Source organism: Salminus brasiliensis, chromosome 3 (assembly GCF_030463535.1).
Source record: "Salminus brasiliensis chromosome 3, fSalBra1.hap2, whole genome shotgun sequence".
In the NCBI taxonomy this organism is placed as follows: domain Eukaryota; kingdom Metazoa; phylum Chordata; class Actinopteri; order Characiformes; family Bryconidae; genus Salminus; species Salminus brasiliensis.
In genome coordinates this window covers 35,135,978-35,208,066 of record NC_132880.1, presented here as the reverse complement: position 1 = coordinate 35,208,066, position 72,089 = coordinate 35,135,978, and the positions used below count along the sequence as shown (strand labels likewise).

Sequence of the window (72,089 nt, the reverse complement as noted above, 5' to 3'; positions counted from 1 at the left end):
TTTAATTAGCTTAGGCATGCTTTTGCATATCGTATTTATTTAATTTCATCATGTGCAGAGGCAAATGGATGCATAAATTGAGAAGTGAAAGGGTTAGATTTTGCCAGCATCAACACAAAGGACTCAGAAAGTCATAACTGGTGCTCCAATAAGCAAATACAGTCACTGCACTGAAACAAAAGCACCTCAGCTAACCACCGCCTGCATGAGCACATGAGTAAATGATTAAATGTTCCTGACACATTCAGTCATTTGAATTTTTCCATAATTTGCCAATGGAGAAATATGTTGTAGCATATCTGTTTTTGTAGACATTTGCCTTTAACATTTTATTAAAGATTATATATATGGCCATTTATATGTAAATGTTCGTGGACACTCCTTCTACTGAATGCATTCAGCCTATGGACTGCCAGTGGGCCTAAAGTGTTATTACAGACTTGCTTTATAAAGTGTGTGTTATAAGCCTTTCTGCATTCAGGGGTTAGGTTACACAGATTGCTCACTCAGATGGCAAATGCACACAAGTATAGATTGTCCAACTACAACTGCCAATAGAATAGGACCCTCTGGAGCAACATGAACCTATTAGCATCATGCCTAATGCCAGGCTAGAAAGGTATAAAGCCCCCCCGGCACATTGGAACTGTGTTCTCTGGAATGATGAACTATCCAATACTTCTGGGATGAGTTGGGCAGATGAGGTGAGATGAGACTCATTAAAACAGCTTCAATTCGGCCATTTTTTTTTTTACAATATTGAGATTCTGGTCCATGTTAACATGATTGCATCACAAAATTTCTGCAGGTGTGCTTTGATGATGTGAACCTTCCATTCTACCACACCCCAAAAGTGCTGTTTTGGATTCAGATCTGGTGCCTAAGATGGTTGGGTCCATGGATTCATGTTGTCAGCACCAAATTCTGCTCCCACTATCTGTGTGCCAACAAATCAAGATTCAGTCCACTGTTGGTGAGCCTGTGCCCACTGCAGCTTCGGCTTTCTGTTCTTGGCTGACAGAAGTGGAATCAGACATGGTCTTCTGCTGTTGTAGCCGATGTGCCTTAAGGTTTAAAGTGTTGTGCATTCTGAGATGCTTTTCTGCTCACCAGTTGTACAGAGCAGTTATCTGAGTAACCGTAGCCTTTCTGTGTGCTCCAATCAGTCTGGCCATTCTCTGTTGACCTCCTTCAACAAAGCATTTCCCTCTGCAGAACTGCCATGTATGGAAATCCTAGAAGATCAGCAGATACACAAACGGGCCCGCTGGGTGTACAATCGTTCTAAAGAACACTCCTCCTTAAAACAGGCCTAGTGATGCCACTGCTGTATGATTCTAAAACTGAGCTTCGAATCACACATTTTGCGGTAAAGTTGCACACTGTGCAAGTAAGGAGCAGATGGCAGGAGGGACAAACATAGCTTATTTAATCTGCTAGCGATTGCAAGGAAGTAATTGTGTTTTAACCTGGAGAGAAATAGAATATTACAGCCAGGCAAACAAATTACACTCACCTCACTAGTTTGCAGATGACTCTGTTTGTCTTATCTGGTGGTGCAGATGAGCTCGATGTGGTGCTGGTGTATGTGTTTGCTTTCGTATTATGAGCACAGTACCTCGGCTGATGTGTTTCTGCCGTCAGTCAGAGGCGCTGGCCGCTCCGAGTCCGAGGGTGGCCCCTTACTGAAAGCCTCACGCTTGTTTTCTTTGAGGCCAGAAATGCATGAGCTGTTGGAGAATGGAGTTATTACTGCCATTACCTGGTCACCCAAAACACCACTCACTTTGACTCCTGCTTTTGTCTCCAGCAGCAGCACTTACTCTGACAAATGGAGCAAATGCATTCATGCTCCTCTTTTCCGCTTACTCACTCTCGTCCCGCTATTGTGTTACTGACTTCGGCAAATACGCTTGTGCTCTGGGGGAAAATGCCTCTCTAAACTCTTCATGACAAAAGCCTGACGGCTTCGGTGTGAGTGTGTGTATGGGTAGTTTGATCCTGCTGCTCGCTCAGCCGCTCTTTTGACTCAAACTGTAGAATCAAGAAACTAGGAATTTGGTCTGCTTCCTATTTGGCAGGTGAATAAATGTATTCCAAATGTTACACTCTAGTATATGTGCAAATGTTTGTGGACACCTAGTTCTCCAGTGTTTCCTCTGAAACCAAAGGTCTTACTTTACAGGTGTGGGAATTTGATTGCATTCTGTCATAGGAGTATTAGTGAGGTCAGACATTTGAATGTCTGATTCACAATTGAGTGCACTTTGAAGTAGCTAAATTCACTAATTAGGAGGGATGTCTAAATAATCCTTTAGAATGGGGATAGTTTCAATGCTGGCATTCAGTTTACTGCTCTCCCCTTATCGCTGCTGGTGGGGTGTGTGTGTGTGTGTGTGTGGGGGGGGGGGGGTCATATGTATTTCAAACTAAAGCAAATCAAAATTCAAATATAAATATAGTTTAATAACTTCCATCCTCAGTCAAAAGCTGCAGAACAATGGAAAGTGACAGAATAAGCATTTAGACATACAGGCAGTGCAGAAGCTTCACACAAGGCTTCAGTTTCTCTTTAAAAACATATGTGAGCAGCAAAACTGTATTTCGCCTCTTTATTTATCTCTGTTTTTAATCTGATTGGCTGAGCTGTTTAAAGCTCAATATTGAATTCTGCATTAATGAATTCTGCATTAATGCATTCTGCATTAATGTTCATTAATAAGCCTTTTTGGTTACTCATCTGCACATACTTTATTTGTTGTTTGCATGAATGACCACATGTTTAAGAGCATTATAAGTTTTGAACATAATTACATTCAAAATGTTTTTTTTTTTACCTGGAAATGTAAAGTCAGTAAGGTTCATGTGGTGTTTTTTGGGTGATGGTGTTGAGTGGTTAATTACAACAACACATACAAATGAGACACAAGTGTGGTTTTATGTTTCTGTTAGTCCTTAATGTCATGGCAAATCTGGCAGTAGGTTTTATAAATCTGGCTCATACTAAAAAGACAATTTTGCCGATATTTAAGAGAAAATCTAACACCTAGTTACTGATTATTAAATAGCATAAGAAAATAAAGAAAAACAAGGTTTTAAAAAGCCATGCTTTAAAAAGAACCCAAACAAGATAAAAACATGGTCAGCCTTCTAATCACATAAAACACCGCGAGGCACGCGCTGAAAACACAAAGCCATCAAATCATGTTGACTTGCGCTGACTATCTCTTACCAGATTAACTTTTGATTAGATTCAGAGTAGATGTCTGTTGCTGACAACAGTTATGGAAATCATCCGTGATAATTATTCCTTTTTTTCCCCTCTCTTGGGTGTCTGATTACCCCCAGTGTTTAGGGAAGTTAATGTTGGCGGCCCCAGCGGGGTGCTGGAAGTGATGAGAGCGAGGCTGCCCTGCGGCTAGCTCTCAGCTAGCACCAGCTTATTTCACACGTCTGAGGCTGTGCTCAGCCAATAAGATCTAACCCAATCACACAGAGACAATAAAGACCCATACTGACTCGCTTTCTCTCTCTCTCTGTTTTACACACACACACACACACACACACACACACACACTTGCACACAAAGTCTTTTCAACCAAGAAACGAGGTAATTACTGAACAGAGATGGTTTTCCATGTAGAATGTTAGGAGACAAAACACAAATTTGTATTTGTTTGACTCTGGAGCAGTTCTCTAGCACTTCTCTCAGTCTGAAAATTGCGTTTATGTTTGTGGGAAGGTTTGTCCATGTCAGTGGTTCTGCATATTGTCGCTGTAGTGCAAAAAAACTTTACAGAAGATCAAAAAAACCCTTTCAGTGGAAGACAATTTTGCAATAGAAGGCATTTTGGAGCATTTCCATTGGCCAATCATTAGGAAATTCTGAAACAAATAAATACATGTAAATAATCAGATCATTTTGCATATTGAACTGTGCAGAAATGTCATTGTAGCCTTGAGATTATTTAGTATATGGAGTTTTTAAGCTATGTCCAGTGCACACAAAACTATTGTCAGTTGCCCATGTAATACAATTTCATTGTTATGGAAGTTTGTATGATTTGCAGTATTATAAAATTGGATTGCGTTCAGATCTTACACCCCATTTTCAAAAAATCAAATATATGTTTACAGGCCTATGAAGATGTTTTACAGCACTGGGTCTGTTCTGTAATGCCCCAGTCTGACTTTGATAGATGGGTGTGTGCTCATAGGGACCTGCAGGCATGGCTCAGTGGTCAGGATAATCTCCTTTAGACAGAATAATCACACTTAGTGTTTTTCCAACATACTGCTTTATTGCAATACACCCTGCTTATGAAATATAGCCATTAAATTACTCTGAAAATGTTTGCTGTGGTTTACACGTTTAAACTGCTGGCTTCTTTTTCAAAGGACAAGCTAGGCAAGCAAGGCTATGCCTTAAATCATACAGACTGTGAAATAATTAGGATTTTACTTCTTAATTACCTCTCCTTAATTACTTTTTAATAGAATCTGATAATGAACAAGTGGATCTGCTCATCTAAGGCACATCTATTATATTGTTGCTGACCTGCAAAATCCTTGTATCTCCATTTATGACATTTTGCCTTTAGTTTTTACCTAATGTGATTATAGGAATGTGGTTATTTATTACATTAATACTAATATTGTGTGGCTTATATAGGATTGATGGAAATATTTTTTTTAAATGTCAAAGATAACAATTTATACTTTCAGGTTAAATGTTTAATTATAAACCCAACATTTCCAGAATGGAACTTTAAGGCAATTTATTATTATTATTATTATTATTATTATTATTATTAGTTATTTGTGTAAAAAATCTCTTTCTAAAAACTCATTGATTCATTTAAACAATAAGCCCTACAGTTGTGTCTCCTACACATTTAGTATGCATGAGTTTCTCTATGATGTTATGTTCCTGTGTGTGTATGATCGAGAGTCCATCTCCCTCTGGCCAGCTGTAATGGTGCGACGCAGCCTGCCATGGGCACCTGGAGCGGTCACCCTGCTGTCCCTTCACCTGCCGCTCCCCCACACCGGCTGCCTTTCACACTGGTCAGCCATGCGCACACTGCTGCTCCAATGAGGGATGAAGCCCATCCTATGGATGATGAATCACCATAAAAGAGGATACCTGTCAGGCAGGCAGGGGGAGAAGAGCAGTTGCCTGGGCTCGTGATGGAGGGTCTTCTAGGCCGGGGACTATCAGGGACAGATAATAATAGGCCCCGCCTTTCTGCAGGCTTGACAAGTGAAGTGTGAATGTGTCAGGCTGAGTGAGGCCACCGCAGACCTTGTCTCAGGACCCTGTCGAAGTCAACTCTGTGTGTTGGTGTGTGTGCGCCTGTGTGTGTTTTCATATGTTTTCAGGACAAAGATGTCAGACAAACTGACATATGGAACAGAACTATTAATATAAATATATACATGCTGTTGCTATGGCTCATAAATCTGGCATCTCCAAAATGGCAACTTTTTAGGAAAAGAAATAAAGATTTTTTGGGTGATTGTGACACATCTCTGTAGGTTCATTCATACACGACATAGTATTAAGAACAACTGCCAGATTCATATTTTGTCAAAAAGTGACAACAGCTTTTTCACGACAGAATTAATATATATGTCATATGTGTTCTTATAACATAGAGGTACTTTAATATACATATGTATGAGACCCCATATCTTGACAGTGTATAAAAACAAGTATGTGTGTGTATGTGTGCGTGTGGCACTGTCATACGGAAAAATGCTGGTGGCTGCTCACTGGACAATACTACACAGTGGAAAGAAAATGGAAAGAAATGAGGGTCAAAAATGGATGGAGGAGAGACACGAGGCACATAACATGGTGTAATGCACCCATTAATTGCAGAGCAGTGTGCTGTAATGATTTAGCTCCTGCTGGGGCAGCTGGAGGGGGGGTGGGCAGTGAAGGCATTGGCCACTCTAATTGCCACGCAACTCAAACCTTTAGCTCTGCTGCCATTTTTAGGAGGTTAAGTGTTACTTTATGGCCTTCCCAGCAAACCCCCACCTGCAATTTGTTCCTTCGACTTACACCCCCAGTATTGCTCCTTTCTACCTATGCGATCATTTATGCTCACTGAACCAGTTCAGGCGAACAGAATAAGAGCTGCTGCAGTAACAGCTGTGCGTACCACCTCTCACGCATGTTTACAGTATGAAGGCTATTCTCTTAAGTGCACAATATGTTTTCCATGTCTCTAACAGATTCTGTGACTGATCACAGATGTGTGATCAGTCAAGGGTGTATCTTTAATAAAAGTCAAACAAGGTTCTATAATTTTTTTTCTGATGAAGAGGTCCTTCACATTGGTAGAAAATCCTTTTGTAGATGGTTCTATATAGAACCTATGCTATATGTACACATTTTTGTGGACACACCTTCTAATGAATGTATTCAGCTACTTCAGGTTGCACCCATTTCTATCACATATATGCAAATCAACACACACAGCTTGTCTAGTTCCTGTAAACAAGTACTGACAATCGAATACGAGTCTCTGAAACAGATATGGTATGAATCTATTGGGACCATGCCTAATGCCAGGTGTGGGCTAGAGGAGTATAATGCCCCCAGCATCGAGCTGTGGAGCACTGGAACTGTGTTCTCTGAAATTATGGTGCTCAAACCAGTATTTTTGGAATGAGTTGGGGAGTTGAGGATGAGGTGTGGTGGTGATTATCCAACATCCTGACTTCATTAATGCTCTTTTCGCTCCAAGCAATAAAATTCTGACAGCAATGCTCCAAAACCCATAGAAAGTCTTCCCTGGACAGAAGAGAGAGTTACTCCAACAAAAGCAGGATAAACTCTCTTTAATATCCTTGTTTCCTCATTTCAGAAGCAACAATGATTGAGTAGGTGTCCCAATACTATTGTCCATACAATATAGTAGTATATTATCGCAACATTATGCAAGAAGTGGTATTTCTTGCTCCTGGGCTCTCCTACAGATTAGAAGCCTGTATTTGAGCCACCACTTTGAGCCACCACTAAAGGACACGCTCTGATGGTTATGCGCACCATGATCACTTCATTTTACTTTGCAAATTTTACTTACCCCAGAAGGGGCAATTTGAATGGTTCAAATATAAATATATACAATGGGCACACCATAACAAACACAACAAGTCCATTACGAGTCTTTTATTGGCCTTTCAGGACGTCTAAGGCAGGGACACATGTTCCTTATTCTAAAGGCTCATCCCCACTGGCACAAAAGAGCAGTTTTTCTTTGAGCAGTTCTGACCTAATGGAACCTAATGGAAACCATTTAAAAAGATTAAGTGCAGAGCATGAGAAGAATAATTCTGTTTTTCATTCACTTTCTTACAATGCAATGTAAAAGAACAGAACTGTGGTAAACTATGTGTCACACATATTTTAGAACAGGTGGTGACGACACAGATACGATTTTTCTTATCCCTCAAGCTAAGAGAATAAAACCAACATGTGCATAAGAAACAAATTGCACTCTCATTAACCAACACATAGTAAAAAGTATACAAAATGCTATCCTAATCACATGACCCTTTTTGGCAGGTGCTGTGTTTACATTTGTTAAACCTCGTCCTGTTCTGTATAGGTCTATTTATTGTTAGACTGACAGATGGAGCAAGCTGTTTTAAAGAAAGGAGGATTGTGGTGGGATCACTGGGGTATCAGGTGTGACTGCAATCGCAAATGATTTCCATGGCTTACGGGTCATGTTGGAAGGCCGCTAAGCTGAATTTTGCCTAGGGCCCCCAGGGAGGTCAGGACTGGCTCTGCCTATGCTCCCTGCAGTATGGCAACCCTAAAGAGGCAGCAGTGTCTGACTCCATGTAAAACGCCACTGTGACTTAATGGGCTTCCTTCATTGGTTAACTGTGCTGAACACATCCTCCACTAAGATAATCAATATTCTCCCACATGACTATACCCAACCCAATTAAAGGAGTATCATTTGCATAAGCCAGATTGATGAGCTCGGAAGAAAAGAATTTGCACGGTGAAACTCCAGAGGTGGAGGGATTCGTAGATGAGATATCACACTCCATTTGAATGGCAATCCTTCATCATTCTTTCATCTTATATATATTACACTTTATGGTAATAGCTCGGCGTGCCATGAGCTTTCTTTCCTCATTCCTCTCTCTTGCCTAAATGAGAGTTTAATCTGAATGAATGAACTGTGCTGCAGTGCTTTATGTTAAGGATGCCATATATTACCAGCGCATGTAATATCTGCAGCAAGGACCGATATTTTAGATAAACACCATGAACGTCAGTGTCAATCAGTGACAACTCAAATAGAAGAGTGGAAAGTTATTGCATGTGTGGTCGCTGTATTTTTCCCTACAATTTCACTCACTGTGAACTGTTATTAGTTTGAGAGCAGGATCTTAAAAGCATTCAAAGAGTTCTTCAGTTTAACCTTTAAGCTTCTATTTTTCACTTTTACTAAATTTCCATTTGAATAGTCCACTAATATAACTTAAATGTTGCTACACAAACGAAGAAAGAAGTGCACTAGTATCATGATGGACCTTGTAAGATATGTACATTTAAAGCTTTACAAAGAATCAAATCATAATTCAGCACAACTGTCACAACTACCTTGGCTAAGCTCTGCCTAATCATGTCTCAAATGATTACAGAGCATTTTTGAGTTAACTTAAGTTAGTTCAGTCCAAAAGTTCTCCTAACTCACATTTTTAAGTTCTGTATTTCATTTTGGTCAACAATTACATTTACATTTACAATACAAGTAGGGCAACTCATTACAAAACTGTCTAACTGCCTGCTTGTCACGAGACAGGTGATCATAAGTTCAGTCCTCCATGGTCAGGAGCATGAGAACAAAATGGCCTTTCCTATGTGATTGGGGGGTCTAATACCTACACATGAGAATAAACAGTAGACATGATGGAACAGTGAGGAAGACAGACTATACATCTTACACAATATGTTAGATGTTTTAGTTGCTGCACATGTATTAATGTTTTTAAAATGATCAACATAAAATGTATCTTGACCAAACTGAGATGCATTGAGTTAGAAGAATATTTCATTAAAAACTCATGTCACTCTCAGCTTTTTCCATAATTACTAATTATGTGTAGGTACTTTGATTTCTCAGAAAATAAAGGCTGTATTTCTTGTCCACATTCAACAAATGTTTCTATAAAATAAGACACCTTCAGTGACCCTAATGATGGGGAAATGCACTCTTCCCAAGCTACACCCTTGGCTTTGACACACGATTCCTGTCTTGTCTTAGTCTTACTCCGACCCTTAGTAATTTCCCATACCTATGTTTAGTTTAGTCTATTCACTTTACACCATTTCTCAATCCCAGCTCCACTTATCAGAGGTGGGGTCTGACATTCTACCACAAAGCAGAAGGCACCTAAACACCAGCCCAAAGTTCCATGAGTTCTCCTTCTTCTCTAACAATCTCCTCTATGTTGCCATGATCTGAACCAGCAAAATCACAGCCATGGAAATCAAAGTCTCTAAGCAACAGCTTAAAACATGATAGTGGGGACAGATAATAAACAAAATTAGGCAGTTTTGGTAAGCTTTAGACATACTAAATGAACAGTGCAGTTAATTCTTCATACAAATGTGAAATTAACTCAGTTGAAGTAGTTAAAGACCCAGTTGTTTCCTGTGTTTATAGCCAGTGTTTAGCATTTATATTTGTTTTTCACTTGTCCTTCATATGACATTAGCATTTACTCTGGTCGAAATTTTATTCTGCTTGCATTTAGTGTTGGCTGCATTTAGTCCAGCCATGTTTGCCTTTATTTTGTCTTCATGGATTTCCCTGTGCCCTAGCCAGGGATATTCCTTACTTGTGGATATATATTTTTTCAAAATCTTCAAAATCTTGGACTAGTAAGGAAAGCTCACAAATGCATCCAGCCAACTTGTGCGCCTTGTTTGCTACTTCATTACAATAATGAATTCTTTCTGGAACTCAAGCAATGGTTTCCTTTTCCAGACTTGGCAACTCTATTTTTTGCTCTAAGAGACCTCATCGATGATTAATTGGGGAGTTCAAAGACAACATATTTGAGCACATGCATATTTGGTCTTAATTTGAACAATATTGAGAGATGGAGGCAATTTAACCAAACACATACAACTGAAGAACTGTCTTGTAATTAATAGATGTAAGTAATAAGACAGGAAGAAGTTAAGACAGCCACATGTATTACTACTTAAAATGACTAAAATTAGAATCAGGTGCAGCACGTCAGCTGAAGATGATTAGAAAGTGCTCAATTTTGGAAGAGTCTATATGTCTTATTTAGACCTTTAGAACATTTAGTTTGGTTTGCTCTTGACTGCTGGTTGCTGCTGATTGTTTGATGATTGCGTTTGCTTTACTGCTGCAGGGCCTGGCAAGCTTCCCATCTTAGAATCTACTAAGAATACATTATTATATCAGAGAGTTACAAATAATATCCATTCAAAAGACTATCCGTCCAAAACCAGATGCAGAGGTGGATCATGCAACATGACAATAACCTAAAAGAAATTCAGTAAATCGACTAAGAACTTATTAAAAAAAAATCCAAGTCAATGCCTGAATCTTAATCCTATTTACGTAGATGCTGTGGGGTGATTTGAAACAGGCTATGCATGTAAGAAACCCCTCAAACATCACACAACTGTAAAAATTCTGCATGGAGGAGTGGGTGAAACTTTCTCCCAGTCGATGTCAGAGGCTGGTAGACAGTTACAGGAAACGTCTAGTTCAGGTTATTTCAGCCAAAAGGGGAAATACCAGTTATTAGGGATTGTTGAAGTGATTCAAAGAGTTCTCTGATGCATTCAAAAAGACTGTTGATGCATATAAGTCTGTGAAGGAATGAAAAAAGATCTCAGAACAATTAGATATCAGCTGTTCCACTGTCCATAAACAACTTACAAGTGGAGAACATTTACAACAACTGCTAACATGACAAGTCAGGCTGTAAGATGTGTAATGAATACTCCAACAATCCTGAATGGTGTCACAGGACCTACAGGTAGCTCACACCACAGCAAATGTCAAAGTACAGCATTGATGGTGAGCAAGGAGAACATCCTTACTATCAAAAAACAACAAGGGTTGACAGCAAAGGTTTCATCCTTGCACACCTCCAACTGAAAAGCAACACAAGTCATGTTAGTTGTTGCTCAACACATATACAGTACCTAGCCCTTGGTCCTGCATCTGATGAATATGTGTATTTAATCTTTTATTCATGGTCTGTGTTTTATGGATATTTGTGTATTTAATCATTCTGCCATTCACACAAGGCATACGATATATATCACAGTTCTCTTAATGACCCTTCAATGGCAGCTACAAGCATGCATGTGATGAATACATTCATCTCAAGTGCGGAATTACCTAGAAAAAAAATGGAAGAATACTTCATCATGTTTTCAATGTTGCTCTTCATCAACAATACCCTGAAACGCTCTGCGCTGAAAGAGAGTCTGAGGCTCTGTGGGTCGACAGGTGTTATTTGTGCTTCAATTTGCAGCAATCAGACGGTGTGTATCAGCCGTCAGAAGCGTGTGTTGTGGCGCCTCTGGAATTGCAATCGACCCTTGCAGCAGCTTCGCCCTGCTGGAGGAGTCTGCGAATGGGTGGAGGGCGTTTCCTTTCTCTGTTTGTGGAGCTAGACTTTTCTCATCCCATTTTATGACATCTTTTTCTTTACTTTTATAGTGATGTGACTTTGTGTGTCATCATGGACCTCAAAAATAAAGGTTTCTAAATGGCTCCTGGCTTGGATCTGTAGTTGTAGGAAAACGTAGAAACTTCTTGCTTCACACTTTGTTCATAGAAATAGTGATTTCATTGAAGTAATCATCCATTAAAAGATTATTTTGCTAATTCAGACCATGCCATCAGAATATGATGATTTAGGAAGAGACTGAAGCAAAGGGAGAAAACCTAGAGAACTGAAGTTCAGTCACCTTCTGCTTGTGGGGGGAGGCCATTTCCCCCTCTCTAGTAAGTGGAGTTAAAATGTGGGGGGAGGGCAGGGGGTGGATGGTTGTGAAGACAAAGGTTGTCAAAGACATGTAAACGAGGTAGAGATGGTATGTATAGGATGTCAGATTGGAAGAAGACGCCTCAGGTATGTTCCTCCTCCCCAAATTTTTATTATTTCATAACACTTAAAGAAAAAGCCACCCTTGTTTTAAAGAACATAAATGAGCACTTGAAGAACTTTCACTGTGTGACAATCAAATTAAAACTTTTGTCACAAAGAAGCCCAGATCCAAGCTCCTAATGACTGGGCCTAGAAGCATTCTCTAGTCACCAATATCAAGGTCAACTTTATTTCTACCCAACTTCCGAAAACACTTTACAGTTAACTACACAAAATACAACATAATAGTTCTATACACAATGCAACCATTAAGCCCAATAATATAAGGATCAAAAGATCTGGTATATACTTAAAATTTTATATATACTATATATATATATATATATATATATATATATATATATATATATATATATATATATTGTATACATGTATGTGTCATAGACAAATATGCATAATATATAATTCATACATACAGTTGCAACTTTGAGGTATACTTGGGATTATTGTCCTGTTAAATGATTCCTTCCAGCAAGACGTTTCTCCTAAGGTTTTCTGATACTTCATTGAGTCCATCTTGCCCTACCCACACTGCTAATTTCCAGTACTAGAGAAAGCAAAGCAGCCCCAGAACATCACCAGGCCACTGCCATGTTTCACTGTATACAGGGAGTTTTCAGCATATGATTTATTCTTTAACCTCCAGCCATACCAATGATTCCTTTATTATAATTTCTGCGGGGCGATGAAACAAAAATGGAACTTTTCAGGTATGTGGATCAGCGGTACTTCTGGAAGATTGAATGAATGAATGAATGAATGAATGAATGAATGAATGTCATATACTTGAAAATGGCTGAACATACAATGGCATATATCTTACATATATTTCAATATATGACAAACATTTGTGTATTTTATATAAATGAATTCCACGCATTCTAATACATCTTACATGTTTGAAATCTATATATTGACATATATCAGATTTCCATGTGGGAGGATTGTATATTATTATCAGTGCACGCTGATGGCAGTAAACCTCAGCATGTTAAGCCATGGTCACAGTGAGGACAGTGTGTTTAAATTAAAGTGAATAGAAAAGAAATAACAATGAGAGTTATAGGAATTATATATGAAGATACGAGGTGGGCCTAATCATTACCATTAACCAGATTAGCCAGTTCATTAGCTGTATAAACTGAACAACAGTTGTCGACCTTAACTCTTTTTTGAATATTGCATCCTCATTCGAATCCCAGCTGCTTTACAAGCGTTGGCATTATCTGCTATTTTTTTTTTAACTGGCCACTGGTTGTACTATATTAGCTCAGTGGATGCTGGAATATTTTGTGACACTGATCAAATAATTCTGTATAATTAAATGTTGGCAGGTCAGCCTCAAAAGCGATTTACTCTGATTTGGTGATGAGAGGCTTTATTAGCAGACAGATTGTGGCAGATTAACCCTGTCCTTAAAAAATTAACTAACTCTATCTCTGTCTCCCTCTCCCTCTCTCTCTCTCTCTCTCTCTCTCTCTCTCTCTCACTCTCTCTCTCTCACTCTCTCGCTCTCACTCTCTCTGACTCTCAAACCTAATTAGTCCACTTCACTTAAACAGTACATGGAAGATGAATGCACTGAGTCGTATGACCTGACCCTTCTTTATTTAGTTGGAAGCTTTTTTACTAAAACTTACTAAATGAAGCAAATCGTTTGTGTAAATGGGATCTCCCCAGCTGTATGCTTTTTCCAGCAGTTTCCAATGACAGCACTTTGGCTTTGCCTGCACATTACAGTAGCATGCTGCCTATAAAAAGCCTGTGTTACTTAGGAACCTTACAGCTTCTGAAGCTTTAGCGTGGTGTGTGTGTGTGTGTTTTGTGGTTGAGGGGAGACAGATGAGCCATGCAGCTGTAGACAGTACGAGGCCTACTGATCTGTATGTGTAGATGTGCCTCAGAAACAGCCCAGCCTGCGGAAGTCTCTGGAAGCTGCAGACGCTCTGGAGTGTCAGAGGAAGCAGATGTCTGCTGGAGGGGGCACTGGGTGGAAGGGGGGGGGGGTCAGGGGGTGGACGGGGGGCAGGTGCCTTTCTCTCTATGGCCTATGACGGAAATGAATAAACATCTCTACATGAACACACGTGACCTTGCGCAGAACCTGCTGATGTGTCACTGTCAGAGCAGTCAAGCAGCTTAAATTGAGAAGCCACAGTGTGGGTGGTGTTATGGAACTTGTATTAAGAGTCTTTCCACGTTTACCTCATCTTTTCCCAAGTGGAAAAGAAAAATACTGGCAATGTTCAATAACCAATTAATACACAATTAATACTCCTTCTAATGAATGCATTCAGATACTTTATGTTGCACCCATTGCTGACACAGCTGTGCACACACACACACACACACACACAGCTTGTCTAGTCTCTTGTGTAGTCTACTTCAGTATACAGGATATGACACTGAATCATAATGCATAAAGCTAGACATGAAGATGTTCTGGACCTTGGCCTACACTGTGTGAACATTTTATGCTGGACCACTAGAAATGCTTCAAATTGATCTGAAATAGCCTCTCTTTAAATGAACATTTTTGCCTTCTTTTGTAAAATGACTATACTGGGGATCCATCTTTTGGACACTGATGATGTCAGATGACAGTATCTCGCAGTGTCAAAAAACTAAGAAAGGCAACTGAGTGATGATTTTAATATACAGTTTGCATGATACCTTGGAGTGCAGTGTAAGCTTCCCTTAGCTCTCAAAGCGCTTTACATTTACATTTATGGCATTTAGCAGACGCTCTTATCCAGAGCGACTTACAAGGTAACTCGTATTACAGAGTTGGGCCAATGTAGTGTTAGGAGTCTGGCCCAAGGACTCTTATTGGTGTAGCGCAGCATAGGCACCCAGACCGGGAATCGAACCCTGGTTTCCCACATGGTGTTGTTGTAACTCAATGGCAGGTGGAGGTGTTATCTGTTGCGCCACACCAACCACTACATTAACCTCGCAGCTCTGGTGCAAAAATAAAGATGCAAACTTCAGAAACCAAACATCTCAGTCTTTTCAGATTGTGTACATTGAGTAAAAAATGTAAATTTTAATTTTGGCCTAACAATTTATGTATACAGAAAATACATTCACTATATGTTAAGGCCAGAAGATTACTGTATTATAGAGGCAATTAGAGTTTCATTTGACTTGTACTCACAACACACAGGTTAAAAGTCAAACTTGTTAGACAGGTGCTTGAATGGGCCTTGTGATTAAATGCAGAGAGGTTGCCCCTAAGCCGCCACAAGGGAAGAGAGAGGTAAAGAAGGAGGAGAAGAAAAGGAAGGCCGAGGGAGCCTCTTATCTCCATACACTCAGAGGCCTCCAGCTCCTTTTGAACTCAACAGGTCGATTCTTCTGGCAAGGACAGAGCAGGGGCAAACAGGCTGCCAGCAACAGCAGAGCTACAGGTCAGGAGCTTTGTTGCAGTGAAAGTGAAGTGCTTAAGTGCATCCCTCTCTCTCTCCTTCTCTCTCTCTTTTTCTCTTGCCCTCTTTCTCTCTTTTCCATCTCTATCTCTCCCTCATTACGTCCATGCGGTACACAGAACTTGTGTTCACATGCCAAGGCTATCTGACTTTTGTCCAAGTTTCTCCCTTTAGCCTTCATATTCTGAGCTTATTTCCCATTCAGCCGTTGGAAGTAAGTAAGACCTTTGCTCTCTGTCATAGAACGCAGTGTATGTGTGGTTTTTCAGCTGCTTTCATATACCAGCACACGGCAGCAGTTCCACAAAGACGCTTTCAGAGGAAAAAAAGGAAAAAAAAAAAAGCAATAAAGTTACTGCAGAACTCTTGCTGGAACTGGTAGATGTTTTGAACCTTTTTGCAACAGAACTACTGGAAAAACAGATCACAAGACTGTGGTGAGAGCCAGATCAGTGTTTACAACATCTCCTGGCCAGAAGACTTAGTCCTGACCACATATTTCCCAATGAGACCTGAGACTTATTCAAACCCAATTATTTCTCTAACTAAAGAAAATGCGCCCAACAAGTTGAGGCGATTAAGATATCATCCAAAAAGGGCCCAATTAATAACCCAAACTGCATCTGTCAGTTTCTTCCAAATGTTCCTTTTTCTGTTGCACATTAGAGAAATGGAACAGATAATGCATCTTTCAGAAACACATTTGTGAAAATCTGTTCCACAAAGAAAAAAATAACATTCATTAATAAAACAAGATCAGAGATTCAAAATGTGGAGTAGACTGAAAACGGCAATTAGGAAATAAACATAAATGCGGTGAATAGATTAATATTACAATATGTGTGCAAATGAAAAAGATAGGGCTGATCAATAATAACTGTATTCGTTTTTAATTGGGTACTGATATGACGATGGATGGCGCAGTGGTGGTGCAGCAGGTAGTGTATGTGCTGCAAAGCTCTGGTGGCCTGGGGTTGATTTGGGTTTGATCCTTGCGCTACTCTTTGTTTCTGGGGTGTTTGGTGTGTTGTCCAACTGAAAACACACAGTAGGTGAATTGGCTATGCCAAATTGCCCCCTTCACTATTAAAAATACTCAAAGAACCAGGTGATTCCCTGAGGAACCATGTTTGTAATAGAGCGTGAGTGGAAAGAGCCTCCCAAAGGAAAATGTTGATCTTCGACATCTCCAGAGATTTATTTGTGATCTCATTTTTATTTATTTGTGATTTTATTTAGAGCTTTGTCACAGATGTTTCTCCTAAAATTGCTAGAAACAGAATTAGACAAAAAAGAGACCTGAAGTTAAATCTCTTTCTTGTCTTGATTTAATCACTTTCAAGACATCATTTATTTTAGAACAGGTTACTTACTAAGATTATTTAGTAAAGAAATGAAAAAGCTGCAAAATCAGTCAGAAGTTAAAGCTTTGCAACCCCGATTAAACACATTCGGTTAATTGGTTCTTCTACATCATTTGCAGCAACAGCACTTTTTTATGTGTGTAGGTGTGTATGGATGCTACCATGACCAGGGGCTTGTCTTGCCTTGTACCCAGTGATTTCATGTAGGTCTCCAGACCAACAAATGAACACAAATGCACACAATAAAAGAAATGAACACAAACAACTGTCCGGTCAGTTTTACCGTGAGAGAAGATGCTTCATTTGGTCACTGATTGAGAATGTGCTGGTTTATTCAAATAAAAGGTGCATTCAAATATTTTTAGATGTACAGTTCCTCAGAGCATCAAAACTGAAAAGGATTTTAGTCATCAGTGAGAAATGGTCGAGTTCATATTGAGATTTCTGTATTTAGTAAAAAAATTATATTATTTTGTATCATATTTGATAGCATGTCATATCAGGATTTGTTAATGTTCACAGCAGGTTTTCAAAACTGTTTAACCCCATAAACTCCAAGGGGTTTTCATTTCCAACTTAGAAACCTGTATGTATTATTCTGGTGCATGCAGTGCACAGATAATCCATCAGGGATCAGAAATATTATTTCATTATTTAATGTAACAAAAATGGTAATGTTGCAGAGGTCTCAAAAATTCAAATATGCATGAACTATGACACATGTAGCTAAATGTTCTTCACATTCACAGCTCTTTATTAAAAACATGGTTCTTCATCTAACCAAAACTGGTTGCTCTATATCATTTGTAGCACCTTTTTAAGAGTGTAGGTGTGTATGTATGGATGGTCCCCTGTCCAGGGGGTAGTCCTGCCTTGTACCCAGTGATTTCGGGTAGGCTTCACACTCACCATGACCCTGACCAGAAAGAAGCAGATTTTGAAAATTACATCATTATTATTTTTATATCCATCCACACTTGATACAGTATTGGTTTGTCTAGTTTTGCTCAATGCTTCATGCTTTTCTGATTCATGGAAGTGTTCCAGATCTACTCTATCTCTTTTTTTGCCTCTGCAAACTGCCAGTCTCCCCATGATAGATGTAAACTGCAGTTCTCTGCTCATTAGCCGAACATTGAGCAGCAACTGCTCTCCCAGCAACTGCTCTCCCATCAACAACTTAGCTAACAAGTAGCACTAGACACAGTGTCGGAGGAGATTAAATACACTGAATGGCTGACGAGGTCACAGTTCCTCTTGACGATGTCCCTATGCAGCTGGTGGAAAGTCTTGCAAAAGCATTAGCCCGAGGTCAAGCTCTGATCTTTATAACATATTCGTCCACCAGATATCTGCCAGGCCTGCTGTTACTGTGATGTAGAAGAGATTCTCACTTCTTTCAGTGTTTTGCAGGTGTTCCTGTCTCTGACAGGGTGATGGACGAGAGTTTTTTCCTCTCTTCCAGATACCTAGCATATTAACATGTCTACTGCACATGTCAACTCCTTAATACAGACTTCTTTAAACTGTACAGATATTGTGCTTGATTCTGGGACAGTTAGAATAGCATAATTTATCTATAAATCAACTAATGTGATACTAAAGAGTAGAGTAGAGTAGAGCGTTTGTATATACTAAAGAGTAAACACAAAAATGTGAAAAAAATGACAAAATGACATTTGACAAAATTTAATTATAAATATCAAATATTGCATTGCAATATTGGTGTCCCTCAGTCCCAAAGGCTGTTACCCTGTAACAAAATAAATAATAGTTTGATCTTTCTGACATTATTTTGAGGAGGTTACATCATTAAAATATTTGTAATCACATGGTTCAAATGAAAGTACAATTATCTTCACTCTTCTCTATAAATTAAAACATTTCTTTTAGTTTATTTTTAGACCAAGCTTGTCATGCTCAATTGTTCAGCCCTGTTTCTATTTTAGGCAGAATTTGCTTTCACAAAACAATATTTGGCACTGTTCCAAGTATATAAAAATCTGATGTAAAAAAACAACACTATTTTCTAGCGTAGGAAGGCATTAGCCATTTTAGCACATAAAACCTTCCATCCCATCACATTCACCCCTATACATGGTTGATTGTGATGGACTTGAATGGTTGTCACAGTTTAAGGATTGTCATTTTCATCAAGGGCAAACTTTCCCGAGAATGAACCAAATATTCAAATAAAAAGCTTGCAAATAGACATTATGGTTGCAGCCTTGTTTGTTTACAATGTCATAAATGATGGCATTCTGGATTGTATGGCACAAATGTGATACTGAGATCATAATGAAAACATCTCTGCAGTGTTTTAATGGATAGCAAAGGAAAGAAATCACAGGAATGCATTTTGAGTGTGCCTTATTGAACCACACAAAGCCTAAAGGTGCAGGGCAGCTGCACATGGCCTGTGTGACATTAAAGTGTATATACTGATAACCAACAAATGCCCTATTGTACCCATCATTAGCCATCCTGCTTTCTGTTGGGGCAAAAAGTGACATTTTCTTCACTTTCATTCTTCATCAGAGCAATGTAGTTCACAGGGTACTGGGGCCAATGTTGTTGTTTTTTTGTTTTTTTTTTGCTGTGTCACATGAATCGAGGTATGAATTGTTAGTTTAGTTGTTTGCTAACACTGTTGTAGCACTGTGAAAAAAACTGCATCCAAATTTGAAGCCACATCGTGCAGGTCAGAAAGATCCATATGAGCAAACCAATCACAATCCCAGTGTTTCTCCTCCCTCCCTGAGTGAAACTCATTCTGCCAGTCTGTTCCTGTTTCATTCCTCTTCATCTCACACCCTCTGGCTCCTCTTGATCCAGGCCAAGGCCACATCAAACACTCCAAAAGAACTGTGACAGGTATGGAGCATAGTTCACTGCAAATGTCCTGCTACCCTCCCTGGGTGGAAAGCCTCTTAGGTTGCTTGTGATATTGTAGAAAAATGTATTCTTTGAAATATTGTTTGTTGGGACCTGTCCTATGGCACATGCATTGGATTTTAGATGATATTCAGAACAATTACAATTATTTCTGCTCTACAGTTACTGAACTATTTGTCACTGGTGATAAATGTGACAAATACATACATACATTTGATAAATTAGCTTCACATATTTACACACACTCAAAAATCCATTCATAATTGGATTTCTGCAATTATCTGATTATTGAAATGGTCATGTTAACAGCATATTCTGATTTCTTGGGTTGGAGTATAGTCTAGAAATCTGGTCTAGAGCAGGCTTTTAGCACAGTAATTAGATTTCTCAATTTCTTAGCCTGTGCATGTGTGAAAACATGAACTTTGGATTTTACATGATGTTTACAACACGTCTTATTCTATGAGTTTATTGGATGCAAAGCATAGCTGCCTGAATCCTGTAGACTCTGACCTTGCCATTATTTAATTAATCAAGTGCCTGTAAATGTGTTTATCGGATTACTATAAAAAAACAATGTTCTGCAATTATCGGATTATGAAGGGCATGTAAAAACACTCAATAATAAACACTGGTGGAGCAGTATTAAATTTAAAGGCTTTAAACACAGGACAGTAAATTGAGGATACTATAGTTTAACTTAAATGATAAGATTTTTATCATGTGTTTACCATGAGATAAGTGACAGTACATTGTTTGCTCAGTATTTGTTAGCAATGTTAGCTTAGCATCTCTAATTTTAAAATAAAAAAAAAATATTAAACATGTCTTGACTGATTGATAAAGTTGAGCTTAATACAATTTATCCAAAACAATTTCTTTAAACAATGATAAAACATTTATACACCTATGTCTTTCAAGGTCTGCTTGGTACTGGGTTTTTTTTTTGGACACTGACTCACTCTATCACTTTCCACGAGAAGATGATGATGGCCATTGTACGACTGAACTGGCAACTAAACAGGGGTCTACACAGGTCTACACAGTGAAGAATCGAACTTTTGCTGTGAAATAGGTCTAAACATACAGTGCATACATCAAACATAAAATTACATGTTTTATTTCCCTCGTATGCAACAAGAGGGGAGCTAATGGCCCAGTTCGTCACATATCAATCACGGACCAATTTGGAGAAATGTTTTCTTCTCTTCAACCTGCATTCAGCATCACGCCGCAAGGCTTCCACTCATAAATTAAGCTTGAGCAGTGAGATCAAATTTAATACACATGCTGTTTATTCGTGGCATAGCAGGCAGCAAGTAAAGAATAAAACACATGGCTCTCCACGCAGGAGGAAAACCTGTGATCTAAGAGAAATGTTTATTCTCACACGCTGCGCAGTAGGCCCACTCCAATGCCTGAAATTGCTCTCATTCTCAGTACTAAGTAATGGCTCCGAGACGGCACTCGATGCAGCTCCTCATCGCCTTTGAAAATTTACCCCCCGGGCAGACTTGGCCACTGCCAAATCCCTCCGTTCCATTCATTGTTTGTTTTGACTTTAATATTTCATAAAGCTGGTTTCTATATTTATTTACCTCGTCTTTGTCTGCACATAACTCCCCGGCATCATGCATTTTAATGTGTTGAGTGATCAGGTCCCTCCAGTTTTCTTCACCATCACTCTCCCTCATTAATTAAACATCAGCACTGCCTGTGCCAAGTGCATCCCCTTCTCTCCACGGCCCCTCGGACAACCGGCACACAAGCTATGGGGAGCTATGGACTTCTTACAGAGTTACAGGTACAGAATTCACCGAGCAGCAGAATGGAACTATATATCTGGAAATGTAATCTTTCAGATGAGATTATATGGAATTAAGATTATACAGTACTATTTATTTTTGTCAAAATTGACAAAAGCAAGTGGTCTATATAATTTGTGTGAGTTAAAGTAATTTATTTTCCTTGACTATTTTCTCTTTCACTTTGTTACTTAGAATTACAAGCTCTTTTTGTAGCTGTGTCTTCAAGACTGATATATCTACATGATTTCTGTTCTGATTGGTTGCCCTGTATTGTACCTTATTCAAAAAACACTCTAGGCTGAAATTTTTCTTTCTTTCCTTCTAATGAGTTTAGAATGAATGAGGCTAAACCGCTGTAGGCTGAAAAGGTATAATGGGTATATAAATGTGCCAGTTTCCACAACATCACAAAAACAATTAATTTAAAATGGACTGTTAGACTGGTGAGTAAACAGTGTGTTTAGAAACTTTACCTCTGTTTACATACAACATTAAACTCATTAACTTAAAACACAGGAACATTCAGTTTTCCATGTTAGGGGAGTAAAAACAATGGTTATAATATAAACCCAAGACAACTGAAAGAACCATATAAATATATAAATGGTTCTTAGCCTGGATAAATTATTCTTGAGTGTTTTAGATGATCCAACAATGATTTAAAAATTGGTTTTATAAAACAATGAAAAGTGCTTGTTGAATAAGGAGGGTGCAGCTTTTGTCATAAAAACTATGCTAGCTTGCAGATAGTTAGTAGCCTTTTTAACTGTTAGATATGGAAATGGTAAATTGCATGTGTAGTTATACTGCCAATTTATCATATTAAACTAAAAATTAAATAAAAACAAAACATTTCATTTTAACTCCGGCTACTTCTACACCGTCTACAAGTTAGAAGAAGCTGTGGTACCCATGCTAATATAACAAATATTATACTAAATGCAGATGGAACATAATCATTCTAAGCTCTTCATCTGATATCATGACCTGCTAATCCTGGATTCTGAAATTTGAACATTTTCACAGCAGACAGATGTACCCTCATTACCAACACGAAAACGTTTCAGGGTGAATCATGTTGTTTTGCACTGGCTGGACTCTCCCAGCTGGGCAGGGTGCTGAGTGAGTTGTTGGTGGGATGCACACTGATGCCAAACAAAGAAAGAGTTGGAGGGAAATGGTGGGATGTAGTGATCAGAATGCAGTGGATGTAGCCATGCTAACCCAGAGTGCACACATTACACTCCCCACTGAGAGCATTTAGACTGTCAGCTTTAGACAACCATGCACTGAAACTATCAAGGGTATCAGTTTCAAATGCTGTGGACCTCACCTTCGAAATTACAATCTGTGGAGTTAGGCAGAAGCTCCAATTATTCATGTAATGCATCAACAAGCCTATCAACAATGTCAAACTGAGACAAGAAAGGCAAAAATCCTAATTAATACGTATATAGAAATAAAGGTTTGAACAAAGATACACAATAAGAAACAAGAACTATTGAAGTGCTAATTGTACAGCCTCATGGAGAATATTCAGCCAAACATAAGTGAGTGAGTAAGTGAGTGAGTTACAAGCCAGGACTAAGAACAAAGGTCTGCCTGATCAGGACTGTGTGAGCATTTCAGTTGTTTTTAAGCTTCTGTTTAATGGGTTGCAAAAAAAGGTGCAGTATACAGTAGTATATACAAATTGCTGTAGTGCGCAGCTGCTGATGAAAATTGGCCCTAATTTGTCCAATATAGACTTCCAATATAGTCCTACCCAAATGAAATCCAACAACTAAAATATCTCAAATAAAATAATCAAGACTGCCAACGGTACAGGTTAACTACATATGCTGACAGACCCGTTAATGAATCCTCTATTTTCATAATTCTCTCAGTGTGCTTCATGTCTGCTAGCTCTTAATTAGGAAGCCAAATGCATCCAAAAATTGCCAAATGGATTCATGTATTTTCCTGCTACTGCTATGCCGATGACACTCAACTCATTCTTTCTTTCCCATCTTCTGACACAGGTTTCTATTCACATCTCAGCATGTCTCGCAGATATCTCTTAATAGATGGCAATCATGTTGCAGTTCTAACATGGTCATGCAGATTTCTCCTGTACAATATCCAGAGAATTCGACCCTTTCTCTCTAGAGAGGCCACTCAGGTGCTTGTTCAGTCTCTTGTCACTTCAAGACTTGATCACTGCAACTCCCTTCAGGCCCCTGCAACCAGAATGCAGCAGCATGGGTCGTCGTCAACGTTTCTAGGTTCAGCCATGTCACTCCACTGCTGCGTTCTCTTCACTGGCTTCCTGTAGCTGCTGCCTGCATACACTACATTTCTCCTAGGTGGAAGAAATGGATGCGTTTGAAGACAGCAAGCGACTCTGGCATTCAAACACCCAGGGAAAGTTCGTTCCACCAATTCGGACAGAAAAGCATGGATGCTTGTGCTCTTTGTGGGTCTTGAAGAATGGTCGGTCAAGCCAACCTGAAGCTTGAGCTTGAACATGTAAATGTGAAGCTTGAGGCTCTTGATACTGATCAGCTTTTGACCATTGCCATCAGGTACGGAGGGGGAATCTGATGCGGGAAGCAGCCACAGGAAGCCAGTGAAGAGAATGCAGTGGAGGGGTTACATGGCTGAACATTAAGAACTCCCCCCTCTCCAGAGTAGTTTAGACTAGTTAGACAGAAGTATAAATGCTCACAATAACCTAGGCCTCTTGCACAGGCTGCCTAGTAGACTTTGCGTTGACCTGCCACAGAAGCAAAAATGGGCCTGTAGTCTTATGCTATATAAATGTTAGTGTTTAATAGGCTGTATCAAATGTTTTTGGTGGTAGACGTTTTGGAATGTAGCTCCAATGGAGGTCTTAACCATGTTGTCATGCTGTGGTCTTTATTTGGTTTTAATGAGCAATATGGAGCTGTTAAGACTTTTTCTTTTAAAAATAGTGCAAATGAACACAAGCAGAAAATGAACTGTTGGCGCATAGATTACCAAGGTGGATTGTGCACCAGTCACACAGCTCTCAGTTTTGGTTTGAAAAGCACCCACTGTGCAAAGAAAGATTTGGGATGATCAGATTTGTGTGAATGTATATCATCTTTGTCTCAGCTTAGAGTATATTAATGGAATCTCACCAAATTTCCCCTTAAAGGTACTGTTTCTGAGGTTATATTAGATTGAATGCTGTTTAATAAAACATTCAGAATCTAAAGCTGAGTAGAGTATTGCGCAATGTTTCATGCCCCTAGTGTTGCTCTTTAAGCTCTGTATTCTTAATAGTATAAAAAACCAAAGTTTTATTTCAATGCTTTAATGAAATAAAAAAATGTTATTTTAATATCCTAATATCCTTAATACGCTATAAGCAATACCTTTCAGCAATTTTGAAATTTATGGTTGTCAGTTGAACTTTGAAGAGTTTCACATATCAAAAGCCACATATTAATTCCATTCAGGCTGTATATGTTAATGATAGTCATAAAGTTAAGAATTAATCCTTTCGGAGCACCAATAGCACATTTTCATTTCATGGAAAATGAAACTTTCAGCTTGAGCCAGAGCCAGTGTTTGACAGGAACTTGATATGAGAGTGAAATAGTCAAAGAGAGGCTGATTGTTACATTGGCAAGCTCCCCTACTGGTTCAATCAAAGAGACTCAGTACCTTGTCCCCCACACAGACTCAGTATCAGTCTCTGCTAAATAGCCTCTGGCCATTTCAGAGAGTTGTATGTTCTGACCTTGCCAGTCTTTTGAAATGGCTGTCTGTTAGGGACCAAGGTGAAATCCAGATTTCAGATCTTTAATCTGAATATGTCCCAATCTTCAGAATTAATCTCTGGTCCCTTAGGGCTCTCTCTGCTTCGTCATTAGAAAGGACACAGCTCGATCTCGCCAAATGAGCAGTGGGAACGGCTCTGTCTCAATGCTGTAATCAGGTGTGGGGTGTTGGATTTGTTAAGCAAGAGTAAAGCCAATCCAGGGAAAGCAATTGTGGTCAACATTGGCACAATTACACAGAGTTCCTGCCAGAGAGAGAGAGAGAGAGAGAGAGAGAGAGAGAGAGAGAGAGGGAGAGAGAGAAAAGAGAGAGCACAACAGAAGACTCAGAGGAGCAGAGGAGAAGCTCACATCCCTTTCCTCCTGATTCCCTCCGAGTCGGTAATTAAGAAGAGTTCAAACAGCTCACGACTGATGGCCATGACCTGGGACCCGGCTGCAAATCTGAACATTAATATTTCAATTTTTTCCCATTAATTTAATCACATTTCATATGCTGATTTGAATTGGCCACACTCTTCCTCTACGAGTTGACTTTAATCCCAATCTAATTACTAATTATACGGTCGGAGGATGATTGAACCAATCCTTCCAGCTCAGGGCCAATTTGCTGTCTCTGATGTCGAGAACATTTTTATGTGGAATATCTCCCAGGTTTTGAGGACAAGTGGATTTAATCAAAGAGCTTGAGGATTCTGGCCATCGTTTCCAAAAACAAACCCAGGACACAGCGTGCAGTACTTTATTTCATGCTGAGATAAACCAACCCAAAAGCAGCACAGTGGCCTATACGCTGCTGCCAAAATAGAAGAGTAGACAAAAGAACACTAACCTTCTTTTGTGAATAAGATTGAGATTTTAGCACTAGTTAAAAGGTTTACATTGCATAAGTTCACGAAGCTGGATTTTCAACTTTGCTTTTTGATTATTATAACAGTCTGGCCATATTCATCTTACCATGAAAAAACGCTTTTGCCCACAAGCTTTACGGTTGGAGAAAAAAAAAGAAGCTTGATGACAAAACCAAATATGGTGATTCTAACATTTCCATTCTGCCTGCATTAATTCCACGTACTTTCATGGCCTCAGACAGCAAAGTAAAACCAAATTTGTCCATGTGAATCCAGCCTGGTTTTGTCCTTTATCTTAGGGCATGCAGCAGCCCTGTGTAAGACTGGGCACAGAAATACCAAGTCTGCATGGATCCCCGCGGATTGTTCTGGAAAACGACGGTTGACCACAGAGCACATGGAAAGTCAATTTGTGCCTGACATCACTGGCCATAAGAGTAAGTGATGGCAGCGCTAGTGTGTGTGCCTCTGGCCCTCTCTCCATCGCTACAGTAATTAATGATAGTGTGTGTGCATGGAAATGTCAGCTTAATTAGTCTCTGAGCCTGAATCGTGACATCTCTGACACTGGAATAATAAATTAAATCATTCAGAGACAAGAGAGCCTTGGCAACCAGTAAAAAGATTGGATGATTTCAAGCTCTCTTATGAGTGTAACTGAAACTATTCTGCTAGAAATAGTAACTGAAATGTATCTTTACATGTTGGTGGGTATAGGTGTCTGTATAGTACAACTGCCAACACATTTCTGTACTGTACTGCTTCGGGTGTGCATTATTACTATTATTATTACTTCGGGTGTGTATTACTACTGTATAATCACTTCAGTGGTGTGTAGGACTGCTTTTACATGTTTGTAAAAGATTCACGTGAGTGTGAAGCTCAGTGTAAACCTTTAAATTGATAAAGAACCTTTACATCAACTTGTAAAGGTTGATTATGACTATTAAAGCACATCAGCAGTGTGTAGCAAGTGTGTATTATGATTGTAAAAGTATTTTGTGTGGTTAGTCAGTTAATGTGAGTATAAAGTTCAGTTGCTGTGTCAGTGCTATTTTCTTTGTGTTTAGTGTGTGTTGTGATGGTTGTGAGGCAGTGCTGTCGAACTGTATCCATACAGACTCTGATTTAATGCAATGGCCCAATGGAGATGCTGACTCTCAAGGTGAGGTTGAAGAGCGGCCTTTTTCTGCAAGCTGTCCAGCTCGCTGTGATGTGTGTCCAAAGCCATTGCACTCACCCGCTCTGTTTAACACCTCTGTGCAGTGTTACAGCCTGTCGACTCCTTTCCCTGTTTACAGTTCTGCAATTAATGACCCAGAGTTCTTTTTTCCGCAGCTTTTTTTTTAATCCATCTTAAGAAAATAAAGTGCTTCATTTTTCCCCCACAACAGATGAACAGAGATACTGGGGCATATCTTATTGTTATAATAATGATGAAACTGAATACATGAATTCTAATGAAGGTATTATAAATCCACGCTTTTAAAGTATAGAAGTTCAGATAATTCCACACTTTCCAAAAAAATTAAACAGTGTGGCACGGACAGTCTCAGCCTGGTCTACAGTAATATAAAGACAATCCAATGGCCCTATTTTTGTTCATAAGCATGGAAAGAAAGTGAAGTGAGAGAAAAGAGAAAAAAAAAGCTCCATTGACCATAGCAGAACAGAGCAAATGTAAGTACGGCCTCCTGAACCTATTGTTCCATTATACATTTCCCTACAGGTTGCATTTCTTGAGCGTTTAATTGGACTCGGACCAATCTTACCATCGGAGACAGAGCGAGCAAGCGAGCGCCCTTCCCTCTCTCCGGCAGAGCACTGGAGCCAGGGCCTGCTAATGGAGGACTGCATGTAGACAATTAAACTGCCATCTAATTAAACTGTCTAATATGTATATTGCACCCATTACAGATGCTGATTTCAAGACAGAATGTGTGCATTAAGTCCCATTAAACCGTAATTGGACTGGTTTCATTAGACAATGACTGGTAAATAAAGTAAACAAATAAATTACAGTTTTGCATCCTAAGCTTCCATAAACCAGAAACTTAGGGGGGAGGTGTGTGTGTCGGTTGTTGGGGGGGCACTGTTGGTCCATATAGATGCTGGTGAGTGATTTGATTATAACAAGCCATGCACAGTGTTAATGGTGATTTACAGTGAAATAATATTCCTGTTTTATTTATAATGCGTTCACATTAGCGAGCAATCCGCTAACAACATTAACCAGGCAGCAACTAATTCATTATTAAAGCAATTATGCAAGATGCATCATGTTTCAAGCGCATGAACCCTGCTCATCGTCTGAATCTCCCCGAACAAAACTGCCTGGAATATATGCATCATACAGATGTTCAGCAAAGCTGTATTGTATTGAAAAATTTAGATAGAGTGTGTTCTTGCTTTTTCATTTTTGAGATGTGAGTGTTGCGCGAGAGAGATCCCAGCAGTAGAGTGTTTACCTCTGGGTTGCATGTAGGTTTCATTCATGGCTAGTTGCCAGAGAAATGCAGAATCCTTCACTTTCCGAATCTTAAACTTCTTCCTTTGCTCCTCTAGGATGTGCAGAACCTCCTCAAGACCAGAAGTGTTGATAGAACTTGCAACAACATATATACATTGCAGCAGAACACATCCATAGTTTTATAGATCATGATGAAATCATCACTCGGGATGGAAAAAAGATTGATAACTTGCCCATGTGTGGTGCACACTGTGGTTCATTTGTTTGGACCCATTTCAAACCTACTCTTCTACATGATACTGCTGCAAGACGTGAGGTGTGTTGCATGCATCCCGAGTGCGAGCTCAACTTCATCCTGCAGGAACAGCATATAAACTCACAAATTCTGCACAACCCTTAACATCTGCAGCCTCCCTCTCAGAGTGAACCTGAACAGGAAAGGCTCCACAGAATAGATCTAAATCCAGCCATCTAATCAGATGCATCTAAATGCACTCCGTGATTAAGTGGCACGTTCAGTTAATTTAACCAATGATCTTTGCTGAAGGAGATGGTACATGTATTTAAATTGCAGATGAAATGCAGATGCAATATTGGCCGTGTATGAATAAGATTTGTCATCAACATTAGCTGCAACATTGTTGACATGAGCCATTACTCTAGAACGGTATGGTGAACTTATGACGATCTTAAGATGCCTGACCCACTCATCAGTATATCTACAGCAGTCGTCTACAAGCATTGCAAGCATAGTTGCAGTCAGAAGCTTACATATACATATTTATTATACTCTGTCTGTACTGTGTTGTGTTGTCTGTCCGCACTTGTATTGTGTTGCACTTGTGTTTTGTATGTACTGTGTCTATGTTGCACCATGGTCCTGGAGGAACGTTGTTTCGTTTCACTGTGTACTCTGTATGTAGTTGAAATGAAAAAAGTTTTTTTATCAACACAGGAATATACTATACAATCATACATACAGGGTTAAACATACAGTTCTAGTGCATGTAAAAAAATCTAACCATCATAAAAGTTCATTTCTGTTCAAAGTTTATTTCAAAAAGGTGAAGTTTCCACAGGGTGTGATGTTTTGGGGTGTTATATTATCTGCTGGTGTTGGTCCACTGTGTTTTAACAAGTCTAAAGCCGCAGCCACCTACCTGGAGATTCAAGAGCACTTCACGCTTCCATAAGGCTGATTTCTTGTTCTAGCAGGACTTAGCACCTATCCACAGTACCCAAACCTTAAAGAATATATGGGATATTGTCAAGACAGCAATACACATGAGCTGAAGGCCACTATCAAAGCAACCTGGGCTTCAATAACATCTCAGTAGTGCCACAACTGGATTGTCTCTATGCTTTGCTGCATTGATGCAGTAATTCAGGCTACAGGAGTGTACATACTTGTCAGAGGTTGGACATTTCTGTTTTGTGCATCCTTTTCAGTTTGATCTTATGAAATATTCTATATCATTTGAATAGATACATTTTTTACATTTTTTGAGATGCACTAGATATACTATTGCTACTGCTAAGGCTAAGTTCTCTTAACTTTCTGTAAGTGATTATAATTATATGATATAATATAATATATTATAATATAATAATATAATATAAAGGAGTAGAGTGCAGATCTGAGAAAAATGATGGTCAGTAATGTCTCTTCTAGCAATTTCTAAACAGCTGCAGATTCCAAGATTATCGCTTCAGAAAGAAGTTGTTCAACAGAAGTGCAAGTTATACAGATTTGTAGCCACTTTGCCAAAGCCTGAAAGAAGAACCAAACTGCCAACTGCTGAGAGAAAACTTGGTAGGGATGGTCAGGAAAAAGACAAGAACCACCAAGGCACAGGCCTGCCATGAACTGGACGCTGCTGGAACACCAGTATCACAGCCTGCACTTAAGTGAGTTTTACATTGCTATGTCCATGTCACGTTTACATGGCTATGAGAGGATGTTGTCCATGTTGCCCCTACTCTGCCTACACCTACCTTGACCTAAATTTGTAACTGAACACAGATGAAACAAAGATGTTTAAAGGAGTGAAGGTAAGGCATCTGTTGGCAAAAAGGAAATCACAGAATGAGAGTATTTAAAACTCTCACTACTGAACAGTTATGGCATTTAGAAGACACTTTTATATGTGTCATAGGTTAAAATTAAAGCTTGGCTACATACTTACTGTGGGCTATCCTAAATTAAAAATCAGTAATGTTAAATAAAAGCCATATTTTCATTTGTGTCCCCCAGAATCAGACAAAAAGCATTGACTATGTACAAGAATGCAATTTAGTCTTGTGTAGGGACTTTTATTGTTATAGTATATAGTATATAGTGTGCTAGCCTTGATGGTTAAAACTAATGGAATCCAAAACTTTGCAATGGAAAAGTAACACATTTAATTGCATGGATGGAAAACAATTGTTAATCTAGTTTGGTTACTTATATTAGGCTATTCTTATCCAGTGAATAAAAGGGGTAAATTACAACAACCTGCTATTTTATCAGCCACAATAAGCAAATGAACAGTTTCCAGCTCCATTTTTAGTTCTGGGTGCTGTATAAACTACTGGTTTTCTGAAATTGGTGTTACGCAACATCAGCCTTTATTTTAAGAGAAGAAAACAAGCAAGCAGCCCAAACTAAACATACATCATTTTTGTAAAACATCCAACAGCTCTCAGGAACCATGAGTTCATTTTATTTATGTTATAAATGCAAACTTTACCATCATCTGTTTTAGTGATACTGTTTGTATACTACTTTGAGGTTAACCATTATCAATACATGTTAGATAAAACAAATCATTCATACAGTATAACTAATGGTATTTTCACACCTACCTTGTTTGGTCTGGACCTTCAGACTTTTCAATTTGGTCCAAATCAAAGTAGCAAGTGTTCAAGGTGCCCAAAGTGCATGCCCCCAAGGTGCATATGTTTTAGTCAGACTAAAACATATGGTTTCGGCCCGGATCGAACAGAACCATGGTTGCAGTGTGAACACACTTTTTTGGATGAGGAACTGGAAAGAAAGTAATAATAAGCTACAGTAACTTATATCTGTTGGCAGCTATATAATTGTTGCATCACAAGCATGTTCATTTGACCAACTATAAGTAGTCTAATTTCTAATAATCTGTTTGTTCCTTTTTTAAGGAATCTGCCGATTGGACAGCACATCGCTATCAGATATAATACCTTCTACAAACCAATCAGTTTCAAGTATAAAGATACGCAGCCCTGTAGACGACAGTTGTTTAGTGTGCTTGCTAAATTTGATAACAGAACTATCTGGATCAAACGTATCCTGTGTATCAAAAACCTTGATTTAGACATTGGCCTGGACTTTCAAGTTTAAAAACGCCCTAAAAGATGGCATAATATACAATATACAATCCTTACAAAAAGCCTTAAGGCTCTGCTCACAGTAAAAAATATCATGCAGGCCATTCACTGCCCTACAGCTTAAGCTTATTCTGCTATCGAGGAACTTGCGTATGCAGTACACACACTACAATAGAGTCAGTGGGGAGCACGCCTCTCTCTCCTCACACAGAATGGTGAAGACAGAGCTGTCATCCAGTCATTTCTGGAAAGCCGCTTGTGCAAATGAAGTGTGCCACGGAAGACTCTCACTCTGCAGCGTCTTTCCTCGGTCTGCAGCAGATTCACGGCGGGTTGACCTCACCAAAGTCGTTTTGACATTTCAAATTGAGCCACGATGAAACAATATCACAGTTTCGAATTTCAATTTGAGGCCCCGGGGGAATATTGTTTCGAGCCATTACTCCTCATCATGGCTGGGAATGTGCTCTCCCTGTTGCATTGCTGCGCCACTGTCAGAGCCCATGCATCCGTGCCAATGAGACGCTCCTGTTCCCTGGATTTATAGAAATGAACTGCTATTTAGGCAAGCTTGAAAAAAAACTCTGTACAGCGCTGCTGCTGCCTCTTTGACACTAGGGGAATCCTCCCCGCTGACTGTGTTGAATATTCTCGGCGGTATAGGCCCCGGTGCACTGATGAGCCTGGTGCATTAGTTCATCTCGGCTGAGTCAGACGGGTGTGGAACTTTTTTCTTTCCCTTTTTTTCTGCTTTTTGGGAATTAAAGAAGTGACGGGATCACGCAGCTTTAATCTTCCCCCGCCGCACAAGGCCGTGTGGGGAGCCATGCACGCTGCCGTGGGAGGCCAATGATCTTGCCCGCATCCCCTGCTAACCTCCATGCTCCTCTCCGCGATGGGAAATGATCTATCTGTGCTTATTATTCCCGTGCCCTCCGGTGGCAAGAGATGAATCATACCTGTCAATCGTGTTCTCGTGCGGGGGCAGCCGTGTTTGTTTATATCGATTGGAGGCATATGCGACACAGCTGCTGATTGGCCCGCAGCTCACCCGCTTCACTTCTCGCTCGCATTGGCAAATGAACAGTTGGCAGAGAGCTCTGTGAACGCACACACGCATTTACACCCATACACATACACATATACACACACACACAAAAACACACACTCACACACACAGTGAATCAATATAAACAACAAGAAAGCAGATCAGGAGTAATGCCTTTTTACACTCACGCTCTGGCAAAGCAATTAACCAGCGTGGAAGCCTTTTTTTGGAAGGACTTTTTTGCACTTTACCTCTGTTAGGTGCTTTAAGTGGTTCTTTGAGAGAAGCGATAGAAGAACCCCTTTTGGTTCCAGAAAGAACTGTGTTTGTAGCACAGATGTGTGAGTGTGAAAAACCTTTACATTGGTTGAGAACCATCACTTGATGTAAAGATCCTTTACCATTTTAAATGTCCATCACACTCACACAAACACGGGGCCTTACTCGCCAACATCTTCCCTTGCTAGTTCGGACCATGCCTTTGGAGAGACTGTAAGAGAGGGGAAGAACTCTGCTTCTGCCCTGTGCCCTGCCTCTGATATGTGAAGCCAGGAAGGATAGATGACAGGGTTAAAAGGTAGGTGACGGGGTGGTAAAAGTTTGCACAAAGTTTGATTTGTCGTAGACATGTGAACAAGGTAGAGATGGAATATTTACCATGCTAAATTAGGGGGGAGGGGCTTCAGGCATGTTCCTCTTCCCAAAATGTATCTCCTATAGTTAACTCTACCAAAATATTCTTCAATTTGTTGTTGGGGAAAGTGCTAACAAAACATGTTTTTTAAAGTGCAGAGCTGTTTATAGCTATGCTTTTATAATGATGGATCTCATTGTCAAATCCCAATCAGAAAACATTGGTGAAGGTTAGAAGAGGGTTGTAAGAAGGGTTTTTTTTTCTTAGGAAGACTTGGTGAATGTAAAGACAAAAGTGGTTCTTCTATGGTATTGCTCAAAGAACCATTTGAAGCACCTTTATGTTGAAGAGTGTAGGCCACAGTTTTATGAGAATGGCCTACCTATATATGTGGAATGTGAAAACCATGGCCTAAATAAAGCACAATAAAGGTGGTCGGTGGTATGGAGGTGGAAAACTAACACCTCAACATCTGGCAATAATTAAGGCCTGTATTGGTGATAATTTGTGCTACTACTCTTTATAGAGTTCGATAATAATTGCTGTAAGGGTCAAGTCACAACAAAAATTGGTGTGTCAAGGGCATTTGCTGGGCTCAACCACACACACTCTTACTTACACACACACACACACACACACACACACATACACATAATGGCCTGTCTGTAGCCTCCCAATCAAGGAGAAGTAAGTCTTGGTAGTTTTGGATAATGTTTCACACTTTCTTCTATGCAGACCAGTAGTGTAGTGTAGTTACTATAGTTACTATAATTACTATAGTTAGCACAACACAGCAGGTAAAGACTAATTAACCCAACCTTTTATCTTACCACCAATCATAGATGTTTAAGGTGAATGACTGGAGACTGCTGTATTCAACTTTGCTTTCTTTTCTAGGGTCATTTTTTGCTTTTTTTTACTTATATGTCTCATTAGACATGTAGACTATAAGTAGTGGTGTATGCTAGAAACCATTATCTGCACAAACAGTACTCTGGTGTCACATGTGGGCGAATAAAAGAAGTGCCGTCCGGTGTGTTATTGCAGCGCTGGTTCACAACCGCAACGTTACACAGCTGATAGCCACATGGATGTTGCCATGGTGATAGCTGCCGCTGAAAATTAGTGATCAAAGGGGAGCTTCAGTGGAAATAAAGGCAGGAGGATGTAAGGCGCTGAGGGTTTGTCCTGTATTTACAAGTGAAAATTATATTTTAGGGTTTTTGAGCAGTCAGAGTTACAATTTTACTAGTTACAATAGAGTTACTAGTTACAATAGTTTTATAGAGGTATAAAAAATAGAGGTAAATGCTAGAATATTTACAGTGCCTATAAAAAGTATTGTATTTCTCTTGCTTTTAAAAATGGAATCAATATAATTTTACTTTTTTGACAGGAATTTACAAATATATTCAACCCCTATATTCAATGACTGAGCTAAATCTACAGAGCTCAATGGAATTAGTGCTAGTATTCTCACAATTAGATATGAACTGAGAATAAAGATCACCTGTGAATGTGTCTCAGGTGATTAGTATAAAGTATAAAGGCTGTCTGTCTAGAAGGTCCAGCTACAGATAGCACACTCCCAGCAACTCCAAGAAAAGGTTAGTGTTTTGCTAGTTTTGCTAATACATTTCATAGTCAACAACCCCCCTTGTGTGAATTAACCCTGTATTAAAGCTATTATTCAGTAACCAGGTTATCTAATCAGTTTTTAATTCTCTCCACACAGTGGCCAGAGTGCACATGGAGGTCATGAACCTAACCTGGGTTCTTCCGCCTAGTGAGAAATTTAGCAACAGTTTTTACAGTGTTTATATTTCAATTCTAATGTTTTATAGCATTTTAGTGTTGAACACTTTTCTTGACTGTCTAAGACAGTACTGTACATGTGTGGTATTGGTTTCCTCAAACTGAATCTGGATAGTCTATCTATATTAATATTAGCATAACAGTTTGAAAGGATACATGTGCCCTAACATTCATTGGGCAGTGAATGTGCAAAGAGTGTAAAAGTGCTGCTGCTTTATGGCTGGATTTGCCAGCATAGTGAAACTGATGTGTTCAGTGTGTTGAGCTGTTAGTGCCGGGAGGCCAGCAGCTGCACCTGGATAAACACACGCTGGTTTTCTGAGGAGGCAGCCTTCACAGCTGCAGGACAGCACAGCCAGCACACTCTCCTACATTACTAAGACAAATAAAGTCTCACTTCATTATAGAGGGATTGTATTGTACTTGTTATTATAGTTGAGGCATTGTGCTACTGGTACAAATAGAGTGAGTAAACTGCACTAGTTTCTTCCACTACTTTACAGGTAATGTGGAAATTTTAGTAAATACTTTGCATTCTTTAACAGTTTTCAAGTAAAGGAGAAATTATTTGATTATGAGTGAATTTGATGAAAGGTTATTGTGCATAAAGTCTTATTTCTCACAAAGATCTTTACATTTTTACCATATTCTATGTGTCCCTCATTTGATATTGATTTACAGTTGCCAAAGAGTGTATTTATTTGTATGTATATTGAGTATTTTAAATTGTTATTTGATGTACTAATAGTATGTGTGTGATTTTGATTGGGGAAAATGATCAGATGTCATATAACAAGCTTATTTACAGTCCTGTTATTTTGTTGGGATATAACAGAAGGAAACATGCTCTGCTTTTATTGGCTGATTTCCATCACCGGTGGCAGCTCACAGAAGCCACATATTATAGTTTGAATACTGTAACAAAAGCATTAATTATTTCCGAAACTTCAACGGATAGTGTTGCTATCGTCTCAGCACGATATGCTGTTTGCAAGCTGAAGAGATTGTCGCTGGATAGCTTTTAGCCTAGCCCCCACTCGCTTTCACAAGTTTGGCTAAAAGTTAGCTTTGACTAGCGTTTTAGCTTTTAGGATAGCGTGGATCCCTGTTTGCTCCCCCTGGTTTGTGCTTTCTGGTGTGCCAAATTTTCACCAGGGCTTTCTCTAGTGGGCTGGATTTATGTACATTTTGGGGGCATACATCTAACAAGACTGGTGGAATTGGCTCATTTTCACAGCTAGGCTGTATTTTCTTTTGAAGAAGGACACAATACTGTTTAAGGTTCACAGTATGTCATTTTTATTTACTGAACTCTCATTATTCAACAATGACAAGGAAAATACAGTTTTCCGTTTTAGGACACCTTTAAATAGAAAGGTCAGAAAGGTCAGAGCTTATCATACTGAATGTAAATTCAATTATCACACAAATAGCTGTGTAATTAATGTCTTAACTGAACACAGACAAGGTTGGGAAAAAATGTGATAATGTTACAACATATATGCAATAACCAATAATAGTTCACTGGGAATTTGGGAATTAAACTAAAATACTATGGACTGTAAATCAAGTTCACAAAAAAGCAATAACCAATTAAGGACTGTTGTAATGCAATGCCCTACTGTGGGAGATTGTGTTTGTGACAAAGTACATCAAACTGGTTGCTGAAATGTGCATCCTTTATTTGCTTAATTGAATAAGCCATTTTCCCAGGTCATGGGAAGTTCTCTGAACCATGAATAATTTTCTTTTTTTTTGAGGAAGGCCTTAGTCTGAGCTCTCGCATTTCATTGACCTGGGGTGCAGGCTTGAAGTTTCACAGATTTTGCTATTGTCAGTGTCAGGGTTAGGTCACTCAGAAAGCCTGAAATATCCAGATGCTAAGAGAAATAAAACCAGGGGTTGTTTTGTTTCACTGTTGTAAAAGCTCAGAAGCCTCCATCCATACATCTCCACTTCTAAAATTTAAAGAGCAAAAGCCTTTCAATGGCCCTTTAAGGATCTATTTTGTAAGCAAAATGTATGGGTGTGAAGAACCTTCAAGATTAAGGAACATCTGCATGTTTCTTTAATCTTACATCTGCATGTAAAGGTTCTATATTCTCTAGGCATAGTTGTTTAATTGGTGAAGAAACTGTATATTATACTTTGAAAATGTTCTTCTAACATCTAAATCTCTGTTTTTTAAGAACCACCCCATTGAAAGCTTATCTAGGAACCAGAAGAGGTTCTTTTACAGCATCGCTATTTGCAGTTACCATTTTAATGATGAAATAAAATCACAAATGCTCATCAGGAGCGATGATACCCTTTGATAATATTGCGTGAGAAACGGGCTTCAGGCAGAGGCATAGCAAGATGAAGTCAGCCATGCAGCTGGCTGGTTTATGCTACAGATGTACTCAGAGCCGTGCATTTCATCCCAGTGCGCTGATAATGACTAAAGTGAAATGGACAAATTTTATGGTCAGATAAGCCGTTATCAGCTGAGAGGCGGTTTAGAAGCCAATGCATCTCGCAAGCCCAAATTCATTTTGCAGCTATCTGTGCTTACGCGGTTTTGTCAGCGAGGGACCCCTGTAGCGCTGTGATAGAGCTGGGGAATTCACCACAGACTTAAGGCATGTCATGAGGGGGGAGATAAGAATATTAAACCAATAACTTTGGGGTGGGAATAGGAACGGAGCACATTAGTGTGGAGGATGGAGCATCGAATTCTCAAGACAGAGGGAAGACATATAAAACACTTCAGTACTAAAGTTTCTGCAACTACGAAACGAGTAAATACCACAGCAGTGCACTGCTGCCATACAGTGTCTGGATCTTCTGTGAAGAAAAGAAACCAGCCTTTTCTGACATGATCTTGAGAACATGCTAATGGCACTACTTAACATGAAGACCTAATGTTGTTGCCTAATATTGTATAGGTCCCCTTCGTGCCACTAAACCAGCTCTGACCTGTCAAGGCATGGACTCTGCAAGACCTCTGCAAGGTGTCCTGTGGTATCTGGAACCAAGACATTAGCACTAGACTGGATAGCCTTCACTCCCTACATGCACCCATAGGCAACCATGACCCTGTTGTTCACATGTTCACTGGTTGTTGTTTCTTGGACTACTTTTGGCAAGTACTAACCACTGCATGCTGGGAACACCTTACAAGACTGGCTGGTTTGGAAATGCTTTGACCCAGTTGTTGGGACTTTACTGAATACTAGTCCAAAAAAGAAGTTATTTTATTCATTTAAATGTTTGATTTTGTTTTAGATACGTTATCATACATATCGCTGCTGTCCAATCTGTACCTCCATTTTTTGTCTGTTTTTAGTTTTCTTCATGGTTCGAACCCTGTAGCTGTTCTGTACACTATGTGAATAATTCTGGATGAATAGACCAATAGAAATGCTCTAAAGGACTTTATTTTACATTGACTTCCATTCAAAATTCAGAACATTTTTTTGCCTTCTCCTGTAAAGTCACCATTATTGAAATACATGTTTTTTATTGGACAGGGGCAATGTACTTTAACCTTTTTCAAACCTGAAAATTTCTGACTGATTTCATGACTGGAACTTTGAGACCAATGTCAAAATTGTGTTACTGTCGTATATAATATTTCCTCTGTTTTGTTTTTATAAGTCAGTTTCTTGAATAAATAAGTCCTTGTCCATTGAAAGACCTTATGAAATGCTATTAGAGCTGAGGACGATCGGAGCTATATAAACTACTCTTATATGCTGTTTAGAAGATCCTGCAACATCATAAACGCTGATGAGAATTCATTTGTCACTTGACATAAATAATGGATTCTTTGACAAGTGCAGTTTTTCATTTAGTAATTATAGTCTAGTGGGAAATATTCTATTTTGAGTTATCACGCTTCACCTTGGTATAGTGCATTGAAATACTGCATTAATGTCCAAAAGCACTGGTGAATGATGATTTGTCCCATCAAATGAATGTATTGAGCCTTAAGCTCTCTGCATTTATCAGTCTGACAATGCATTTGGATCCTACATGCAAATGAGAGGAAATTAATTATGCAAAACAAATGATAAGCAAAGCATTGCTCTTCTTAATTTTGTACACTTGCCGTGATTTATCTGTACATTTGAAAGAGAGGGCGCCCAGAGACCTTGTGCTACGTGTAACACTGCTGTGTATTCATGACCAAGCTATATAAAATAATAATAAAAAAAAGAACCCCCTTAGCTACTTATAATAGGATCCACTGTACCACAAAGGCACAATTACATTCTCTTGCTTTTTAGGCAAATGTTATTTGCAGCTGCACTGTGTTGATCTTACCAAACACTCATACTGAGAACACACTGGGATAAATTGCTCCAGGCAGTGTTGTAGAGGACAGCCAGGGACGTTACAAGACAGCCTACAAATGTCACTGGGCTCATGTCCTCACATCAAACGTGGTGTTAAAGTGCTCAATATCGATGTTCTCCACAGAGGAAATACCGCATTATACAGGCCCATTATAAGACGATTAAATCTATTAGTTACTGCTGTGCTACTTGCAAATCAGCTGCCCATTGGAGAGCGGAAAATCAGTTTTCCTTTTTTTTTTTTAAACTTCAATAAGTTACAAACAGTGGCAAAGCCTCTCTGTAATCCATGTTGCCCCAGGCAGCAATAAGACTGGATGCAATTACGCAGACAAAATTCACCACAAAAGAAATGTAAATTGCTGTTAAATGATGAAACGGGGAAGGGGAAGGGACAGAAAGAGAAGTGATGGGTTCTCTCTCTCCCTTTCTGTCTGTCTGTCTGTCTCTCTCTCTCTCTCTCTCTCTCTCTCTGTCCCCAAGATTGAAACCCCATTTCAGTAGCTGCAGGTATGATGAAGTCATTTCCTTCACCCTAGTCTTCATAATTACTTCGTATCACTCAGGCTACTTGGATGAATAATGGCTCAAATTAAAATCCACATTGGTGATATTTAAAATCTGTTAATTGGCGACTCTATCAGCACTAATCATATCTGTTTTTTATGGTATTTGATTTTTTGTACTGTAGCTTGAAGAGCACAGTGGGCGGGGACTGCCCACTGATTGGCTGGAGCGTCTGAGGTCGTGGAGACTGAACTAGGAACTAAGTAGCGAGTAGATTCTTCGTGTTTGTCCTGTCTGGTAAGAATTACTGCATTTTACCCACTTTAAAAAAAACCCGAAACAGTCTGAGCTCTCCGTTCAGATACAGCAAAAAAAGACTAAACAACTAAAGAAAACGAGCCACTCGTTTCTAGTTGTCTCTTCAAAACATCGCTGACGGCTGCAGGGACGTTTCTGTAAAAATCGCCTAGCAACGCTTTGCCGTCGTTTTTGGCTTCGTTTCATTGGTGCAGTTCGTAGCAGCTGGTTTGTGATTGGACGCGTTTGCTGTCAGTCCTCGTGTAGTCGGACCTGAGCTACAGGAAACTAGCTGATGTGTTGGCATTTGGCAGGGCGTTGTGTTTCTTCCCCACCTGTATTCCGCTAAATCCCACCTCCCGGTCGACAGAGTGACTGCAGGTGTTAGCTAGCTAGCTCACTTCTAACCAGGCGTAGCAGCGAGTCGAGATTAGTATCCAGTTGCTTTCTGTTTACCCTGATCATTAGAAACCGCTGGTCATGGCGCAGGAGGCGGGACTTTGCGGAATACAGGTGTGAAACAAACGCCTTGTCAGCACAAGCTAAAGTTCCCCCAAAACTGTGCAAAGTCTTTGTAAGCTATCAATACGTGGCACTATCCCACACACAGGGTCTGTTAAAGAACTTAGACTCCTCAGTAGTCACAGAGTGCTTTCCAGAACATTGGCTTCTCTGCCACGTATCTGTTGATACTGTTAGTTTATGAGGTTCATATTTTTCGATATACTATCCACAGTAATCTTCATCTTCCAACAGGATTATATGTCTGATAAGATTCATACGTGTCATTTGAACATCCAGTCCTTTAGATTCTGTACTGTAGGCTGGCATAGGTGTCTTTAATTCTAGTTTGTTAAATTAATTTGTTGATTATTCAGCTTAGATAGCAACACTGATGTGGCCTTTATTATTGGTTCGCATATCACATTGAATGATGTCCCAGAAGAGAAGAAGAAGGTTTTGGGATCTGGCAACCCTGTCTGACCCACCTCTGGACCATGTAAGTGCTGAAGGTTACAGTTTGGGTCAACGCATTTGAAATATTATAAACACTGATATTCAAACTTTTGACTGTTTTCTGCAATAACTACATAACACAGTACTGGTACTTTTACTTTCAGGACTTAAGTAGTACATTTTAGAATTAACTACTTGCAATACTTAAGTACAAAAATGTTGAATGCTTTAGTACTTCCACTTAAAGAAATGCTTAAAGAACACTTTTTAAAACTTTTTTTGAAGTCACTTTTTTGATAGAGCACTTTTTTGTACTTTTACTTAAGTCTGGGTCTCTAGTACTTTATACATGTCTGTTGGCAACGGAACACACAGGTGTGCCACTGACTGAAAACAACCTAGGCAGACGTCAACAGTCAGCTGTTCATTGCTATCTCGGCAGTGAATTGTCAACACAGGCATGTACGCCCCCGTTGTTAAACACACATGGACACGCAGCAGTGCACAGACCTATAGCGCATGCCAGTTGGCAGCTAAGCAAACTTTTGCATCAACAGTAAACAAAATAAAAGAACATTATTCTAGAGGCGAGGCGCTCCACCGCTTCAGCAAGCCTTCCCAGGCCGTTGAACTAGTAATCCGCCAAAGTCAAGGGAATGGCGAGTGACACACTGATTGGTTTATTGAACGTTACACCCAAAACACACCCATAATTAATTTAGAGACTTAGTACATGCCTTTTGTGTTTCGAGCCGCACAAGAAGTTCTTTTCCATGAATACACACCGGCCCCCCTAAATCAAACTGCACGGTGCACAGTTGCCAGCTCGCCTAAAGATCACTAAAATAGGGCCCTAGAAGTCCAAGCCTCAAAAGTTGTCCATCTAGTTTTCTTTACCATTCTTACTCAGTAGCTAGTGCTAGGTTGTCCTGTGATGTAAAATGATATAATGAACTGTATTCTGTTAAAAACACACTCTCAGGATGTTCTACAGTTATACATGTAGAGTTTAATTTTTAGGAGTCGAAAAATCCAAAGCTAAAATCCTTACTACAAAACCTTGATTAAAACCTCAATGCTAGAAACATTAGCGCCACCTAGCAAACAAAACAAAGATTACTCTGCATTGCCATTATATTATATATAGCAACATTATATCATGTCGGAACCTATAAATGATGTCTCTTTTATAAGAGCTATGTGTCTTAGTAAATACACATGACTTTCTATTATTTACATTTATTTGCCTCTAAACACAAAGCACAAATTCACATTCTACTGGTTGCAGTGTAAAATGTTAAGAATTGTGGAAAATGATAGCGGTAATTGTGACAGGCTTATGCATAGCCTGTAGCCTCTAAAACCAGGACTAATGTCCTTAGATTTATTTACTGATCGGTAGATAACCAGAACGAAACGGGTCATTTCAAAGAGATTTGAGGTTGTATCACCCTCACCAGCATTCAGTAGTCTACTGGCCTGACCCTGATTATAACTTTTCACAGTTTGGAGTGAATATCCGTTTGTAAAATAAAAAAAAAGAAGTGTGTATATAGTTTTTTATTTATTTCAAAAGGTGCCTGAGGTGCTAATTTTAATCTTGAATCTCTTTCACTTTGAAACCTTTGTAGTGAGGGAGCATTAAAGAGATTCTGCTCTCAATTTGAGTCTTCAAAGCAGCAGCGTACACAGCCTCTGGCTAACTCTGGCCTTATTTATGGATCGTCCACATCTTTTCCAGCTCTCTCTGTGCACATAAGTACGCATGTTAGTCTGGTCAAAGCAGATCTATTTATTTATTTATCTGTGTGTTTATTTATTTATTTATTTATTTGAGCGTGCAAGTTTTTTTTTTTGTTTTTTTTTGGAAAATCCTTATTAAGAGAAGATGTCTGGAATGACCAAATGGTTCATATTTGCGGGAAAACACTATTAGTACATTTGTTCTCGGGTAAAGAACATGGTCATGCATGGTCTTTTGGGGAGTGATTGTCTGGTGTCATGGTCTGTGAGTCTCCTTCTTGCTTCCTGGCTTGTAGCTGAATCTTCAAAAGGAAGAATGCCTGAAGAGTGCCCGAAGGTGCAGGCACATTCAGCACCCCCATGTCCACTTCCTGCAGTGGTCACAGTCCTTTAAAGAATAGGCGTGGGATGGGATGCCCTCAGGGTTCGCTCCCTGTTGGGTAAACGTTCTAATAGTCCTCTTCCTCTGTTGTCTTTGGGAAAGTCATTCATGCCTTTTCCCCCCTCCCAGTTTTTTGTTGCACTCCGACACGCTGTAATTACATCACCTTAAGGCAGAGATTAAAACCACACAGATCTGGATGACTGCAATACCTACAGATGTATTTCACACAGGTCGTCATGGGGGAGCGATCATCTCCTTCAGCCGCCCTTCATGAATAGGTAAACCTCTCCGCGATGCTCTAGTTTCATGCACCTCAGCACCTCGGCCGCTTTTTGCTCATGCTAATCAGTGTGATGGTGCTCTTTCTGTTGAGCCTACCCACGTCTCATTGGAGGCGCACCGGTTTATGAGTCGAAGCAGAGCAGGCCAGAGGTCTGTTGCTTGATTTATCTGGGAGAGAATAGGTCAGAGGGGTTTAAACATCATCAGAAACACGGGCCTGCCCTTTGGCTCATGCTTGCTTTTTCCCAATCTGTAACAAAGGAAGCGGTATTGATTGAAAATACTATTGTGAGGTGAAGGAATGGAATCTTAATAGAAGCTTCCCTGCCTGACTTGCTCTAAAGTCCAGACCTGAGGCTCCTCTGAATGTTCCTGCGCACTTAATGCACGTATAATAAAAAAAGGTAATATAGCCGCTTCACACCAATGCTCATGTGTAAATAAGTCGCCTATGTAAGCCTGTTTTTTTCCCCTCTAGTGCTTCTTCTTTAGTTGCTATGGAAATCAATCAGAAGGACTGAAAGCTCCTTTAGTGTAAACGTGGCCATCAGAATAGCTGCAGGCGAGATGAACATGGAAAGTAAACCTGAACTATTATTTGTTTGCAAATTAAATGAAAACATGCGCATGTGCTATGTGCTTGACAATTAGATTAGATGTCATTAAGAAATGACAATTCAGGGGAACCTGAGGAGGTTAAGGTGAGATCTGGAAGTCCAAGAAATGTCTAGGAGGGAACTGCTTGTATGCTGGTAAGAAAGGCAAATCAAAACCAAGAGTGGCAGTGTACCGTTCCACTCCATGGAAAAGGCATAAGACAATATTTGAAATAGGCTACATCTAGACAAGCTAGGGGATTTTTGGAAACAAGTGGCTTAATAGAACTCTTTGTCTACAATCTCCAAAAGTTCATTTAGGGAAAAAAAGGAGCTACATTTCGTGAAAAGAACACCAACTGTGAAGGGGTTGTGCTGCCACTAACAGCATTGGCAGTATTGCATTAGTGGAGAGAGAAGAATAGATTTCACACAATAGCAGCATGTTCTGCACAATGTCAAATGTCTGAGGATGGTTCCTGCAAGAGGATTATAAACCAAACATCCCAAAATTTAAAATTAAAAAATTAAAACTAAAATCCACTATGGACAACCTATAGAGGCACACAACTTTTAAAATGGCCCTCATAATCCCCTGATAATATCATAGAAAATTTTAAAATGTGAACTTAAACAAGCTGTGCCTTCAAGACGCCACATAAGTAGCTGAGATTTAGAAAGAGTGGTAAAGATTAAAGCTCAATGAACTGAAAGATGTTTAGCTGCTACAAACTGTGATTTCTGCCAAAGGGGGTATTACTGTGTCCTGACTATGTAAGGTGCCGACATGTAGGAAAGGCCACAAATGAATGGGTTTGATTTTTATTTATTTATTTATTTATTTGTTTATTATAAAACACTTAAGATTAGCATTTGCTGAAAATTTTGCATTAAAAAATGTGCACAATTTTAGATTTAGCACAAAGAGTGCACAAACTTTCACATTCAAGGGTATTTTTACTGGTACAATAGGACGGCACTAGTTCAGAGCCTTGATGCTTGATACTTATAAAGACTTACCGCAGTAGTTACGTAACTGTATATACTGTACTATAGATTTTCAGGAGCACTTTCATGAATTTCTCATCCACCACATCCCAAAGATGTTCTATTGGATTTAGATCCAGTGACTGGAAAGAACTCCAAAGAACACTGAACTCATTGTCAGGTTTATAAAAAACAGTTCCTGAGACCTTTGCTTCATGGTTTTGGTGTATTTATCATGGAAGTAGCCATTAGAAGATGGGTAAAGTATGGCCATGAAGGGATGAACACAGTCAGCAACAATACTTTATGTAGGCTGCGGCATTCAAGCAAGATTTAACTTCTCCAGCCTGGACACATTGCAGGTTTCATCCATTGACTCACTCAAGTCGTGGCAATTTCTATCCATACCACCTATGTGTGCATTCATCAGACCAGACCTACAGACATACATACAGCTTGTGCCCACTGTAACCTCAGCTTTCTGTTCTTGTCTGACAGAACCCAATGTGGTCTTCTGCTGCTCAGGGTTCGACATTGTTGTGCATTCTGAGATGCTTTGCCGCACACCACAATTGTAGGAAGTGATTATCTGAGTTATGTTAGCCTTTCTGGCAACTCCAACCAGTCTGGCCATTCTCTGTTGATCTCTCCCAGTAACAAGGTGCAGAACTGCTTCTAACTCAATGTTATTTTTTTATTACACCATCCTAAACTCAAGAGGCTGCTGTGCTAAAAATCTCAGGAGATTTTCTAGATTAGTCTTTTCTAGAAATGCTCAAACCACTGCTCAAACTAAAGCTGCTGGCCTGTATCAGCACGATGATGCGTTTCACTGCTGTCACATGACTGGCTGATTAGATTGTATAAATGAGTAGATGTACAGGCATTCCTAATAAATTGATTGGTTAGTGTATGTATATCATTACTGTAAGATGCATTAGTGGAGACCCCTACAATATCCTTCACAGTGTACTCTATAAAAAGTTTAGCTGATCCTCTCTGGCCGTGTGTCAAGAAATACATCTGCTTTCTTTATATCTATAAAGCACTCTCTGGCCATGTGCCATCGTACATCACAACAATGCTCACTATAAAATAAAGCAAATTATCATTAGACTCATTCCAAGGACTGCATCACCCTTCAAGTACCAAGAGTTTTCACTGAACTGAGATGTGCTTTTAGCTACAACGAAAGATAATAGCCTTATTGAGTCCCACTCAACTCGAGTGCCCACTTCTGAATTTAGTCACCTATCTTTGTCATAAACATGAAAAGATTCATGAAATGCAATTGACTGTCCACCTGCTGAGTGCATTGGCTGCTGTAGGCATACATTTAGCTTGAAAGCAGAGTTTCTTGCAGTCGATAACCTTTGGAAGTGTCTCACGTTTTATCTACCCTTCAGTGCAACAGAATTCGCCTCTTCTGTTCTGCTAATTTCTAAACACAATGATATTTTGGTAGATATAGCAGCTTCACGTTAACTGGAATGAATCAGAGGTTTGAAAAGCTCGAAATCTGGCATCTTTCAGAAAATATCCCTGAGGACTGCAGTATTATTTGACATTTTGAACAGAAGGTTAGCTTTTGCAGTTCTCTCTTCTCATATATTCTTTTTTTCCCTACTGCTCTTCTCTCAGGAAAGAATGGGGAAGAAGGATGCGAGTGCTGCCAGGCTGCCGGTCGATCAGTACCGCAAACAGATCGGTGAGTTTCTCCTCTGTGGAGCTGCGCGCTTTCCTTAAGGCTGAAAAACTCAGGAATGCTTGTAACCTTAGTCAAATATTCACGTAGCACTACTATATTAAAGAGAATCCAGAAAGCAGCCCCTTTTCTTCTGTATTTCTGCAGCTTTGGGCAGATTGTCATGAAATACAACATGATGGATTGAAAGCAGAGACAGATCAGACATTCTGGCCAACCATACACAAGCTTTGACATAAATCAAGATTGGTGTTTGCACTCTGATCTTTTCAAGGGTCTCATCAAGACATGCTCAAATTAGATCTGTTCTAATGGGGGTCGCAGGTTCAAATCCAGAGCCATGCCACTTTGCCATCAGCACCTGGAGCCTGAGAGAGCACAATTACACAAATTGCACACATTTAAATTTAAGGCATTTAGCAGACGCTCTTATCCAGAGCGACTTACAAAAGTGCTTTTCTATTTACCCAAGAAAAACCTCAGCTAGTTTGAAAAGGCTAAAAATTCTAAGATACCTCTAAGCTTAGACACGACTAAACACAAGTCAATAAGGTGACCACTCGACTATTCTCGAAAGAGAAGGGTCTTCAGTCTGCGATTGAAGACAGCGAGCGACTCTGCTGTTCGGACACCCAGGGGAAGTTCGTTCCACCACTTTGGTGCTAGGACAGAAAAAAGCCTGGACGCTTGTCTTCCGTGGGTTTTGAGGTATGGCGGGTCGAGCCGAGCCGTACTCAAAGGGCTCTTGGTGCGGATCAGGTACGGAGGGGCTGGTCGGTTCTTGGCTTTGTAGGCCAGCATCAGGGTTTGAATCTGATGCGGGAAGCAGCTACAGGAAGCCAGTAAAAAGAACGCAGCAGTGGAGTGATATGGCTGAATTTAGGAATATTGAAGATGACCCGTGCCACTGCACACACTACTCTCTATGTTGTCTACTAAGATAAGGTAAGATAAGATAATCCTTTATTAGTCCCACAGTGGGAAAATTCACACGCAATTACATATGTGGAAATCTGAAATCTAGTGTAGACATTGTAGTTATTTCACTTCTCTAATTCACTAGATAGGGAGTAAGGAGGTATTTGCGATTCAGCCAGAAACCTGCAGATGTTGTGACATCAGAGTTTTCATAAAGCTCAGTTATCTCTCTCTCCACAAAACAATACTGAAAACAGAGCTTGTAAAAATCTCCACCTTCGAGATGGTTTTAAAAAAAGCTTTATTTTCAGTGACGAAAGGTACGTTTTTCAGTGAGTTTTTGTGTGAACAAGAGGCCAAAATGCAGACTAAAACCTTTATTTAAATAAAATAACTGGGTACGTGTGGATGGAGCCTTGGGAGCACAAGTTGAGGTTTTTACTGAAACAAAAGACTGTGCAGAAACAGACACAAATAAACAAGGACAACCGAGCTTTCATGACAAAGGAACACTGAAACAATGGGACTTCTTATACACAAGACTAGACTGGAAACACCTGGGACAGGAGGGGCAATAAACCACACACAAGTGAGGACGTTAATGAGAAGGTGGGGCTAGAGTGGAGACAAGGAAAGCAAACACACAGAAGCACGTGGCCAAAGACACGAGGGAGAACGTAAACAAGGCTGGGCAAAGCTGGGCAGGATGTTACACTCGTAGTTTAATGCAGTGCATGTACATTTAGGAATGGACGTGTTCAGACTTGGCACTGCTTTGAAGGCTTAGTTCTGGAAAACACAGTGACATGCATGAGAACCTGAAGAGTTTGGGTTTCATTTGTGAGCCTGAACCTGACATCTGTAACTGGTACAGTAAATACAAACACCAGCATGAGGGAGGCTAACATCTTCCTACAGTACATAGATCGCATTAAATCCACAGAAACCCACAGAAACCCACATGCTTTAGTTTATGTTCAGTTCAGTTCAGTTCAGACTTGTAGCTTAAACTAAAGAAGCAAATTTGGGACATTAAACATATCCTGCCTGATTGATTACATGTAGGGTAAGTGGATTTTGTTACATGCTGTGTGGAGGTGACTGTGTGTTGTAAGAGTTTGAGTTGATGTCTGTATTTGGAGATGGCACAAAATCACCTTTTCTGATACCGAAAGTTTGAGCATCAACTGATACTGATCTGATGTTTTGGCTTTATCTGCTACATTTTTTTAAAAATCTTTATTTTTAGTTGTAGGACCATGGCAATGTGTATGTGAGCAGTAGGGACTTAAATGTCTCTACATTAGTATGTTAACATATACTCGTTTACCATAATCTTAATAGCCTATATGGCCACAGTGTGACAGTGTATGTGACCTGTGATTTGTGTATTTCAACACTGTCCAAAAATATTATTGATTTATTTATGTATGGGCATCATTTAAATCTAGCAATTGTTCTTTATAGTGTTGTGGACGTTCATGAGGAATGGACCAATCCAAAAACAATCTTTTTACATTGAATTCTATTGGAGGACGTTGGAGATCAAAGGTTGCTATATCTTACATTTGTTACTTACATTTGTCTTTGGCATTTTGCATTTTTTCAAGACTGCAGTCAATAATCCAATGTCATCCTAGCTACGTTACTAAAACTTCTCAACTACCCTCCACTATTTTAGAAAGAATTACACAGCTTACCTGACTATTGTATCAGTTACATTTGTTAAAGGAATACATCCAATATGCAATCCAGCATTTTCTGCTGATATCAGCGATACCAATACCCCTCAATAAGCTGTCTTCATCTTTACTCCATGTTGTTGATTCACTGAGGATGTGGGGATTTAGCTGGCAAGATGACAGTACCTGTCCTGATCCTGCGGCCGCTGGAACTCTGTGTCTGTGAAGTCTGTGGCCTCCAACAGAAAGCACCTGTCTAACACGCCTGATTTGATGTGATCTCGTTTTGCAGCCTTTAGTGGGGCTATTTAGCTTGTTGCGCACCGTCACCTTCCCTCATTGTGGCTCTGCTGCAAGACTGTGGAAGCAACATAACAAGCTGAACACCTGCTGAATCCTCAGAGTCCCAGACATCTTCTATTTTGTTTTCTATCTTTTTCAATCTCATCAATTCAGAGACATAACAGCACTTTATAGACGATAAGAGTTCCCCTCTACCAACCCCCCCCCCCCCCACTCCCCGTCTCAGTTTGCTTTGAAAAGAGCCTCTATCAGGCAATTTCAGTGAATCGCTGTTTAACAAAAAGAAAAGTCGCCCGAAATAGCACAAAGCAACACAAAAGAAAGAATACACATCGTAATTTGAAATCGCAATGGGAAGATAATTTATGTCCTGTCAGGTTTAGCTCTTTTTTTTTTCCCTGCAAAGCGGGTGAGCTTTTGTGATGTCAAGCGTCTTGATGTTGACACACTGTCCTTAAATACTATCATTACTCCTCATAATGGAGTGTAGAGAGCTGTCACCCAGCAGAGCCATCGCCTGTGTGTGGACGTGTGTGTCTTAAGCATGTGTGTGTGCGCTTGTGTGTGTGTGGGGGGGTGCACATGGTCATTCGGCTTGAGATATGATGGTTCATACACACTGGTCTCTGTGGCTTTGTCCAACAGCTACCCCATTGGCAAACAACTTCAGTCTCCAGTCACCCTGTGGACTATTGTGTTCTTGAGGTGGCCCATCTAGTGTGGGTGTGTGTGGGTGTGTGCGCGCATGTGTATTTTCCCTCCGCTATGGTGAAGGGCTGGTGATGTGATGTAAGAGACAAGGGCCAAATGGCTCTCATGTGGTGGGAGTCAGCCTGCAGTGCTGTTTCCCTCTGATGGATGTTGTCAGTGTTTTGCCTCTCTGCCTTTCTCTCTCGCTCTCTCTCTCTCTCTATCTCTTGCGCTTTCTCTCTCTCTCTCTCTCTCTCTGACAGTCCAGAGAGAGAACCTGGCCTGTCACCAGGCTGTCAGTGTTACCAGTGCACCCCAGCCCCCCAGCCAGGATTTTGGACTGTCCTCTCCAATCATGCATCACACCATTTTTAACTTTAATTTTGAACAACGTTGCCTTTAGCCCTGTCACAAAGGTTCAGCTGAGCTGCACTATGAGAGCAGTGTGTGTGTGTGTGTGTGTGTGTGGGTGTGTGTGTGCTGCAGCATCTTCCCCGCTTTGTGCACCTGCCTTATTTCCGAAGACAAACCTGTCAGCTTTTTGAGCTCTTGATTGCTTATTTCTCTCTTCCCCTCCTGCACTCCTTTATTGAGCGTGTAATTGGTCACTGCTACACAAATCGGGAACCCGCCGGATCCTTTTCTCCAGCTGCCAGAACATGGGGACTTGTCTCTAAAAAGAGCAATACTTGCGTGGCATTTTATCCTGCTTGCACTGGGGTTTTCTTCTGTTAGTCAGATGTAATTTGAAGAGTTCAGGGAAAGAGTTGAACTGGATTTATTTTTTTTGAGATTCATGTTAATCTAGACCAATTAAAATCACATTAGATGCTGGATTATGGGTCAGTTTGAAGCTGGACTGGAAGTTATTTTGTTGGTCTGTTTAAATTATCTCGATTTAAACAGACCATTTGATTCGATTTAAACAGATGTCTGCTTCACCTGCAAATTGACCCCACTCTAGCTTTGCCTTCAAATTGACTATGTAGACTATGTAGACTATGTAGAGTGGGGTCAATTTGCAACTGAAGCAGAGATCTGTTGGACACTGGACTGGAGGCACCACAATTTGAAGCTAGACCAGACATCTATTTGATGCTGGCTTGGGAACATTTAATGCTGGACTGAATGTTTGACTGAAGCTTGTCTCTCTAAAGCTAGATTGGAGGCAGTGCAAAAAAACAGATCGGGGTCTTCATTTAAAGATACATCGCAGAGCCATTTGATTTAGAACTGGAGATCTATTTAATGCTGGACTAGACATTTATGTACGCCTTTTTTTTGGATGATATATAATAATTATACAATAATTGAGATAAACAATATTATTTTAAGAGCATTTTATGCCTCTGACATAATGATGATACAATAGCATAATAATACAGATACACCCTTTTAAAGAGCTGAACTTCTGAACATTAATAATATTCAGACACTGAAATATAACATTTAATATACATAAATAAAACTTATAAAACTGTTCAGAATTGATTTTGTTATTTGAGTAATGGATCGGATCATCATCCAGATCACTTCAGATGTGTGGTGATGCTGGGTGTATTACCATTTTTGTCATTTAGGACTATAGACTGATCATCTTTTGTGCTGTTCGTGCTAGCTCGGCTGTGTTTTGATACTCCCTGTACTGGGCTGAGTGATGTACTTGTGTTTCTAGTTAGTGGTATTAAAAGTCTTCACTCTGCTTTACTCTGTCTTTACTCTGACATATTGATGACATTTTTCAGGTGCAGTTCACATGATGGCCCGGAACTCTTCTGCAACGTTTGTTTTACATCACATTAATGGACGCAACACACACACGGCAGGAAGAAAGGGGTTTCTGTTTGTCTTGCTTTGGAATACAAGTTACAAATACTAACCGTAGTCTGTGTATGACTAAAATAAACAGTGTGAAAGACAGCAGCAGCAGCAGCAGCAGTAGAACTGTATTTCACACTACTACAGTTAATCTGTGGCAGTTAATCCGTTGCTCATGTTAGTAGTGTTAGTAGAACCTGTAGTTTGCTCTGTGTGTATGAAAGTGCCGTTATTGATGCATTGGTAAATGCGTGCATTGCTTGTTATTTTTCCTACACAATGGATGTTGCAGAGCAGTGTGACTTGCTGAAATCATTGTCATTCAGCACGCATAATGGCAAATATCAAGGTAATCAAAAATTATCAAGGTCGTGTCCATGTGTTGTAAAAAAAAGTCAATAATGTAATTATTGATTCATTATTATTATTATTATTATTATTATTAATAATAATTATTTGTAGGTTAGATGGAGGGATAGCAACATGAACATGAGCACGCAAATTGCAGCTAAAGATTGTGGACACACTCCTCTTTGACTGTTCTATATAAATGAAGCTATTCTGTTGTTTGTATGCAAAGAACATGGTGGCATGCTTGTTTGGAGTGGCAAGTGTCCTGCTGGAGGTGGTGTAGATAACAATGCCATAGATGCCAAGGGGTAATGCAGCAGAACAGTCTGAATAGAGCCATGATGAAACCAGGAGGCCAAAGCAGCCATGGTCATCAGCACTGAATGCGCAGAGAAAGGCCTTGTAGAAGTCGATGCCGCGTGAAGCAGTGCAAGAGCAAGGCCACAGAGTCTCACTGTATAAACAATTCATTCACATTCTCAGAGCAATTACTTTGATTTGGTTACGATTAACTATTCATTTGAAACAGATGGTTGAGTGTGTTTGTTGTGTGCATTTGCACCACAACAGGAAGTTTCTGCAAAAATAAGACCTACACCTAATCTCTCCCTGTTGGCTGGGAACAAAATGAGGTTTGCTTTCCACACCATGTACAATTACTGCAGGTGCAAGAGTGAATTGTTGTAGACTTTTCGAATGAGACGAACATGATGTGCAGCGTGCATCTCTGAAGGTGTGGGCTAAGTGCCTTTGAAGCTGGAATAATTGCTTTTTTATGGATTCGTGGTACAGCAATGAGTGATTCACTAGATGGATGCATTCAAAGCATTTGCCAATGGTAGCAGTGTGGAAGTGTAGAAGTGTTTCAAATGTTAAACCTGAAAATGCTAAATGCTGCATTATGTTGACAGGTTCTCAGCTGCTAGAGTGTAGTTTTGGAGCCAATATTGAAGTACAATCTCCACATCATTGTATATTGTACACACACAAAAAAAACCATAACTTGCTGAATGTAAAATTTCAATACACAAACAATAATTTCAACAAATAAAATCACAATTTTGTAGTATAAACCACATAATAATTTGACATGCATGTCAATGAATCAACAATGAAGCAATTTATTTGCAAATGTCAAGAGGCATAACAACAACAGCAGAAATAGCACTGTGTACATTAGAAGATGCAATATCTTAATCAATAATCAATTCAAATTCTTTAAACTGCCGACAAGTTTAAGCAACTCGTATACACAGCTTTCAGAGCCGCCAAATCGTTGTTCTCTTCACACTCTACAACTCTCTTGTCTTATAATCAGGATTCTTTTTGTGAGTGCGATTTGCACACTACACGACTTATCAGTGACATGGGGTCACAAATGGCAAGATCTTTTACCAGGAGGAACCCGCGATAAGTCTATTTGCTCTCCAAAATCTGCAACAATGCCATGTGTGAGACACTTTTGTATGATGTTGTTTAACTCCACTCTGGGCTTTCTTATCACCCCTTGTTTTGTGCTCTCATTGGCTGTAGCTAGACGCTGCACTAACTTCCAGTCACAATATTTTTCACGCTACTGGATGGATTTAGAGTCGCAGACAGGTCCAGATATCAAACCTGCTAGATATTTGTCGGGGAGCTCTCAATTTATGTCCTTCAGCAGTGTCCGCACCAGAGCAACCTCCAACCTTTTTTGTTTTTCTCCAAAAATCTCCAACAACAGTCGGCAGTCATGTAGACAGCTCTTTAGGCTACAGCATCCTTTAACAGGTTTAATATGTTCACATACTAGTACACAAGCTGCGTGTTAATAGGAACATTAAAAGCAGTTGCTGAACACCTCCAAAACTTGTACAGGTCAGTATGTATGTATAACTTAGTAATTTATTATTGTGGGCTAAAGACATTTTAGGGAGGGTAACCTTAGCAGTAGCCAATTTAAACTATGTGTCCTCTGGGAGATGTTCAGTTGTTCACAGCAGTGACCTGGTGATGGGCAAAGGTGCTGTTTACTGTTTTTCATCAGGGTGTTTTTTTCTGTGCCTTTTTTAGGTTACGTTAAATTACACTAGGTTGGATGCCACTATGAAAACATAACATTTTGGGACACCTACTGGAGCTTTTACAGACATTTTACAGACATGACCCCCCCCCCCCCCCCCTTGGAGCTGTAACAGCAGGTGTAGGACTCAGCAGAGCGTTGGAGACTTTTATGCACTATGCTCCTCAGCATTCGGCAAGCCTGCTCTGTAACTTTATGTGGTCTGCTACTTCCTTTCTGAGTTGCTATGGTTTCTAAACGCTTCCACTTTTCCTAATAATACCACTTACAGTTGATGGTGGAAAATCTAGGAAGGAAGAAATTTCCCCAACTTACTTGTTGCAACGTGCCATCCTATTACAGCACCACCACCCACTCCCTCACTAATGTGTGTAAAGTGACCATAATGTGTGACCGCATGGATAGCTGCTTGATTTTATACACCTGTAAAAATGGGACTGAACAAAACACAAAACTGAATTCAATGATTAAGAGGTGTGTCCCAATACTTACCTTATAATGTAATTTAATTTATTGTTGTAGATTTAATATCAAATAAATACAACAGTCCAATTAATCCAACCCTGCAATAAATAAAAATAATGCCATGTAAAGTAATGAATAAATAGAATGTCCTGATTACAGAATCCACTAATATTAAAATTGAATATTGTCGTTATTGTTTTTATGGCACTGCCTGTTCTGGAGTGTCACTCTGGGCAGGACTAGAGTCATAGAGTATTTGCCTCTTCTTGTCCCTATGTTGGGCCAGAAGGGACACCTTATGGTGGGAGAGACCCTCCTGTCCCTTGGGAGAGGTCACTGTCTTGCATGGATGTCTGCAGCAGTCAGTCCTGCAGCAAACTGCTGGACATGGATGAGGTCTCTCTCTCCCTCTCTCTCCCTCTCTCTCTCCCACTCTCTGTCACTCTCTCCTCCATGTAAATAAGCCTTAATGAGGCAGAAGGTGCACTTGAACTGCCCCAGTGTGTGGACAGCACTCAGGGCACCTTGAGCCTGACCCCTTGCCTGCTGCAGACACTCACACACACACATGCCACCCCCTCACTCTCTTCTCCAAGCTGTTGCCTTTTCACATTTTTTTTGTTTGTTTCTAATTACACACACACACACACACACACACAACAAATACTGACAAACGCTCAAACCCGTACTGTTGCCAGGTGTGCCTTGGAGGATCTCTGTGGGGTGGGGGACAGTCTTTGCTATAAGTTTATGTAAACTTACGTAGACAGCAAATACATGTTTGTGAGTGCATATATGGACAAAAGTATTAGGACACCTGCTCATTCAATGTTTCTTCCAAAATCAAGGGTATTAAAAAGAGTACATCCTGCTTTAGTTGGAGTAACTCTTTATTGTCCTGGGTAGATTTTGGTTTAGAAGATTGCTTTTCTGTGAGGATTTGATTGCATTTATCTAGAAGAGCTCAAGTAAGGTTAGGATGCTGTATGATCAGCACTCCGAATAACTCCCCAACTCATCCCAGAAGTATTGTATAAAGCATAATTATTCCATTGAACACAGTTCCACTGAGCTCGGTGGGCTAGGACTTTATACCCCTCTAGCCCATGCCTGGTATTAGGCATGATGCCAATAGGTTTATGTTTATCTGTTGCAGAGAGTCCTGTTCTATTGGTCTATACTTTTCTATAGAGACTAGATAAGCTGTATGTATGCATTTGTACATTTGTGTCAGTAATGGGTGCAACTTAAAGGAGCTGAATGTATTCATTAGAAGAAGTGTCCACAAACATTTGGGCATATAGTTTTGCTCATAATGTAAGCTTCTATGAAATGCTGAAATGCTGCATTCCTGGAAACAGCGCAATCCTACTTCACTAATATTGAATAATATAGCTAAAGTCAATGAAGCCACATCCATTGAGGCCTGCCGAGCATGCTTTAATAAACCAATTAGCCTAATGATTCCTATTCAAACAATTAATGAAAACTGTTGCAAAGGTATGTTATATTTAAGAGCTATTAAAGAAGTTAGAAAACCTTGTATGAAGTGTGGCACCCTTTCACAGAATAATTACAGCTAATGTTAGGGTTTAAAATAACTCTGAACGAAGCACTTGAACTGCTTTTACTTGGATGCATCAGATTATTCAGCTTAGAAGTGATGTGTGTATGTGTATCTCCTCAGGCAAGCAAGATTATAAGAAAACGAAGCCAGCTCTAAGAGCCACACGCCTGAAGGCCGAGGCAAAGAAGAGTGCTCCAGGAATCAGGGTGAGACGACTGTCTGTCCTTATTATCTCTCCATCTGCCCCAACTGATGCCTATTAGGGGTGTAAAAATATATCCGTGCATCTTGGCACATCAGTCTAAGATTGCATTGATTTTGGAGTGTTAAGGCCAGACCCAGAGGTTTCCATTACACACACCAGCAAACTCAAATTTTGTCCTAGAATGCCCACCTGTTCTTTTTCTATAGAGTGCCCCTTTCATCTGTTCTACAGTGTTCTCTCCCCATTCAAACTATTTCCTTATTCACTCTGTTCTAGAATGCACCCAGCCACAATCATTCTGTTCTTGAATGTTATCTTCCCACTCACCTTGCACATTTATTCATGTTCTAGAATGCACTGTCTAGACTTTAGAATGCCCATGTCCATTTTCACTGTTCCAGAGTGCCTCTTCAATTAGCTAATTATTCCCCCCACTTTATCTGTTCTAAAATGTTAACTTCCTGTTCACACTGTTCTAGAATTGTCAGTATTCTAGGAGGTCATTCCCCATTGACACTATTCTAGATTTTTTCCCCCAATTCACATTGTTCTAGAATGCACACTATTGTTCCCCCATGTACAGTATTTTAGAACATTAGCCCCTCATTCACACTATTCTAGAACATTGTGCCCCCATTCACAATATTCTAGAACATTATCCACCATTCACACTATTCTAGATCATTATCTATCATTCACACTGTTCCAGAAAGTTCACACTATTCTAGATATGTAAAACAAAATTAAGAATGCCCCACCAGCATTCACACTTCTCGAGAATGTTACCCCACATGCACACTATTCTAGAATGTGCACTTTTCTAGGAGGTAATTCAACATTCACAGCAATCTAGAATGCTGTTTCCCAACTGGCGCTCCTCTAGAATGCCCCACCAACACACCAACCGTTCCAGAATGTTGTCTCCCCATTTACACTGCTCTAGAATGTCATGTCTCTATTCACGCTGTTCTACAGTGCCCTCCCTATTTCATACTGGTTCTGAATATAGAGCCCCATTCACACTGTTTTAGAATGCTCTTACTAGCATTAGTACTACTCTAAAATGCTCTTATGTAGACATATAGTCACTTAGTTTCTGTAGTCTCAGTACTGTGCAAAAAAGTATAGGATATCATTTATAAAGACAGTTTAATTACATGGTTTACTCAGTTATTTCCTAAGCAACTGTTTTGAGGTCAGAAATGTACACCCGTAATTCCATATTTTATCTCCACCCCTACATTTTTTGTAAAATACACCCCTAATCTTTTGTAAAAACAAACACAGACACACACACACACACTCAGACACACAAACCTGAGGGCAGCTGAATCAACGCCACTGTATTAATATGAAGCACATTTTAGAATGGAAAAAACACACACTCTTGTGTCTAAGGCAGTGTTTCCCGAGTCCAGTTCAGAAGTGTTGACCAGCTGCACAGCACAGTGTTGAGTTATTCCTGCTCCAGCGCATCTGATTCAGCTCAAGATGGAATTCATTGTGGGCTAATAATGTGACTCAGGTGCAAACACATGAAACTGAGCAGAGCAGGTGGACAGCAGGACAGGAGGCGCGGGACATTTGTCTGAGGTGCTCTCCTAGAGATCATTTCTGCTTGGAAGCTTGGAAAAGGCAGTTCTGCTTACACTGGCAGCAGCAGTGACTACATATATTTCTTTAATGTTCTCCAGTACTGGAGGGGTGAAATATGTGAACTGTACAGTTTAAGTTGGAGTGGTCTGTAAAAATTTCACTGGATAGCAGTGAAGACATTATGAAGCTCAAAGAGTTGTGACGGGAACAGCCTTCTTGAATGCTGCTCTTATTATATATGATTGAATTCATTTACTGTACATTCACTCAACTAAAGTGTACAGTTGGGATGGAGTTTTAGAACCAGCTGAACATCAGCTCCGTGGGCAGTCAAGACTCCTTTCTGCAGGGACTCTATTAAATCTTGGAGCTGAAATGGTTTGTTTGTGTTTTCGCTGGACGTTTGTCAGTCCGTTTGTTTACTGCCTATGAATGTCAGCTGTTGGTCATTGCCTTGGAAAGTTGTTGAGGAACATGGACTGCAGTGTGTTTGTATTGGCCGGAGCGCTGAGTAATAGACTTCTCAGCTCCACACTTTTGTTGTGTGTTGGCTGGAGCTGTAAGCTGTAGTCGGAGCTGTGGTATGTCTCCCTTGGCTTCTCTCTCTTTCTAACAGTTGACTCAGACTTTACCCCGCATGTTTTTCCACTGGCCATTCCCTCTGGCCATGCATGCTTGGCAGGTGGCTCTCCATCCATGGTCATTCCTCAGTCAAGCTGGAGTAACACACCGGCACAGCACTTCTCCTTCTTTTTTGCTTGCTCGCTTGCTCTTTTTCTCGTTCTTTCCTCTTTCAGCCTCTCTTCCCACCTCTCTCTCTCTAGCAAACAAGCTAACAAAAACTGCACAGAGCCAAACCCAGTAGTAGAAGGACAACCTACTTTGAAAATAGATGGGATCGTGGTCACATACCCTAAATGCCACATTGGACATACAAAGTTACAGCACCTTCCTCTGTTAAGGGGTGAGGGTTCCCCACATTGTGAAATCTGCCAACCTCCCCTCTCAGTCAGGCATTTGTAAACAGAATGCTCCACCATGACATACACAGACTGTCAAGTCTAGAACCAATGATAAAGGGCATCTTCACCCAAACCGAAGCTAGAACACTGAACAGGTTTTAATCAATTACAGGACTAAAAACACATATCTGCCCCCCCATATGACAGTATGTTGTGCCAGGAAAATGGTCTATAAGCTGTCCATATCTGTCTCTGCATCTCTCTCTCTCTCTCTCTCTCTCTCTCTCTCTCTCTCTCTCTCCCGCTCTTTCTTTTTCTATTTTTTTTCTGTCCATCTCTCTTTCTTTCTCTCGCTCTTTCTTTTTCTCTTTTTATCAGTGCATCTCTCTCTCTCTCTTTTTTTGCACACATCTTTCTGTCTATTTTCCTGTCCATCTCTCTCTTTCTCTCTCTCACCTGTTTTTTTTTTCATAATTATTTTCTCTGTCCATCTCTCTTTCTCTCTCCTGCTCTTTCTTTCTTTATATTTATTATGTCCATCTCTGTCTCTCTCGCTTCATTTCTTTCCTGTTGCTACATGTTTTTCTTTCTCACTTTCTGTCTCTTTCTACTTCTCCCTTCATTTTTCTCTCCACTGCTGTCTCTCTCTCTCTGCTCCAGCTGTGCTTCCTCTGTAATGCGGTGTGAGTGTGTGTGTGTGTTTGTGAGGGGGAGAGAGTGAGTGGTGTGTCAGGCCACAGTGGGTTGGCAGCCTTTGTGAGCTGCTGTTCTCCATGCACTGACCAGTTGGTGTGCTGGGATGTTGCCTGTCGGCGTAGGGAGGCATCGGGCGCCAGGCCACCTGCTGTGGGCACCACTCACCCCCCTGGTGCCAGGCACAGCGGATGGCACAGCCTGGCAGAGAGGAGAGGAGCTGGCTGCCTCCTCAGCATAGACCGACTGGCCTGGAAAACAGCGTGCCAACACACTGCCCCTGGCACTGAATACTAAACATCCACAGGCCCCATGGTTTTTAACTGTTTCACTCTTCTGCTTCGCATTCCAATGCATGTGTTAATGGTTTCAGCCAGAGATATGCAGCTCTGAAATGAAGTTGAACCTTTAAATTGTACTTAACGGCATATATTGTGCATATACACAGTCATATCAGAAAATTATGACCACCTGCCTAATAATGGGAATAACCACCCATAGATCGGATGACACTAGCGAGATGTTGTGCCTGTATTATGTGACTGAAGGTCACTAGCTGGAGTTGTCGCTCCCCTCTGACATCAGTGGCCCATGGGGCACCACTGTTTTGCCATTGAGAGGCACTTAATGTGCAAGTCCATTCTCTGTACATCTGGACTTCTCGCCTCACAGGTCATTGATGCCAGAGGGAACCGAAGACTCCAGCAAGTTCTTCTAAAATCAGGGATATTAAAAAGAGATTTTTCCTGCTTTTGTTGGAGTACCTGTCTCTGCTGTCTAGGGAGAGCTTTCTACTAAATTTTGGAGAATTGCTGTGAGGATTTGATTGCGTTTAGCGGCAAGAGCGTTAGTGAGGATGTTAGATAATCATCAACCTCATTCCCAATCCCACACTTCACCCCAAAAGTATTGGATGGAGCACCATCATTCCAGAGAACACAGCTCCACTTGTCCACAGCTCACTGCTGGGGAACTTTTTTCCCCTCTAGCCTGGCATTAGGCATGGTGCTAATAGGTTCATGGTTATTTGCTCCAGAGAGTCCTATTATTTTGGCAATACTTCTCTGGAAAGGCAACACAACGCACGTGTGTGTGTTTGCATTTGCACATTTTTGTGTCAGTAATGAGTGCAACTCAATCCAAGCTTTGCTCGAAGGGCTTCTGGTACAAATGTTTAGACTTTGCAGCATCAGGGTTTTAAATCTGATTCGGGCAGCAATAGGAAGCTAGTGAAGAAAACTCCAATTCCAATCAGTATAGAGCACTATGTAACATTCATCACAGTACAACAACAGAGCAAAACCTGCTAGTTCTGATATAACCTTGGACTGATCCCTCATTACAAAACTGGTGTCTGTTAGTGTATTTACAGGATTGAGGTGGAGGTGGATCAACACCTCGTACAGCTCCGTCGGTGCAAAACGGAGGGTATTTCCGGTGCTAGAGCAGCACTGCTTGCTGGTGTTTGAGCGCTTATCTGAGCTGTGTTTATGAGGCTTGTTCACACGTCTGTGCTTTATGAGCGCTGACAGGCTGCGTATGTGGAAACTCACTGTTATGCTGTGCACACGCACACAACCACTTGCAAACTGTAGCCCGCCAGCCAGTGACTGTGGGCGGGGGTGGTGGTGGGGGGTGTACAACACACCTGGGTCTGGCAAATAGTGCTTGCTGTGGGATGTAGGCAGCCACTTAACAGGAGAGTAAATCCTATAACCATTGTTTCTGTTGGCCAGTGGCATTTGGCAGGCTGGACTTTATAGCTGCTCAAAGCAGCGGAGCTGAACTCCTGATAACACATTTATGGATAGAGAAGCTGCATGTGTCATACGAGGACATTTGAGGAAGTGCAGTGAAACAGATAGACCTTGGGAACGAAAGTGAGGAAAGATGTGGAGAAGTGTGTGTGTGTGTGTGTGTGTGTGTGTGTGTGTTAGAGTGAAAGATGGAGAGTTTATGGCCTGTTGCCATATGCCTGGGAAGACACAGTGAGCAGGCCACAGCTGTTGCAGAGTTGTCACATGATGCTGTTGGTCTTATCCCAGAGTTTTTCATCATGTGCTCTATAATCTTACATAGAAAAGAGAAACTGTTGTGTTTTAATGTGCATATGTAAATGAGAAATATCTTTACTTCTGCAGATGATGTGCACTAGTTGCGTTCATTATCCATAGTGCTCTCAGTATCAATTTGATTAGTAATACACTTATCTACGGTTACTTTTGATGCTTAATTGAGTAATCCGTTTTAAAATCTGGCCACACAATGAAATTGATAGCAATGAACAATAATCAACCTACAAATCATTTCAAATATTCCAAAATTGTTTCCTAGATTTACATAAAAGAATAAGACAAAAGGAAGCATTTGAGAAGATATACATATGAAAATGTTTGGGTTAATGCATAATAACTGTATGTTGTCTTCATTTCAAGGTACGTTACTCAATTTCTCATCCCCTTTTTGTAGTAATTCAAATATGTACATCTATACATAAAATATACAAACACTTCATACACACACACCAGAGAGCATATATATAGTATTATTATTAGTATTACTATTATTATTATTATTATTATTATTATTGTGTGCCTGATAAAACCTCTTTAAATAACTGCTCCTTAAACCAGAGTCTCATCTTCTGTCAGTCTCTGTATGAGATCCTCATCATTGTACCATTACATCCACATCTTTATCAGTTTGGCAAGAAAAAAAAACATGGCGGAATCCAGTAGGCATCCTGAATTGCCATTAACTTGTACTGTGGATAAAAAAAATACATGTTGTACTGCTTAAGGACATCACAACATCAAACATGCTAACAAGAGTTAACACTGGAAGTGCTTTTCCAAAATGGAGAGAACTAGTAAAAGTGAAGGGGGTTAAGTTGGACCCAGAACTGGCATCGTTCCTCCTGGACAAGTCTGTAAACACTGTAAATCTGTATAATGCACAGAACTGTTTGAGAGACAGACTTTACTAAATAAATGGAGTATATTAATCATTTTCTTCATTTAGAGAGCTGAGTTAAGTAAAACTTTGGATGAATCTCCTGCAAATCTCATGTTTAAATATGCTACAATTGTGCAGAATTGTTTTTTTTTTTTACCACTATTTGCAAAATCATGGGTGTTCAAAGTTTTGACCGTAAGTAGGTTCTGTTTCTTACTGTCAGAGACTGGTAAGAAAATTAAAATACTAATTATCATGCAAATTGCCAATGAATCACTGCTGAGTAATCATGAAGGTAAATTATTTTTTTAAGTCAGTGTATTTAGTTTTAATTGAGTGATCGTGGCAGTCCTAGTAGTCTTGCAATAAGCATAAACCTGATTAGATTTCAGAAGTTTAAGCTCCAGTAGCGCGCCAGCACACTGGCTTATGCCACGCTTGTGTGGAGGTGAAGAAAATATTGCTGAAACATTTCACAAGAGACAGACATGAGACAGTCCAAACAGCCCCCTTTGATGCGATAGCAATTATGTCTCGGCGCAAGCCAGTTAAATTGAGAACTAAATCAACATGGGGGTAATAAATGAAACTAAAGTGCATGAAATTTAAAAGTTTTCCAATTAGGAACGACTTAAGCTGTTTGGAGTCTGGCTGGAATGAGATAAATGCAGTGGCCAGTGAGAGCTAATGAGGACGTACACACCCACGGCAGCTGCTGCAGCTTGTACACAGATAGTCATGGCCATTGTGGCCACTTTTAATAACCGTCCTTCAGTTTATCTGGTAGAATTATTATTAGCCCTCTATTTGTTGGAGGACTTATCTTTGTCTCTGTGAGGAATTGTGTGTCTGTGTGTATGTGTGTGTGCGTATGAATGTGTGTCTGTGTTTAACCTCAACACAACATTTGGTTAGAACAAAATGATAAAAAAGCATCTAATCTAATCATGCTCCTCACATATACTACACTAATTCTTCTTGGTATAGCGGTGGCATTCAGCCAGCATGGCATAAAGCTCCTGTGTCCGAAGGTTGTGATGGTGTTAGCATTTGATACGTCATTCATTGCCCACTATGAAATTTAGCTTCTCACCACCTGTGTTAGTTGGTTTGCATTGGAAGCTGAAGCTGACCAGTTTTGCATTTATTTCCCCAAAGCTTTACTTTACTGAACTCTCCAAGTGATAAAGATTTATGCACTCCATTGGTTATGTAAAGTCTGTTTCTCTGGGAATTATTACCTGTTTTTTATACCTGTCAAGGAGGAAATATGCTAATTCTGCATTCAACTTCATCCCTTTGCTTGTAATAGTTGCACACAGTGATACAGGGCACTGAACGGCTTCCTCAGTGTTTTTCTAGTAGTAGTTTTATAATGTCATATATATTTCCCACTGTATTTGAATGATCAAAATTGACTAATTATCTTTAAAGTAACATTAAAGTACCTTTAAAGTAACATTATGTGACATTTGTACCTAAAAATAACAGCTTCAAAATCACTGTGATGCTCCACTGATTTGTAATAGGGAGAATAGCACCTCTGTCATTGCTACTCCAGGCTTGGCACGCTGCTAACTACACTTAGCTTAACTTTGGAGAAGCAGGGCAGAATATACTCGCAAGAACTGCTTAATGCTGCATATCCCGATGATATTTGTATAAAATACTGCTGTACAAATGTACAAAAGTACAAATGACACGTCCTGACTATAGGGGGAGCACAGGAGCAAGAAATGCCAATTTTCCATAGTGTTGCTTTAAAAGAAATTCTATTAGTTGTAAAGTCGGGCCGTAAAGAAACAAGAATGCTCATGCGTCTGACATTGACTGTGCATTCTGAATATAAAATAATGAATTGCTAATGTTTCTTTATGTGGTACTTTTTTTTGTTGTTCTTTGTTTCTTTGTTTGTTTTCCCTTACTAGCTAGTCAGAATACCCGAATGCTGGTTGGTTGGGAACAAACTTGTTTATCTGTCTAATGCCCACTAACAGATTGTATTTCTTACATAGAATTTCTTGTATAGGTGTTTAAATTGAGTTTTTTTTCCCATCCTGAGCCAGTGTACCATTATAGCCTGTAAAAAGCAGATGTGAGGAACTCCTGTTCTGGAGGGATGGATTTTCTTCATTCAACTTACCTGTTAAATGCCAGGTTTAGTAAGTGGATTAAAACAGGGAAATCAACAAACTGCGCCGCCCTCGGTTCTCCCCACTGCTGTAAAGTGATGCAGAAAGGAAGTTTGGATTTAAGAGATAAATAGTAAGCTGGTACATTTGCGTAGCTTCAGTGTTTCCTCATAAAATCTTTCTAATTCTGTTCTCTTTTTGAACCTCATTTTAGGTTGTTTTTTCTAATCTCTTGCATAGATTCCTTGCACACAAAACCCTCCTGTCTCAGGTTATCGTGTTAGATGTTAAAAAGCACCACTCTCTATGAACAATATCATTGAGTTGCTTTTAATTTAGCATTGTTTTCACATCAAATGTCCCATTTCACCATAAATCCAGCCATGTGCTACAAAGGCTGCAGTGCCAGCAGTTCCGAATCAAACCAGACAATGTGAGCGAACACACACACTTGAAAAACCCACCAGTCCTTTCAGTGCAGTAGTGTAATTTTCTTTCTTTGTGCAGCATATCTATGCAATCTCGTCTCATTGCCCATAGTGCTGCACTGAGGGAAAGTCTCCAAAAGTACTTAAGATTTGATTAGAAAGTTTGATAATAAGTTATCACGATGAGGAACAATTGCTTTGCTAAATGCACAATTGCACTTAATGAAAGAGTGGTTGATGAGGATTGTAATTTAGCACAAAATGTAATGATTAACTTTTACAATTTAACTCAGATTTGAACGCCACTCCTGCAGCTATCTTCAGTTTAACTTTGCTATTAAGTAGAAGTCTTAATTAGAATTAAGACATTTCTGGGAGATTAACTTTTCTTGAGGCCATTGTGTCCATGAGTAGAGTCTATGACTCCGTTAACGTGTTCACAGAGCGCTCGTTATGCATGCTTTTGCCTGTAGACATCATAAAATGATGGGCAGGCCCGAGATTTGAGCATTTAAAGATGCAGTTTTAGTGACGTGATCAGTAACGTTAAAGGTTCATTTTGCACTGTCAAAGCTCTCTGCGCCAACAACAACAGTTTCACTAGCTCTAAAAGCTGTGAAAGTCTGTACTGCAGAGTTTGACGTTCTTTAGTGAAGGTTGCTTGTGAACTTTGCCGAACTGTAAAGTTAACAGGGGAATGTGAAAAGTGGAAAGCTGCGGAGGTCTTTGCGCAAAAAGCATTTATGGTTTGGCATATGACACACACCTGCATACACTGAAGCACATTTTTAAAACACATTAGTTGCACTTAAGGCCCCCATGTTTGTGGTCTCAAACCTGCTTCATGGACCGAACGTTTTTGACAGCTTCTGACTGGAGTGTTTTGGGTCATTCGAGAATTTTATCAGCAGGACTGATGTTTTTCAGATACATTTTGTTATGACTGTGCAGTTTTTTTTTTCTCATCTTGCTTTACATGCAAATGGCCAGCAAATGGCCAATCTGTGCGACCGCTTTATGATGTAAATAATTCAAGCTGGCCTGCTGTGCGTGTTTGTCATGATGTGCGTTAGCCAAACTACCAGCCTGTGTGTGTCATTCAACTGTTATCTTTGATTTCTGTTGCTTAACCCCTTAAAAAGCCTATGAGCTGAAACTTTTATTACCAAAGAAATGCCCCACCAGTTTGTACAGAACTCTCTGTAGATACTGAAAAATAGGCCTTAGTGTTTAATAAGCCTTTCTGTGTTAAGGGGTTAAAAATACTTTATTAATACTTACATTTATGGCATTTGGATGATGCTCTTATCTGGAGTAACTTACATTTAAATCAAGTTACACAGGTAGACGAATATAGTGTTAGAGGTGTGGCACAAAAACTAGTAATTGAACCCCACTCTGCCACAGGGAAGGTGGTGGTGTTACCTACTACACTACGTATACCAACTTTTGTACCGGTCTGCCACAAATAAGTAAATACAATGTAGGTCAGTACATTGCAAAACTGTAAGCAAGGCGAAATATTGAGATATATATTTAATTTTATCAAAATGTCATCAAACTGCTTTCTAGTCAGGTTTAAACACCACACAATGAACCACTGTCTGCCAATGTCTGTCTGCATATTTGCATGTTTGTTTTTTTAAATCAATAAAGTATTGCAATACATAATATCACAATACTCTGATATATCAATATTTTCTAAAACCGCTAATGAACAGCCCATTTAGCTGAAGGGTGTCCCTCGATCAGCTCCTGCTGTGTAGTCATTGCAATCTGAGGTTGTCCTGTTTCTGAAGCAGCAGACATAAAAGCTTAGAGTTTTAGTCTAGCGTACACAGCAGCTATCTGTGTGTACTTTTGTGTAGTTTCCTCTCGCATTGCCTCCCTTGGACGGTTGAATTGGATGACTCTGCAATCTTGGCAAGCCAAGGTTCTGCAGCTTCTCTACTCATGACTTATTTACCATATTCCAGCAGTGTCTGATGCTCATAGATATCTTGGAAATGAGACAAATGACTTGAGAAATTTGGACGTGAGACAACATTTGAGTTCTCTTTGTGTGGAGCCCAGAGAGGCTGCTGTGTGCTTCCACATAGGGCTAGAAAGCAGTGATGACTCTGGTTTAACAGTATAATGTTTAGTTCTGTTTTTCCTATTGCACACAAAAACATTTCAGATTTCTTTCATCATATTAAATATGTTTTCTTTTTAATTATTAACAGTGAAGGGGCATTTAGAAATAATAAGCCATCATTAGCCAACAAACATTACTTGTGATTCACGCTGTGTTTTTATATTTTCTGAAATTAAAGATGTATATATTTATGAAAATACAATCTGATTTTTAAAATGTGTATATTTCATGTCTAGGCTTTTTTATTATATAGCTTTTATATTAACCAGCAAAAACAACTTCTAGCATTAACAACTTCTAGGAAATCCATTTTCATGGTTGTATTTATTTAGATATACTTTGCACCAACAATCTCTGTCATGACACTTTGCTCGATAGTCTCAAAAAAATGCTGGGCATCACTTATGCTGCTCTCCTGTGGTTTAAATCATATCTTATTGATAGACCTCAGTTTGTCTTTATCGACAAGCCTAAGTTGGATCCATCTAGTCTCTCACATGGTGTTCCTCAGGGCTCTGTCCTTGGCCCACTGCTCTTCATTATTTACATGCTCCCCCTTGGCAATATTATTAGAAAGTGTGGTCTCCAGTGTTACTGTTACGTGGCTGATACACACATTTACATGCACACTAAGCCTACAAAAAGGTTGCCACCAGCTCTACTTGACTTGGCTGACAAAGTCTTGGATGGCTGTGATTTCACAATATGAAACCTAATGATTCAAATGGTTCTCCACCTCCAGCACACATTAAACATCCTAGATTTGATCACATCCTCCTTGTCTACCTGTTTAGGTCTGTATACAGTATACTTCTACACACCTGTGTACGTGCTGGTCCACTGACACCCACTTATTCTGTTCCTCCCTCTAGGCTTTACACTATGGGAGACAGGGATTTTAGTGGAGCTTGGCCTAAGCTCTGGAATAGTTCCAGTTGTTTGTGTGTAGTTTTTTTTCAGTCATTTGGTAATGGCTGTACTGCAGTTGTTTATCTTGCTTTAGCAGATCATTCCAGTTTGTACCACATTTGCAGTGATTTGAAATTGCTTTTTTTATTTCCCCTTCCTCTACCTGTTGTAGGACACCATCCTGGTGATTTTGGCTGTGCTGGTCTTCCTCCTGGGCGTTTATGCTTTCTTCTACCTCAACCTGAGCACAGAGCTTAACCTGGACAATGAAGTGGACTAATCATCTGTCATTAATGACACTGCGGAGGACTCTGGGAGGCCGGGAGCAGCAACCTCATTATAGGATTCCTCGTTTACAGAGGGCCGGTGGCACAATGCTGAACAAGACTCTCTCCTGCATCTGAACCTCTCAGTGGCCTTCAGGGCTGCTGCAGCTAAAGAAAAGGCCAAATGAAGGCAATATAGTCCAAGTAAGAAATGAACCCTGATGAGCCAAGGTCATCCTTTTTTTGCAAGATGCTGGAATGTCCTTTTAAACCGATTATATAAATTTGTCTTTTTTTCTAGTTTTCAGAGTTTTCTATGTCCTTTGAGACAGGATGTAATGTAATTTTCTTCTACCTGCTCTCAACCTGCATGTGGGACAACAAGTTCTGGTTCTTTATGGACAGTACAATATATATATATATATATATATATATATATATATATATATATATATATATATATATATATATATTCCAATGTGTTTAGCGCAGTCATGCATGTGCATTCCTCTCCACAAATGGCCTGCCCGCGGATCTATGGATCGCAACTCAAGGAGATTAAAGACGGAAAAGCCAGCCACTGATTGAGGGTGTGTGTGGAATACTGAAGTGCTCTTTCTGTCACACACTCTGTCAGAGCCCATCTTATTAGCATCTTAAATACTGTCAGCCTCTATGAATGAGTAGCAATAAAAGACCTCTAACTTTGTCATGAAGACCTTGACGTGCTCTCTGCTAATGTGTGTGCGTGTGTCATTCGAGGAGTTTGAACAAGATGAAAAACATGGCCCTCCATTACTCGCTGACCTGCAGTGTTTTTCCTTATATGTATCAGGCAGAGAGAGAAAGTGAGGGAAAGGAAAGTATGAAGGTCGATGACATTCGAGATTAATTTACTCTTCGTTTTGTATTGTGTATTAAAACTTGTGCAAACATCCAGAACCGACTCATTTCATTCCAGAGAGTGGGAGTTGGTTTATTATTCCCAGCATGACGTGCACGTCTCTGCTCAGGATTAGTGCCTCGCTGCTTAATGCTTGTTTTCCTAGGAAGGGTCTCTGTTATCATTAATTGAAGAATCAATTGAACAAAACATTTTTCTTTGTTTCTGATTCGAAGGCAAAGTCTTCTTTTGTGGCAAGACTGTGTTCAATCGAAATAAAACCTTGTCAATGGCTTGTTGACTAATCTTTTTCTGTTTATTGCTTAGACAAAAAAAAAATCCCTAGTTACAGCATATTATTACTCACGAAGGCCAGTGTCAGAATTGGTCTGAAAAATAGGTTTTGCAGCTACAGTTTCAAGAAACAGTAAGTGAAATCTAACTAAACTAATGACACACAAACAGTTGCACTGTTCACATTGTTTATTAAGCACGTGGAGTAAACATTTGCAGTACAGGCTAGAAAAAGTCTTCTGAATTTAATAACCTGTAGATCCTCTTTAGCAGCAATCACCTGAAGGTCTATAGCAATGTTTTTTTTATTTGCATTTTCCAGCTCTAACATCTCTTGTATAAATATATTTTATAACCTATACACTTGTGAATTTTTAAACTTATATAACCCCCCTCCCCCATCTTCTGAAAAGAAGGGTTTGTATAAACAGTGATTGTATTATTAGAAAGTACTTCAACACTCTGCAGCAAATACAGTAAAACAGTAAAGCAGCAAAACAGGTTTCAGGTAGTTAATTTGCTTCAACCTGAGAAACAAAAACAGGTAATTCACACCCTGTTTGTAACAATGTAAACAGTTGATTATGAAAGCTAATGACTGTGGAAAATGATTGTGGTCTGGCGATTATGTAATTGCCCAAATTGGCAGTATCTCTATGCATTTTTGTCTTCTTGCAGCTTCATGTTGTGACTGTTTACCTTCTTCACTTTATAGGTTTATATGAACTGTATGTGTGTGTGCATGTGCATTATAGACTCATCTGCTACCGTGGTTGCTTTGGCTGTGGGAGATCTCCCAGGAGGCCACCTGTGCTAGCGTGGGCTGGGTGAGGAACCGTCTGTGCTGAAAGGGCTTCGGGCAGCTTCGGTCATTAGGCCTCTGGCAGCTAAAGTGTGGTAGCCTGGCCTGTCCATGCCCACTGCCACGAATGTCAGCTCCAGCCAGCAGGGCCGTGTTAGTTCACGAACCCAGCCTTACAGCTGGGAGCGATTCAAATTCACACCTCACCACGCTCATTAGGAACAACAGGTGGCCAATAGTGGGCAATCAGTAGGAGCTGAACTTATCAGAGGAAAGCGGCACGCCATTGCTAATCATCTCTATAGCCTCTAAAGGCAGTGCATGCCTTTATGAATGTGCTGCCATTGTCAGAGGTTCGTTGGAGCTGTATTCACAATGGCGTTGAGGTCGTTCCTTGAATAATAATGTGGTATTGACTTGTTGAGTGCCTCAGTGGCGATGGGTTTGGCCAATCTGGCCGCGTTTGCATGCTGTACCGAAAAGACTTTGAAAATGTTAACTTAAGAACTGTTCTCTATG

General features: G+C 39.9%; 1 protein-coding gene across 2 annotated transcripts; it reads left to right on the top strand.

Moving 5' to 3' along the window:
- Positions 1–40,727: 40,727 nt before the first annotated feature.
- triqk (triple QxxK/R motif containing) lies at positions 40,728–70,762 on the top strand. 2 transcript variants are annotated; one of them, XM_072674788.1, is made up of 4 exons: positions 40,728–40,797; positions 47,389–47,455; positions 57,429–57,514; positions 69,498–70,762. In XM_072674788.1, the coding sequence occupies exons 2-4, from the start codon at positions 47,395–47,397 to the stop codon at positions 69,603–69,605; spliced, it is 255 nt and encodes an 84-aa protein (XP_072530889.1). In that variant the 5' UTR covers positions 40,728–40,797; positions 47,389–47,394; the 3' UTR covers positions 69,606–70,762. The 2 variants fall into 2 exon arrangements, with proteins under 2 accessions (XP_072530889.1, XP_072530890.1); XM_072674789.1 differs by lacking the exon at positions 40,728–40,797 and adding an exon at positions 41,750–41,797.
- Positions 70,763–72,089: the final 1,327 nt, after the last annotated feature.

Coding starts and splice junctions, on each gene's coding strand:
- triqk (XM_072674788.1), top strand. CDS start 47,395: ATGGGGAAGAAGGATGCGAGTGCTGCCAGGCTGCCGGTCGATCAGTAC. Junction 47,456..57,428: donor TCAGTACCGCAAACAGATCG/GTGAGTTTCTCC, acceptor GTATCTCCTCAG/GCAAGCAAGATTATAAGAAA. Junction 57,515..69,497: donor AGAGTGCTCCAGGAATCAGG/GTGAGACGACTG, acceptor TACCTGTTGTAG/GACACCATCCTGGTGATTTT.